Source organism: Vigna angularis, chromosome 2 (genome assembly GCF_016808095.1).
Source record: "Vigna angularis cultivar LongXiaoDou No.4 chromosome 2, ASM1680809v1, whole genome shotgun sequence".
In the NCBI taxonomy this organism is placed as follows: Eukaryota; Viridiplantae; Streptophyta; class Magnoliopsida; order Fabales; family Fabaceae; genus Vigna; species Vigna angularis.
In genome coordinates this window covers 19572343-19644431 of record NC_068971.1, presented here as the reverse complement: position 1 = coordinate 19644431, position 72089 = coordinate 19572343, and the positions used below count along the sequence as shown (strand labels likewise).

The 72089-nt window shown below is 35.5% G+C and overlaps 3 protein-coding genes across 4 annotated transcripts in view; all 3 read left to right on the top strand.

Annotated features, from left to right (window-relative positions):
• The first annotated feature begins 35202 nt into the window (after positions 1-35202).
• On the top strand, positions 35203-44855 carry LOC108329379 (monocopper oxidase-like protein SKU5). The gene is made up of 9 exons (XM_017563551.2): positions 35203-35435; positions 38105-38214; positions 38297-38567; positions 38660-38798; positions 42312-42672; positions 42975-43340; positions 43444-43522; positions 43882-44078; positions 44465-44855. The coding sequence occupies exons 1-9, from the start codon at positions 35208-35210 to the stop codon at positions 44589-44591; spliced, it is 1878 nt and encodes a 625-aa protein (XP_017419040.1). The 5' UTR covers positions 35203-35207; the 3' UTR covers positions 44592-44855.
• An 18058-nt stretch (positions 44856-62913) lies between these two features.
• Positions 62914-69794, top strand: LOC108329600 (poly(A)-specific ribonuclease PARN-like). Of its 2 annotated transcripts, XM_017563885.2 has the most exons (9): positions 62914-63319; positions 63407-63537; positions 65823-66017; positions 66098-66210; positions 66339-66455; positions 66533-66647; positions 66735-66781; positions 66851-66950; positions 69115-69794. In XM_017563885.2, exons 1-9 carry the CDS (start codon positions 63003-63005, stop codon positions 69765-69767), a joined length of 1788 nt encoding a protein of 595 aa, XP_017419374.1. In that variant the 5' UTR covers positions 62914-63002; the 3' UTR covers positions 69768-69794. The 2 variants fall into 2 exon arrangements, with proteins under 2 accessions (XP_017419374.1, XP_017419373.1); XM_017563884.2 differs by having other exon boundaries at positions 66735-66950.
• Positions 69795-70979: 1185 nt separating this feature from the next.
• The window catches only part of LOC108327949 (uncharacterized), a 6605-nt gene continuing 5495 nt past the window's right edge, over positions 70980-72089 (top strand). Inside the window, exons 1-2 of the mRNA XM_017561687.2 lie at positions 70980-71384; positions 71979-72089. The exon at positions 71979-72089 is cut by the window's right edge and continues 39 nt beyond it. Of these exons, the coding sequence (XP_017417176.1) occupies positions 71102-71384; positions 71979-72089 (394 nt within the window). The 5' untranslated portion in view covers positions 70980-71101. The remainder of the gene's footprint in view (positions 71385-71978) is intronic.

Sequence of the window (72089 nt, the reverse complement as noted above, 5' to 3'; positions counted from 1 at the left end):
CTGAGAAAACAACAACCTAAGCACTTCATGTGAAAGCTTTGAACTGAAGGGAGTTTCTTTTACTCTAAATGGCTTATGCTTTGATTGAACTGTTCTTGTCATGGTTTGTAATTAATTGTAATGTGTGAATTGTTGATGTTGGTCTGAATATCTATGCAGGTTTTCTCTATGCAACACATTGTACTGGACAGTCAATAGGAACCTTTCTCTGCATCAAGTGTACAAGCCCAAGAAAGGGAATACTCATTTAATTGTAAATTCCCTCTTCCATTATATTTAGTTAGCAGTTCGCTGATCCAGCTTTGTACATTTGTGATTGTAGAGTTGAACCCAAGAGCTAGGAGACCCCAAAGTTATCCAGAAGCAATAAGTCTATGTTCGTATAAAGGCTTTGAAGAAAAACATGCAACAATGGACTGTTTGGACTAGACCGTGCAGCTGTTTGAATCTTTTGTAGTTGTTTTCTTCATTTTTATGTGTAATAGGTTTTTGTGTTAGCTTTCTTTTAATTTCATTGTAAAAGGCCATTCAAAGTCCAAGTGTCTTGGAAGAGTCCTTGGTGCTCTTTCAACTCTTGGCAAAACTTTTCTTGTTTGTGTTTAATTTTTGTATCTTACGTTTAGGGGTGATTTAGGCTAAAAGGGATTAAACTCTAAGCCTTGTCACATTAGAGTTCGAAGAGTCTCGTCTTTTAGTGTTTAATTGTTGTGATTATTTGTGAGTTGTGTCCTTTGATTTTAAAAGTGATTTTAGTTTAAAGGTTAACTAGTAGTAACCTAAGACATTTCTGGCAAGGCAAGACTTGGTACTTAAGCAGTCTTTATGACTCACCTCTCTTACCTGGGACTTGTCTAAGTGTGAATCTTGTATATCTTTTACACTAGAAAAACTTTTAGAAACAAAGATGTCTTGTTATCCATATAGGTCTTCTAGGAATTTTAATTTTGATAAGCAACTTAGTTACAAAGACATCAAAAGAGAACATGATAAAGCTAGAAGGAAGTCTTGTCCATTTTATGAATTTGATAGGATTGAAGATGATTTGTATAAACAAGCTAGTGAAAGTACTCCATTCTTTGGTGATGATATTGGTGCATTAACATACCTAGCTTGGGAAAAGGAAATTGATGACATGCATTCATTCATGGTTAGAAAAAGTAAATCTGAATCCTTCTATTCTAGAGATAATGAATCTTATATTCTTAATCTCTACACTTCTAGTTTTGAAAAGCATGCAAGAAAGTGGTGGGATGATAGGCAATATCATGTTAAGATAGGTAGAAAATATTCCATTCATGATTGGAATGAATTGAAAGCTTGTATGAGAAGAAAGTTTGTGCCTCGAGAAATTGAAAGAAACTTAGAACTTATGAGAGAGCTTATTAAAGAAGGTGAGTCATTCATTCAAAATTTAAGTGGGTTCTCTCGTAGGGAAAGTGAGTTTCTAGAAAAACTCAAGAGGCTATGGGAAGAGACAAGCAAATTTAGAATTGAGAGATTAAAAAGAGAAAAACAAAAACAAGAAGTAAGAGAGAGAAGAGAAAAAGAAAGAAGAGAAGAGGAAGAAAGAGAGAGAAGAGAGAGAAGAGAAGAAGAGAAAAGAAGAGAGCAAGAGAGAAGAAAAGAGGAAGAAAGAGAGAGAAGAGACGAGGAAGAAAGAGAAAGAAGAGAAGAAGAGGAAAAAAGAGAGAAAGAGAGAAAAGAAGCACAAAGAAGAGAAAAGGAAGAAGTTGAAAGAAGAGAAATGGAAGAAAAGAAAAAGCAACTAAAGGCCACATCTCCTCCTACTCTAGAAGCTAGATTCTTAAGGGGAGGTTTTCTATCCTCTCACTTTTCTCCATTTATATTTGAATTTTCCAAATTTCACTTTTCTTTCAAAGAATTTGACACTCCATCTTTAAAATTGTTATCACTTTCAACACATGCAAAGTCACAACTTGGGTTATGGTTACCTTTATGGTTACCAATAACTCAAGATACAAATAAAATTTCAAATGAAGAAAGGTTTCTTTGTTATATTAAAATTAAAAATTTCAAAATTAGGAAACCTTCTTTTACACACAGTCTTTTATATCTCTTATTGGGTCAAAGAAAACTAATTAGAGATATGTTTAATGCTTATTGCAGATGGATATTTGACCCAGGAGGAAACCTTGTGAAGCCAACAAAAATAAGTCTTCAGAAGCACCATCAGATTTGAGGACAAATCCTTTCCAAGGAGGAGGGGATGATAGACGGGGGCCCAAGCCCAATTAGTTTAGTGTAGTATTTCTTTTACTTTTATTAAAACATGTGTAAAAGGTGTTAGGCATGTGCTAGATAGGAGGGACTTTTAGTCTTATATATAGCCATGTCACCACCTCTTGTAAGATACTTTTGAGCATAATGAATTGTTATTCTGTTGAGAACACTCCAGAGCAATTCTACCTTGAAAGTCAAGGCTAGAGAATCCCAAAGGATCTCTTGTAGCCACCTTCCCTTCACACTGCATCTTTCATTTTCCATTTACACTTCAGATCTCTCTTACCTCCACCACGTAACCATTTTTATTCCACTCTGCCTCAGTCGCGTGGATTGCTTACGCTATCGCTGCCATGCAAGCTTATTCCCTCGCGAGTTTCCTCAGCACAACACTGCATCTTCATTTCGCGAATCTTCATCTACTTCTCTCTCGAGAGAAAGCTCTTCCACCACGAACCACATCGTTTCCGCAGACCTCCCCGTAAATCATTTTCCACCTATTAATTCCCTTCTCGCCGACTAAAATCACTTCCTCACCGTTCAAATCCGCTTCCGCATCACACCCTAGGTTTTCCACCGAACAAACCTCCAATCCTAGGGTTCCTAATTCTTCCGCTGCCTCATCTGTTTCTCCTTGGCAGAATCTTAGGATTCACGGGTCAAATCGTTTCTTCAGCTGCTTCTCGGTATTTCCTCTCGATCAAATCCAGATTTCACGTCGTCTCCGGATTCAGCTCAAGCCGTCAGCTATCACCTGGGCGCCCCATTATGGGTGCCTGAGTGCCAGCTTTGTGTTGTTGAGTGCTTGGGCGCCCCAATAAGGGTGTTGAGCGCCCTTTTTTTTTCGCACACCGCTTGGGCGCCCTCTGAGGGGTGCTGAGCGTCAGTTTTCTCACAGTTTCGCCCGGTTGCCCTAAGTAGGGGCGTTGAGCGGTGTCAGCGCTGGCCTATGATCCAATTCAACCCTTTTTAAGGATTTGCTCGACCTAGAGAGAGTATCTTTTGACCGAATTAACACAAATTCAGATTTTCTCCAACTCTCTAGAGGCAGAAGTGGATGCGGAAGCTCTCCTCTTCAGTTTTTGGGTTTATCTTTCATTCTCATTCCATTGTTCATCTAGTTGATGGACAATTTTATGAGCACCAAAATATGATGTCATAAACTTGTTTTTCAATCGGCAAGTATGATCAAATCGTTCAAGTAATAAACTTGGTAGGACCAAGTATCGTTCTTCCCAAAGGACTCACGGCCTAGTTTAGTTATGTGATTTGTTGATTAGCTAAGACTTACAAACGAAATAATTGAGATCTTATATGCAAAAGACGAAAATTAAATATGTATGCATGAAGTTTTGATCAATGGCAAAAAGCAAAAGATAAACACTTTCAATGAAATATATGTATATGTTGTTGGGGGTCAATTTCATCTTATCCACTCTCATATATTTTAGGAATTCAACATTCAAATCATCATTGTTAATGCCACTCTCTAAAGTACCTTTCTAGAAGGCTTCTCCCTAATCACGAGTTCATACAATTCCTAGCATTCCTAATGATCAGTTCATAAGTGCAGGAGCTTAAGACAACCAATATCATATTGGGAGAAATTCCCCGGATCTAAACTTCCCCGTACGTTCCCGTATCGACAAAACCAATAATCATGCATCGAATGAGTTAAACAATGCAAGCATTAAGCAAAGAGGAAAAACCCTAACTAATGATGAAAGAAAGCATAAATCTTAATTAAAAGATGTAAAAACAGATTCCATATATGAGAGCTTCACAAGATTACATTGATTCCCCAACAAACATACAGAGTTTAGTTCACCATATTCATGGTGAACCTAGATGAATTACAATGAAAGAATGAAAGAATAAACCCTAAAAAGGTGAAGAGGAGAGCCGTCACCATCTCTCAATCTACCCCCAAGGGGTGAAAAGTGTGTTTCTACTTCCTCTCAGCCAAAGATACAAACCCTAGGACGTCCTAAAGCTTATATACTATTCCAAAAATACAGAAAAATTAGGCCCAAGCCCATAAAAGTGCCAAAAAAACAGTCCAAGCCCATTTAGAATGGCGCTCAACGGTATTTTACCGCTGAGCGGTACTAGCGGTTGATCCATTTTGCCCCCCAGCTGCTGTTTTGCCCCTCAGCGGTGATTTCGGCACCTAAAAACTGCCGCTCAGCGCCAAATTTCCGCTCAGCGCCACTCGGTCAGACTTTTTCTGCGTTCTGGTTGGTTTTTCAGCATTCTGGTTGACTGGTTGACTTTTCTGGTTGACTGGTTGACTTTTCTGGTTCACTGGTTGACTTTTCTGGTTTCTGGTTGACTTTTCAGCACTCCAATCATTCGGTATTTCAATTCTTCTTTCAAATCATTCAATTAGCCTACAAAATCAAGGGAATCTTGCATAAAACCATTAAATTCACTTTCAACTCTCTTATTCTCAAAACTAAAGCAAAAATATGATTTCAAGCTAGTTTCTAAGTCTTAAAGGTTGCTTTTGGTATCAAATTTAAGCATAAAAATAACGGTTTTTCAACCGTTATCACAACCCCAAACTTAAAACTTTACTTGTCCTCAAGCAAACAAGATGTAACTCAATCTTCCATCAATCCATATAATGGTTCACCACATTCAAAAATCCTTCTTTCAAGACAAGTAAATACTCAATTTAGCTCATCATCAAGACTTCAATCAAGATGTGCACATGCTTTGGGTGTTCACAAAATCACTTAATATCCAACAAATGCTATTTTTCATGAATGATAAATCAACTAAGCATGGATGTTCATGTGCTCATGGAATATCTCCTCACTAGGTAAAGTGTTTCACTCAAACACAGGTGTATAAGAGGTAATCACTCTTTCACTCTACTACCACAATGTCACAAGAATTGACTTTGCCTTTCATATAACCATAATCAAATAAATTCACAAGCATGCATTATCACACGGACTTTCAATGGCTTATAACGTGGTTGGGCTAACAAGAAAATTGGTTTTTCTAGATCACAAAACCCTTGAGTTAAGAGAAACAAAATCATTCTTATTTATTCCCAACTTTCTTTTGCATTGAGCTTTGCTTTTTCTTTTCTTTTCTTTCTCTTTTTCTTTTTCTTTTCACATACTTAATTCTTAGCTCTTAGCTCAATGCTTTCAATTTCCCTTTCTATTTTCCAACAACCCCAAACTTGAACATTTGTTAATACTACAAAATATTTTCTACTTAACTCAAGGTAAAGCTTTTCAACAAGGGTTTTCAAATCATGTTCAAGGCTAGAGGTTCAAAGGATATAACACATAGTGTTCTCTTTTAGTGGGCTCAATTTATGAATTTGGCTAATAGAAGGGTTATCAACAAATGGCCTTGATCATATGATGCAAACAAGCAAGTAATTCAATCATAGAAAACCTGGGCAAAGTCATTCATGCTTTCACAGTAATAGTATTCAACAATAACAACTCTGGAGCTCAAAACCTCACATATAAGCTCATTCACATTCCACATATAACATCCTGCTTAGAATCATAATCACAATCATAAACCCTTGCATTTGTTCACAATGCTTGTGAACCACCTGTATAAGCATATAATGTGCACATTCTCAACATCAATCAATATCAAAGCATCATCAGGCATTACTTATCAAACAACAATCATAAGCAAACCATCATAACAGACAAAATTTCCAATTGAGTACATCAAACCCTATTCTACAAACATAAGTGATTGATAAAACAAATCCTACTCTAGTGCTTTGAAAAACTCAGCCCCATCAATGATGCTCTCTCCCAACCCCAAACTTAGATGGAAAAACTAGTGAGCAAGTGAGTGAAAGGAAGATTTTCTCAAGAGGGGTGAGGAAAAAGTTGTAGAAAACCTTGGAAAAGTATGTAGGAGTGTGTGCATAGAAGAATCTAAAAAGAGAGGCCAAGGCGCAGCTTAGGGTATAAAAATACCCCAAATGGGCTCAGGTTCCGCTGAGGGGTAACCCAAGCCCCTTCTGCGATACTACCGCTCAGCGGTAGTTTGCCGCTCAGCGGTAGTTTGCCGCTCAGCGGCACTTGCGAGAAGTGCTCTCCTTCTTAGCTTGACCTAGATGCATCCTAAACATACCCCTTATTGGCTCCCTGCAATAAAATTCTCAAATCACTCATGCACAACCCTATTATGCAACTAAAGCAGGATCAAAACAAAAATTATACAGAAAAATTAATCAACTGGGTTGCCTCCCAAGTAGCGCTTGTTTAATGTCACGAGCCTGACCCAAAATCCTCCAGCACCCTTCAGTAGATGCAAATCTTTCTTACCAACACCCATCAGTAGGTGTATACAAACATAGTATCCTTCAGTAGATACTCTTCCGTCTAACATCCATCAGTAGATGTAAACCCTGCAACAAACTTATAACAAAAACAAAAATACCCAAAAGTTCAAAATTACATCACCAAACCAAAAATTAAAAGTTCTTAAATCACTGGGTTGCCTCCCAGCAAGCGCTCTTTTAACGTCACTAGCTTGACCCAATAAAGCTCATGTTCCATCTTCTTTTTCTTCTTTCTACTAAACTTCAGAAATTTGATCAAACCAGGAACCTGTTGCAGTGTCTCAATCATAGGAACTTTAATCTCCAATTTCTTGAAGATTTCCATGAAGCACTTAAATTTCTTTTCCTTCCTATGATACTTCTTTGGATGAGGAAGAGGTTTTTCATATGATTCTTTCTTTTTTTCTCTCGTCCTCTTTTTCTTTTCTCTCACTTTCTTTTTTTCTTTTCTTTTTCTACTCACCTTCTCAATCTTCACACAAATTTTCTCTTCTTCTTTCTCTTCTCTCTCTTTTCTCTCTTCTTTTTCCAACTCAACTTTTTCAACATTTACACTCACTAGCTCTTGACACTCTTCCCTGGGGTTAACCTCAGTATTAGCCCCAAAATCCGTGTCAGGCCTTTCTTCCAACTGCTTGGTGATATTGAAATAGATACATTTTGACTTGAGTGTTATCTTTCATATTTGATTTTCTTGGGAATTCAAAAATGTCAACTCATGTGTGAAGAATAGAGTGATTTCATTTGCATGTCCAAGACAAAGTTATCTCTAGATGATTGATCTATGACCGATGCTATTCATTGTTTTGATCCAAACGCAATTATGGAATAAAATGACCTAGAACAAAGTCTTGAAATAAATCAATTTTTCCCAAGAGTGCAAAAAGATAAGTGTGGGGGTGTGATGAGTGCATATTTATGGCCACATTTATGTTTTAAAATTCAAATTTTTTATGTGATTCTTATGCTTAAATGATTGATTTAAAGTGAATTTGTGACAATTGGATTTATTGGATTTGGGAATTAAAGATGCTTAAAAATATGATTCTTAGTTGCATAAATTATTTTGGATGTTCTAATGTTTATTTGTGCAGTTGAAGTTAGAATTTTATTCATTTAGGTTTGGTTGAGAATCTACTTTGATTAAATTTAGGAACTTTCATATGATTAAATGGGTTTTTGCTACTAATTGAGAATGTACTTTGATTGGTGGTAATAATTTTAACCTATAATTAATTGAGAATTTACTTTGATTAATTAGCTTTTAATTTGGTTACGAGATTCAAGAATAGACATGATTAAACACAACAGAATTTGATTGAGAATGTACTTTGGTTGAATTCATTGTGAATAATCTAGAAAGGTCTTGCATTTGATTGAGAATCTACTTTTGTTAACTGCATGATCGCCCTCAAATTAATTAAGAATGTACTATAATTAATTTGAAACTTGAACAATAATCAATTGAACAATGATCTGTGGATAACCGATGATGAATCTATCTTGGAAAAGCAGTGAAATTAGCCTATTTCATCATAATTGTTTCTAAGTTTCCTCTTTGTTCTTCAAACATTCTTCAAAAATTAATTCTATTAGCATAGTTTCTTACTTATATTCTTGAGCATTGCATAGCATTCATAAGATTCAAATATTGAAAAACAATTATGTATTCGTTGAGAGACGACTCAGGGTTACTTTAACCCTATATCTACTTTCTTGAATACTACTTGGCAATACGGAAGTTGCCTTGAAAAGTAGTATTAATTTTATAGCTTCAACGACAGTGTATCAGCGGACATATTTTAAAAGTTCCATCATTTCATTATGCTTATTGTATTTTTCCATATTATCTTCGGTAAAATTCCTTCTCCTTCCTAATCCCATAAAAGGGTTAGGAGAAATGGAATTAGACACAAGCAAAGCACATGCAGTGGAAAGAGTAACATGTGTGGAAGGTAACATATTTTTCCAAAAATTGAAAATACTTTTCAAATATGAGTGGAAGGATAGGAAACTCCTTATGCACAAGTAGTTCAAGAGCAAGGGATTCACACTTTAGGATTTGTTAAGATAATCAAGATCTTAATGACCTTTGTGAAAATGGAAAAAATGTATTATCCTAAGGGCTTTCTTTGTTTAACTTGGAGTTGGAAAGAAAATTATTATCATAAAAAAGAAAGAATCAATCTCCTTCCTCGGTTGTCTAGCCTGTTGATAAGGGGAGCACTGTGATAGCGAAACCCAATCCCTGTGATAGTGGTTTTTGATTATGACAACACATTGATAATAAAGAAACATGAATATGTATTGTGGTATATGTCATACATTGTGTGTTTATGATTATTGTGAAATATACACATATTCTGATTGTCGCATGTGTTGAACATATAATATGTTGATTGTATGCATACTTTATGTTTTGGTGATAAGGAAATCATGTGCACAAAAGCATATCTAAATGACTAAATCCATTACAGAGGTGTGATAGTCAATTCAGGTCATCAGACAACTTGTGTTTTTAAACTGAGGCAAAACAACTTGTTTTTAATCAATGACATTAATTGGTGAATCGATTAAAACACGTGTGTTTGCACATATCTTGTTCAAATGTGCTGTGTTGTGGATTAGAAAGAAAACGTTTTCAAAAATGTTCTAAATGTTGAAGCTTAATCGATTACATGGATTATGTATTCAATTAAGTCTATTATTGTTTTGAAAACTATTTCATGCTTGTCATAACTATTTCAACAGTGATAAACAAATTTTTAATCCCCGAAAACGGAGTCAAAAACTTGTTAAGACCTCGGCAAGTGTACCAAATCGTATCAAGTAATAATAAAATGGTAAGACCAAGTATTGTTTCCCAAAGGACTCACGGCCTAGACAGTTATGTGATTTCTTGATTAAATTAGACTTGTAAACAAACTCATTGTGATTGAATTGCGGAAAATAAACATGAATGCAAGTTTTGATCAATTGGATTGAAAGATGTAAAAGCGATTGAAGTAGAATATGAATGATTATGTTGTTGGGGTTTGTACTTATCCTATCCACTCTCATGTATTCATGAATTCATCTTTCTTCATTAATGTTATTGTCATTTTCTAATTTACCTTAAACCCGATGTCTCGGTGAAGAAAGCCTACTCCTAATCACTAGTTTACAATGTCTTGTCTCCCTAGCAATTATTCATGCATTACATTCGCACATAAATCGATATCAAACCACCACATCAGATATAAGTTTCAAATTGAGTACATCACAACCTATTCTAAAAACACAAGCAAATTAAAGAATAAAAAGATGAGTTTAGAACATTGGGATGCCTCCCAATAAGCGCTTGTTTAACGTCACGAGCTTGACCCATTAATCCTCCAGCATCCTTTAGTAGACGCATATCTTTTTCACCAACACCCATCAGTAGGTGTGTATAAGCATAGTATCCTTTAGTAGATACTCTATCACCTAGCATTCATCAGTAGATGCTGTCATTCCTGCAAAGCAAATTCAAATCAAAAAGAAAAAGTCAGAAATTAGGTTGCCTCCCAATAAGCGCTCTTTTAACGGCATTAGCTTGACCCAATAAAGCTCAAGTTCCATTTTCAATGTTGGTGTTCTCCTTTCTAGATATTCTTTTTTTTTCTTCTTTTTACTGAATTTCTTCAGGAATTTGATAAAACCAGGAATCTGTTTCAATGTCTCAATCATAGGAACTTTAATCTCCAATTTCTTGAAGATTTCCATAAAGCGCTCAAATTCCTTCTCCTTCCTATGATACTTCTTTGGATGAGGAAGGGGTTTTTCATATGATTCGTTCTTTTTTCCTCTCGTCCTCTTTTTCTTTCCTCTCACTTTCTTTTTTTCTTCTTTTTTCACTCACTTTCTTAATCTTCACACAACTCTTCTTTTTCTTTCCTCGCTATCTTTTTCTCATCTAAAGTCTTTTCTTCCCTCTCCTTTTCTTTTCTCTCACTCTCTTCTTTTCCTTTCTTTTCCTTTCTTTTCCTCTACATCTTTCTCTTTTTCACTCAAACTTTCTTCTTCTTTTCTCTCTATTTTTCTCACATCTAAAACCTTGCCACTTTCAGTAACAACAGTTGTGCACTCCTCTCTAGGGTTCATGTTGTCCTTAAGATAATCCAGCTTCTGAATTATGTGACTAACTTGGCTCCTTATCCTTGTGAATGCTGCTTGATTGCTTTTATGATGAGAATCAGACATCTGTATGAATTGTTGAAGCGTGTCATCCATCTTAGCCCATCTTTCTAAGAGATAGGGTTGTTGCTGCCTTTGTTGTTGTGGTTCTCTATAAAATTTTCTGGCAGCATGCCTAAATTGACTTTGATCCATGCTTGAGTGAGGTTCCCACAAGTGGTTGAGTGCCCATATAGTTAAATTCTTGTCCGAATTGCATCCTGCAAGCCTTAGGCACAAAACCGTAGAAAACATTTGATAGCACAAAAAGATAAAAAAGTAAAAAAGATAAAAAGATAAAATGATGAAAAGATAAAAAAAATGAAAATAATGAAAAGATGAAAAGATAAAAAGATGAAAAGATAGAAAGATAAAAGATGAAAAGATAAAAACAATAAAAAGATAAAAAAGATAAGATAAAAAGATAACAAAATAAAAATCAAGTCAAAGTTAATCAATAATCACACAAATAGAATAATTAAACCTCGAGTCCCCGATAACGACGCCAAAAACATGATAATCAAAATTTTAATCCCCAAAAACGGAGTCAAAAACTTGTTAAGACATCAGCAAGTGTACTGAATCGTATCAAGTAATAATAAAATGGTAAGACCAAGTATTGTTTCCCAAAGGACTCACGGCCTAGACAATTATGTGTTTGAATTGCGGAAAATAAACATGAATGCAAGTTTTGATCAATTGGATTGAAAGATGCAAAAGCGATTGATGTAGAATATGAATGATTATGTTGTTGGGGTTTCCGATTTATCCTATCCACTCTCATGTATTCATGAATTCATCTTTCTTCATTAATGTTAATGCCACTTTCTAATTTACCTTAAACCTGATGTCTCGGTGAAGAAAGCCTACTCCTAATTACTAGTTTACAATGTCTTGTCTCCCTAGCAATTATTCATGCATTACATTCGCACAGAAGCTTAAAGGCAATCGATCCTCCTATTCCTATGTCTAGGTAATATTGCTTCCGGGAGAATTTCCTCAGTTCTAGATTTACCTATATGTGTCCATATAAATAACATCAATGATCATGCAATTGAATGAGTTAAACAAAGCATGCATAGAGTGTAGAAGAACAACCCTAACAATTAATGAAGCAAAGCATATAAAATATAGAACCAATTCAATACATGAGAGTTTCAAAGGATTACATCGGTTCCCCAAGAACAATGGAGGTTTAGTGCACCATAGACATGGTGAAACTAGATGAAAATGATGAAAAGAATGAAAGATAGAACCCTAGAATTTGAAGAAAGGAGCTTCCGCATCCAAAATCCGCCTCCATGGGGTGAAGAAAGTGTGATTTTGTCTCTTTCTGTCCAAAGATACAATCCCTAGAACGTGAAAGTCCTTAAATAGAACTAAAAAATAACATAAAACAAGTCCAAGCCCACGAAACTAGCACTCAACGCCCAAAACGGCGCCTAGCGGTAGCTGCGGCACTCAAATGACGCTCAATGGTGGCGCTCAGCGCATAACCGTTCCGTTTCACTTTTGACCGATCAGTCTTACACTGTTGACCGTTCGGCATGTCTTCTACCACTTCATTTAGCTTTTCCTCTCACAAACCGTTCGGTTTGTCTATGTTTTGCTGCAGCCGTTCGGTCCTTAGTTACACCGTTCGACATTTGACTTTCTTGCTCACATCATTCGGCTTAGTTCCACCACCTTCACACCGTTCGGTCTCTGTTATGAACCGTTCGGTCTCTGTCTTCTCCTCTATTCTTTACCATTCGGTCAGTCTCAGTAACCGTTCGGTCTGGATTCTCCCGCATCCTACCGTTAGGTCTGGGTTCTTAACCGTTCGGTTTGGATTCTTTCGCATCCTACCGTTCGGTCTGCTGCTGTTTCTGTCTTCTCTTGATTCCAATTTCTTGGTCTTTTGCTCTCCTTCCAAATTATATGAATAACCTACAAAATTAAGGGAATTTAGTGATAAAATCATTAAGTATATCCTCTACTTACTTATTCACAAAACTAAAGTAAAAACATGAGTTCAAGCAAGCTTTTAAGTCAAAAAAGGTGTGTTTAGTATCAAAATTAAGTATAAAAATAACGATATTTCAACCGTTATCAAACGGTCATATTTTTAAATGTGTTGACTAAGCATTAAATGGAAATTGATTGCATTAATGGCGAATTCAGTTAAGGAGCTTAATTGGTTTTAAATTTGTTACAAGTATTTAATGCAACCGATTAGATTAAAAGAGTAATCGATTAAATTGCATCTGAATTGACTAAAACTATATATAGACACATTGATTGGATTTTTGTAAGACAATTTGAGATTAACATTTTCATATTTGATTTAGATTGTGCTAAAAGTTTTACAACGGTGATCAAACGCTACAAGAAACAAGAAATTGAAGTTGTGGACTATTCTTGAAGATTTCTTGAGAGACAAACTTGACTGATTTAAAGACTATGATATTTCTGAATAATTGTTGTGCCCTGTGTGTTGATAACAATTGGTATCAAAGCTGGTTTTAAAAAAATTATTTGAAAAACAAATCGATTAACCTGTTTGTCTAATCGATTGTTCGATCCTATAAATGGATTTTGTTTCTCAGACCTTTTTGTGAAGGTGCAGCCACAAATAGACCTCCTCTATTTGATGGTGAAAACTATGCTTTTTGGAAAATAAGAATTCTTGAATCAGTAGACATGGGTGTATGGGATGCTACACTCAATGGTCCATTTGAAACCACTCATGTGATTAATGGAAAAACTGTTTTTAAAAATGTTCTGAGTGGACTCAAGAGGAAAACCGGAGAGCCAGAAAGAATTCCCTGGTGCAGGAATATGAAATGTTTAGGATGAAAGCTGAAGAGACCATTTATGACGTGCAGAAAAGGTTCACACATATAGTCAACCATCTGATGGCTCTCGGCAAGGCTTTTGAAAAGGAAGAAATCAACATCAAATTTCTGAAAAGCCTAAACAGAAGCTGGCAACCAAAGGTAATTACCATATCCGAGTCAAAAAATTTAACTAACATGAATATGGAAACTTTTTTTGGCAAGCTCAAGGAACATGAACTGGAGCTTGGTAGATTGAGGGAAGAAGAGGAGATTGAACATAAACAATCGATTGTACTCAAGACTACGAAAAAAAGATCCTCCAAGAAGGCTGAATCTGATGCTGAGTCTGATGGAGAGATGATTGGGAAAGAGGTCATGAATATGATGGTAAAAAGGTTTACTAAATTCAAGAAAAATAGAACTGTTGCAACTAACTATGCAGGTAACTCTAAAGGCAAAAGAAAGAACTCCAAGACCTGTGCCATGTTATGAATGCGGCAAAGATGGTCATATCAAACTGGAGTGTCCAAAGTTGAAAAACAAACAAAAGGCTGACTCTAAGTATTCACAAGACAAGAGAAGAAGTAAGCAAAGGAAGGCTTACATTGCCTAGGAAAACAGTGATGGTGATTCATCAAGTGATGATGATCAAAGTGTAGAGAAGGAGTCAAATCTGTGTTTCATAGCTGGTTCAGTGCATTCAGAAGGTAGTGATAGTGATAGTGATTTTGAAAATGAGCCTATCGAAGTAAAGTATCACATGCTACTGGACACATATCAAGAACTGCATCCAAAAGCTATGAAATTACAATACAAGGTAAATCGATTGAACTCTAAAAGAAGAGACTTTGAATATCAAATTAACAACCTTGTTGATGAAAATGAAAAGCTTAAAAATGAACTTGAAAGTGCTTTAAAATGTGCTAGCAATGCTAAAATTGAGATCAAGATTGTAGAAAAAGAATGTGTAAATTGCCCTACTCATATTGAAAAGATAGAATACTTGACCAACACGCTATCTAAGTTTACTCTTGATAGAGATAATTTGGAAGTTGTGTTAAAGTCACAAGGTACAGCAATTAACAGGCAATGTATTGGTTATAAGGCTAAGAGCAATAGAATTAATTCTAAGAAATTCATTTATCTAAGCAAACCTGTTACAAATGCATGTTTTTATTGTAATACCATTGGGCATTTTGTAAGGAACTATTACTACAAAAAGGTTGGTGTTCCAAGAGGAAAGTACAAGTGGATTCCAAAGGAACAACCTCTTGTGACTAACCATAAAGGCCCCAAGTTTATTTGGGTACCTGCATCGAAACCTTTTGAATGTTTTGCAGGAAAGTAAGCTTCTACAGAGGCAGAGAAGTGCTCAAGGATGGAATTCAGTTGAATAAATCATAGATTCTTGAGTAACTCAATGTGGTAACGAAAACTGTTAAATTCATGCACTCATGCATTATAAATTCTTGTATGTGAATGAAGGTTGTGTGTATGATTGATGATTGCATGTTTGATTGATGTTTTTGCATGTAAAACTGTTTTCACGATTTTTAATCGGTTGTGTTATAAACGAAATCGATTAGAATTTTTATGTGTTTCCCTGTTTTGGTTGTATCTTAAAATTGAAATCAATTATGAAATTAATAAAATCGATTAAATATCCTAATATGAACTTTTCTGTGTTTTTAAAAAATTGAAACCTGATGAAATCAATTGTGTTTGCAAATGGCGCGAAAGTGAAAATTGTTTAATTCCCTCCAAATTATATTTCTGACCTATAATCTCTAAACCAAGAAGCATGTCAATAACTTTCTCTGCAAACTCTGTGATCTTTCCTTCTTGGGATTTCTGAAATTAGTCTATTACATTCTATATCTATGGCTTCTTCTTCGACACAAAAGAAGAGGATCAAAACTCTTGGGAGGAAAAACATGTATAGAGGACCTACAAACAGTTGATGTGCATAAAACAATAAAAAGAGTAGGGAGTAGAAAAATTGATACACTGGATTTTTATCCTGGTTCGATTCAAAAGAATCTACGTTCAGTTGTTAATCACTATAAAAAGTGATTAACGTTTTCACTAAAATCAGTTTCACCAATTACAATAAGAGTGAATAAAAAACAGAGAGATAAAACCTTCCTTCGACGAACGAACCGGAAGATGACTACCTTGCCAACTCGAAGAGAACCGCTCCGACTATCGACACACGAAACCCGAGCTTCTCCTATTCACGAGACCAGGCAAAGCACTTGAACTAGCTTTTTAGAACTTCCTCAGACAAACTGTATTCTTAAAAAGCTCAGAGTTGTCTTCTTAGAGTTTTGGAAGAACCTTATATAGCCAACTATTCTAATTTCGTAGATATGAATTATAACTGCCACAGATAATCGATTATTGTTAATGATAATCGATTATTCGAGTCCGTTACAGGGTTTTCAAAGAGTGATAATCGATTATCCTGAGGAATAATCGATTATTCCAGAGACTTTGGCAGTTCTCATCAGAACTAGTGATAATCGATTATTTGGAGTAATAATCGATTATTCAAGAGCAACGAGGTTTTTCAGAAGGGCTCAGGATAATCGATTATAGCTTCTAATAATCGATTAAATGCGTAGCAGTTCTAAAAATACAAATTTTTCTAAGTATTACACGTTTAAGGCTTTTCCTAATACATTTATAATCTACAAATTGCTTTTAAAACAACTATAACAATGTATCATCTTTCAGCATCATCAAAATCATTTATCTTCAAATTTACCAATGCTCTTCATTGGTAACAGGGTGGATTAGCGATGAAAGTGGTCAGTCAAATTTCTTGGACAACTAGAAAATGAGAAAGATGATTGCGCACAAGTACGTTAAGTTGGGCTTCTTTAGAAGAGAGGGATTCAACTTTCTAGAGTGGTTTACTAGACAAGGGCTGAAAAAATTCATCGAGATGGAAAATCCCTGGGATCCCGAACTGGTAAGAGTTTTTTCTTCAAATTTGAAGATAAGGGATGAGACTCTATGTTCTAGAGTGAAAGGAATAGACATTAACCTTACTGGTGAAGTTTGGACTGAGATAGTTAGTCTCAGAGTGGGTGGTGAAAAATGTCATTTGGGTGTGGAAGGATTCCACAAGTTCACCGTTTATCAGGATTGTTTAAGGAATCCAGATGAAGTAAGTGGTTACTCCCACTATAAGACGAGCAGCATGAAGAAAGATTATCGCCTATGTGAATTCATCATCTCATGGATTCTAATGCCTAGAGGGAGCAACCACGCTCAAGCAACTATTGAGGACTTATTCCTCTTGCATGCTCTAAAAGAGAACATCCAGACTGATTGGCCTACAGCTATATCAGAAAACATGCTCGAGGTGACTAGACTTGAGTCTGCAATGCTACCATATTGTGTCTTTATCTCTAGAATACTGATCCACTTTGGCATGAAATGTGTTAATGAGTCTTGTGAATCATATGGAAAGAGTAATGTGATAGATAAGTCCAGATTACATCATATGAGACTACAACATGGTCCAAATGGATGGATGGCTCTTCAAGGATGAATACACAGATGAAGAGGACGAGGAAATTGGTTCATCATCGGTCCCTTATCAAACCCGTTCTGAATTTGAAATATACATGGTGAAGAAGATGCGCCCTCTTAAAATTCTCTACCAAAACACTAGTCAAGATGTTATGGCAATCAAAAAGCATTTGAACATGGATGGTTCTGATGAGGAAAATGAGGCTTCAGAAGAGAGTAGTGAAGAAGAGAGTACTGTCGAAGAGTATGAAGACGAAGAAGAAAGTGAAAGGAACAGTGTTGCGGAAGAAAGTGTTAGTGACATGTTAATCTGTAACTTGAAGAAAAATAAAAAATGTAAAAATAATTACTAAAGTTTTGTTTTACTCTGATTTGTCTTGTTTTGTAATGAATGTCCTTACATGCCATATATTTTGCTTTGTCTGGTTGTAATCGTTTGGACTATGAATGAAAATTATATTTCTGGATTGTGATTGACCGCATTGAAATGGTTAATAATAAATTCAATCACTGGTATGTATGTATGCATTCTTCATATCTCATTGTTACATCTTGTTGTTGCAGAATCATACATAAACTGTGATAATGATTATTGTACTGTATAAATACTAAGATGCTTGATCTAGATAAATTTGAAAGATTATGCAGGAATACTGATTGCTGACTGAGTTCAGAAGTGAATTTGACATTACTTTGCAGAATAAAATCGATTAATAAAAAGTCAAAATCGATTATGATTCGTCAATTGGTTTGAAGTCTCTAAACTTTTGATACTTATACTTTAAACCTTGACTAATGATTTGTGATATGTTTGTTCATCATGCATCTCAATTTTTTTAATCCGCTGTGAGTCTGAAATGAGATTATGAGTAATTAAACTAGCTTTAATTGTTTCAAGTTGTATCTACATTGCTCTATTACTGTAAATGTAATTTTGTATAGTACATTCCTTGAACATATCTGGATGATACATACTCTATTATATCTATGTTGTGCATTTGTAATAATGAAATTTGATCTGCATAATGATATGGGGAGTGTTGTATGCTGTTATATGCTGGTTCAAATGTTGAAAATGCTAAATTCATATGAATATTAAGGGGGAGCATCATTATATTTCTGACAATTTGTTTGATGCATCTCTACATGGTTTATTAACTATGTTTCAATTACAAAATATTACATATCCTTTTTTGCTAATGCCCAAAGGGGGAGAGATAACTGAAACTTGATTGAGATAATTGAGCATGGTTGAAACTGTGTAAACTGTTGTTGATTATCTACTATACAAACATGGTTTTATTAATCATGGTTGTGCATCATAAAAAAATGGGGAGATTGTTGATAGGGGGAGCACTGTGATAGCTGAACCCAATCCCTATGATAGTGGTTTTTGATGATGACAACACATTTATAATAAAAACGCATGAATATGTATTGTGGTATGTTGTGAAATATGCACATATTGTGATTGTCACATGTGTTGAACATATAATATGTTGATTGTATGCATACTATATGTTTTGGTGATAAGGAAATCATGTCCACAAAAGCATATCTGAATGACTAAATCGATTACAGAGGTGTGATAATCAATTCAGGTCATCAGACAGCTTGTGTTTCTAAACTGAGCTAAAACAACTTGTTTTGAATCGATTACAGTAAAGTGTGAATCGATTAAAACACATGTGTTTGCACATATCTTGTTCAAATATGTTGTGTTGTGGATTAGAAATAAAAAGTTTTAAAAAATGTGCTAAGTGTTGAAGCTTAATCGATTACATGGATTATGTATTCAATTAAGTTTGTTATTATTTTGAAAACTGTTTCATGCTTGTCATAATTGTTTCAATGGTAATATTTTTAAATGTGTTGACTAAGCATTAAATGGAAATTGATTGCATTAATTGCGAATTCAGTTAAGGAGCTTAATTGGTTATAAATTTGTTACAAGTATTTAATGTAACCGATTAGATTAAAAGAGTAACAAATTGAGTCTGAATTGACTAAAACTATATATAGATGCATTGATTGGATTTCTGTAAGACAATTTGAGATTAACATTTTCATATCTAATTTAGATTGTGCTAAAAGTTTTACAGAGGTGATCAAACGCTCCAAGAAACAAGAAATTGAAGTGGTGGACTATTCTTGAAGATTTCTTGAGAGACAAGCTTGACTGATTTGAAGGTTTTGATCTTTCGGCACAACTGAGGTGCTTGCTGTGTGATCAGGAGAATTTTCACAATTTGCGTGTTGTTGTGCCCTGTGCGTGTTGCCAGGAAGAAGAACGAGGAGTTCTTGTACTTTAAGAGGGTTCTCAAAGGGGTGACTGCAGGAGAGGATTGTTCTTGCTACAGGTTTTTGTATTTGGCTATATTAGATTAGTGAGTTAGAGAGATGATTTACATTTTGACACTGTGGTCGCTATAAAGCCCTTGTTGTAAAAACTCAGATCTCTATAGTGCAAATTGGCTTTCAATCTCAGGTTTATTGAAAGGACACCGGATGTAGGCATTGAGTCTGAACCAATATAAAACTCAAAGTTTGATTTTTCTTCTTCCTATCTCTCTACATTAATCGATTACACACTGTCATCATTCGAATACGCATACTGTTATATTGCATACACATTGTTTGTTGTTCAAGAAAGGTTTAAAGATTCATCCTATTTGTGAAAAAGATTTGAAAAGGGAGTATTTTTTTAAAACAGCAATTCACCACCTCTCTTGCTGTTGAGAATCAAAGCTCATCATTTCTAACATAGCCCATACTAATGGGCTCATCGTCTACACACGCCTCTACCACTATATCCTTTTCCACCATCTTACTTGAGACTTGGTAGTTGATAAAGTGTCATAGTTTGTTACTAACCGATGTTTCTCTTAGAAATTATATTTTTACCTAAGTGTATAACTTATCATTCATCATAATTTTACTAGAACATAAAACTCTAAACCTTGAAGTTTGAGGACAATTAAAATCAAATGTCAACACAACTTGAAGGAAATGATGCTAAAAGAAGGTTAAATCATTCCATTTATCCTTATTTTTATAGGGAAATCTCAAATAGATCTCTTTATTTTATGTCTCAATTTGGTTTCTAATTTGGAAACAAAGATACAATCAAGCTTTTTTATGTTAAATTAGTTAAAACGACACTTGTAGATAATAAGGTGGACATCTAATATGGATACATGTCCTTTGATTTTCAAATGTAGTATAATAGACGTGTCAATAGGTGTTAATTAATTCCCTCTCTTTTATTGAAGCCTTAAATCAATGATTTTTCATCCTAGTTCTTCTTCCACGTTCTGGTTGGAGTACGTGAGTGATGGACAAATTTATGATCACCAAAATATGATGTCACAAACTTGTTGAACAATCGGCAAGTATGACCGAATCGTTTCAAGTAATAAACTCAGTAAGACCAAGTATCGTTCTCCCAAAGGACTCACGGCCTAGTTTAGTTATGTGATTTGTTGATTAGCTAAGACTTAAGAACAAAATAATTGGATTTTACTATGCAAAAGACAAAAATAAACATGTATGCATGAGGTTGATCAATGGCTAAAACAAAAGACAAGCACTTTCAATGAAATATATGGATGAATATGTTGTTGGGGGTCAATTTCATCTTATCCACTCTCATATATTTTAGGAATTCGACATTCAAGTCATCATTGTTAATGCCACTCTCTAAATTACCTTGTCAAGAAGGCCTATCCCCAATTACGAGTTCATACAATTCCTAGCATTCCTAGTAATTAGTTCTTTTAGCACAGGAGCTTAATGACAACCAATATAATATTGGGAGTAATTCCTCGGATCTAGACTTCCCCGTACGTTCCCGTATCGACAAAATCAATAATCATGCATTGAATGAGTTAAACAAAGCAAGGCTTGAGCAAAGAGGAAAAACCCTAACTAATGATGAAAGAAAGCATAAGTCTTAGATTAAGATGCAAGCACAAATTCCATATATGAGAGCTTCAAAAGATTACATTGATTCCCCAACAAACATACAAGGTTTAGTTCACCATATTCATGGTGAACCTAGATGAACAATAATGAAAGAATGAAAGATAAAACCCTAGAAAGGTGAAGAGGTAGCCTGAGCATCCAAGATCCTCCTTCAAAGGGGTGGAAGAGAGAGTGTTTGCTTTGTTTCTGCCAAAGATACCAACCCTAAGACATCTAGGTCTTTAAATAGGACATAAAAATAATAGAAAACGGGTCCAGGCCCAAACAGATCATAAAATCGCATAAAACTGGCCCAAAACTCGTCTGGTTGACATTTTTCGTATTCTGGTTGACTGGTTGACTTTTCTGGTTGACTGGTTGACTTTTCTGGTTTCTGGTTGACTTTTCAGCATTCCAATCATTCGGTACTTCAATTCTTCTTTCAAATCATTCAATTAGCCTACAAAATCAAGGAAATCTTGCACAAAACCATTAAATTCACTTTCAACTCTCTCCTTCTTCACTTCTTTCACTAAATTCACCTTAAAACCTGCACAAAAACACTGAAATCAAGCATAAACCTGTCCAGCTCTCTTATTTCTGAAAATATGGATAAAAGCATGATTTCAAGCTAGTTTCTAAGTGTAAAGGTTGCTTTTTGTGTCAATTTTAAGCATGAAAATAACAGTTTGGGTGTATCATCCATTTGTCATTATGGAAAGAAATCATTTTTAAAACTTGCCACATATATGAAAAACTTACACCTCATTCATTAATGATTGACGTAGACACTATGTCATTAATGATTTAGGCACCATCATAGAAAAAGACCAAATTAAACAATAGTTACAAAAATTGGGACTACTTTGAAAACTAAAAAAAGTTGAGGATCACTTTGAATAAAACTGATGAAATAAGCACCAAAATAGATATTAAACGTAATAAAAAATAATAACATAAAAAACCAGTAATAAATTAATACATTAATACTTAGGAATCCAATATTTGGTTAAGTTTGACTCTTTTTGAAGTTTGGTTAGAATTTTGGGACCGATGAATCCTAAATATGATTGTATATTTAATCTATTTGTTGCACATCTCTTCATCGTGGAAACAAGAATGTCCTCCAATATGCTTATGATGGGGTTAATCCTTGTATGAAGCAGTACATTATTGAAGGCCTTGGACATGTTGTTAACCCACGTATTAGACTAAGCTATTGTGGTGAACCTTAATCTTAACAATATATATTTCAAGCTATAAGTGACATTTTCGAGAAGAGGTTATGGAATATTAACATTCGTGACAACATAAATGCAATGTTAAGTTATAAATACAAACCTTGGGGGAATAACTATCAAGTGTTTAAATGGCTCATCATTTACCTCTTTTATGTTTCTCATATCCATCTCCCATGGTTGCGAGTGTGTCATTGTTGTTGCCCTCCACATTACACGCTTCAGAATTTTATCAGGGAATCACTTCCTAAAATTGGCATACAAGTGCCTTACACAAAATCTTTGATCAACTCCTGGTAGAAGTTCTTATATAATTGGTAGTAGACCTTTTGGATTCAATTGAATACAATGTAATTAGACCATGTGTTATGATATGGAACTTAATGTACACAAGATACAAGCTAGCACAATGTTTGTCATTGTATCCAAACCATAAAGAGGTTAAGTGCCACTACCAATGATGGAGAATCTATTTTTAAAAACACCAAATGTTCTTTCAATGACAGTTCTTAATGAAGAATGACAATGGTTGAACAATTCTCGTGAATTTTGTGGTCCTCTTTGTGTGAATTATTTAAGGTGATATCTTACACTTCTATATGGAGTCAAAACTGTTCTTTCCAACATCCCTAAGGTAGTACTTTCCTACAACATTATACATACACCATTAATGAGTCACTAACAACTTACAAACAACAACCCAATGAACACATTGACCTTCAGGTATACCAAACAGATCATCTCGTGTAAAATCATCTTTTAATATTCTTGAATCTGATCTTCCCAACCAACTAAAACATATATAAATTTCATATCAATATCACACGCTGCAAACACATTTTGAGTTGGTCAATCCTTTGTTCCTCAAAACCTGAGAACATATGATTTTGGAACCCTTACTCATACGTGGGTTCCATCTACGACTCTTAAACAATCCTAATTCATACAAAATGCAACTCATCACAAAGGTGGAAATACTTTTGGGGTTATCACGAGGTCAAATATTTAGTATTTAAACATTTACCACCACAAATCACCACCACCTTCAACACCTTTAAAAAAAACCTAAATTCAAACAAAACACAATGAAAAACAATGTTTCAAGAACCAAGAACTAACTTCAATCACCTTTACAAATTCCTCCACACACAGGATGCACCTTCACCACCTTTATAACTCTATCACAGATCTACCAGCACACAACCAGTTTCACACGTAAAACACCTTCAAAACCACCTCCTCAGCCTCTATAGCAACAAATCCATCAGAGCTCCACCACATTCAAAACCACGTGTACATATACTTGGCCTATCTTCCCCTTCCTATCAGCTACAAAACACAAAACTAGTTAGAGCTTACTAAATACACAATTCATGGAATCAATTACTAAGGCGTTGGAATTGGTTACAGTGGAGAGTATGTCCAAGTGGAATTAGTTACGATGATGGTTGGAATCGATTACGATGAACCTTGGAATCGATTCCAAACTAAGTGGAATTGGTTACTCCTCATGTTCATGCATCTTCTTCATCTGTAAGTCTTCAAGTGTATCCTTATTGTGGCTTCTTCAACCTCCTTCATAGTGTTTCTTCAACCTCGTTCACCATGGCTTCTTCAACATTGTTCATGGTTGCCATGCATAAAGCCACGAAGCTCTCATAGTGGGGGACTACTTTCCTCTATAATAGGTGCTTCATCTTCATCTCCAACCTTATGTGTAAACCTTACTTGGAACAAGCATAACATCATGAAGCTAATGAGCAATGAAACACTTAAACTAACCTCAAACAACTCTTGTTATCCACTAGAAAAATAAGTTTCCTCAACTTAGCTTCTCCTTCAATCACTCAACACTGAAAAATCAAACACCACTCTTCCCATAAGCGTAGATGATATGAGCTTCTACTTCTCCACCAAATTTAATATATCACCAACCAAATTACAACAATTCATAACCATATTTAATAGGTCCTGATCTTCAATGGGTCAAACTTTTTCAAATTAAAACATTATTGGTCAAGAATATTTTTGTGTTTGTTGTGAATGTTCATCATGAATCTATACAGCATATGGCCAAAGGAAAGCACACGAAGAGCAACTCCTTACTTGTGAGCCAATAAAAAAATAATATTTTGACTCAAAAATCTATGCATTTCCATTAGTATTATTATATTTTAATATTAATAATATTAATATCATTATGCTTTTATCTAATAATTTAATCCATGTTGTTACGTGAAATTAATTAAATTGAATTTGGAATCGATTATAGAGTAACACGGAATCGATTAACTTCATATGGGAATCCATTACAATAACTTGAGAATTATGAAATTATACGAGGGCAAACATGACATTTGTTCTTAATTCCCTTCAAATTTTTATACATCAGGGGTTGATAAAAGAAACATGTATATAGCAAATCACCTCATTCCATTACCTCCAAATCACTGCAAGCGAAGATCATTTCACTCTATAATTCATCTTTGTTATTCTTCTTGAACAGTAAAATTAATGTAAGCGAACACAATCTAAAAGAACTTCAAGAATATTCAAACATCCCAAGTGAAGTCCAATTTTGCAAGTAAAAACAAAAGAATGTGGAACAAAATACCAAAAAAAAAATTAATTTTTTTTAATAATTATCCATATAAAGACAATCCATACTAGGTATGTGGTTAGATAAGCACGATAGGGTGATAGAATATTCCTTACCCAGAAACATCACGCAGGAAGGGATAATCGATGATCATCTCAAATAATCGATTATTCCCGAAACTACTCTCAAAATCAAAGCGCAAATAATCGATTATAACTATTGATAATCGATTATTGTCAAATCGAAACACATCCCGAACATGATTCAAGCATTTAAAAATACGTACATCAATCCTAGATCACGTGGAAACATAGTTAACACATCATGCACGCATTCAAGAATCTCATACCCATGTAAACATACTCAAACAAATATAATACATCACTTAAATCATCCAGATCCAATCATTGACATGTTATACCCCAATAATAGGATGCAAAATATTATTAGATAAAACACCAAATAAGGTTTTCAATCAGTCAAACTAATTAAGCATAATGCTTACAAATGAGAACCAAGAAGATGAAAATTCTCCAAAACAAGGCTGCTGATGCGACGCTGTTTTCTCCCAAACTAGACCTTCGATTGACAATCCGAAAGGTCAGAAGGAAGAACCATATGTTTGGAACCCACTATCTAAAAATTAGCCTGATCCAACAATGAACGACTTCACAATGACGAAAGCAACAATGCAGATTTTATGTTATGTGGGAATGACGTATTCTTTTCCTTTCTCTCTCACTTGGCTTTTCCCCCTCTTCAAATGACTCTAATGTGCCCTACTAATCTTACCCATCTCCACTAAAAAAAAGTAAGACCTAATGGTCCACATTATTTGACCTATTCTCCACATAGGAAGGGAACCCAATAATCCAACACTTACATCATATATTTGCATGAAAACCCCCAAGCATCACAACTTTGTTTTCTCTTAGCATCAAACCCTATGTTGGGATAACCCAACAAAACATACATAATACATTCATAGAGAAAACCCATCACAAATATTACATAAACCCTATGCCCATGCTTACACAAACTCTTACCCAATAATAACCACACATACTCATAATCATAATTATGCACACATGCATCAAAACTAGAATTAACCAATCAAGATAATCAATAATTCATGGCATACAACAATAAATAAACAAATGTAAGCTTCCCCATACATTGGCCAATTATAAGGCTTTGTCTACAACCCTAAAACACCACCAATCTTCCTTTACACTAAGTTTTCCGTCACTCTCTCTCTCTTCTTCTACCAAAACGCCAATCTTCTTTCTTCCTCTGTTTTCTCTCTTTGATTTAGAGTTTCTAGGGTTTCTAAATACAAAATCACCCCTTTCTCTATATCTTAATATTTATGAATCCACCCAACTCTATCTTTAATATTTTCTCACTTATAATAATACTTTTTATTCTAGTTTATTATAATGAGTCTATCAATAATATATATTATTATTATCTAGCCATAATATTTAATTATATATAATAATATCTCAATATATCATTTAAAATATCTACAATATATAATAATAATAATAATATCTCTTTTAAATATCTAAATCCACCAAAATTATATCTTCTATTTTCCCGGATCTTACATTGGACGCTTGTAGTCTTAAGAAACTTTAAGTACAACCTCTAATCAAGTTTATTAGTAAGTCTTATTTATTAGACGATGGGCTGTGATTACGATCTTGCTAATCATAAGCTCATCTCAACACTTATAAATACAGGTCAATGGTACGAAGGTAAGTGATTGCATTTATTATGAACTTAAGATTTTACTGTGACCCTATCAGTTAAATTAATGACTTGAGCATCAGAGTGCCTTTAAAAAGTACCTGTCAATATGGTTTAGAGTTTGGACATTAACAAAGCAGAAGGAAGTTAACCAAGACTGTTCAAGATAACCTAAATTTAACCAAAAAAATTGTGAAGGAGTGTTTTGTGACGATCCTCGACCCTACACCCAAAACATTATGTATATCTAATTGGTGTGATTAGTTAGAAAATAAAGTACCCCGTAGCATGATTTATTATTGAAAATTTTCAATCTTTAGGCTCTGTTCACTTTGAGGAGATAATTTGGGGGATAGTGGGTGGATGGATTTGAGAGAATTTAAGGGTAAATTTTTTTTTGTTTATTTGAGTAGATTTAGAGGTAAGTGAGAGTGGATTTGGAACTAAATTTTGTGAGAATTAGTGTAGGATTTAATTGATGTAATAGATAAAAAAATTATTTAATTGGTAGAAATTAAAGATTATCAAAATGCCCCTAGTTATTAAAGTAATATGAAATGATAATTGTTAATATTATATTTAATTGTAAATATGTTTATAAAAAGTAAAAATTAAAATTAATTATTAAAAATAATTTAAAAAATGTAAAAAAATTATAATTTAGTAAAATGAATTTATTTTTAAATTTAATATACCTCTGAAAATTTAAGCATCTATTTATCCAAACTTGGTTCTGTTAGACAATCAGTGATTGAAGAATTTATCCATAGAAGCCATGGTGTTCATATTTCCAACGCCAAAGACCATGAAGTTGTTGTCATTATGGCTGCTTCTACTTGTGATGCTCACTTCTCTCCATGCATCATTGTCTTCCTCACTCTCACTGCCACACATAGAAGCCAATGCTTTGTTCAAGTGAGTCGGTGAGAATCATAGTAATAAGGTGCGAAAAGAAAAGCAGTGAGGCTTATAGTAGAAAAAATGAAGTGCCCTACTGCTCGGCAGTGTAGGGTGTAAGATCCTTGAAAATATTTGTAAGTCATATACTAGATTAAAAAAAAAAAGTAAAAAGTGAATAGTAAATTGTGAATAGTAAAAAAAAAATATTTTTGGAAGGGATAAGTATTCCACGTAGCTTTGAGTCATAAGAGATCAGAATTCATCAAATTGTAAATAAAAAATTATTTTTGTAATAGTAAAATGAATAAAAAAATGAATAGTTAAAATGAATAGTAAAAATGAATAGTAAATTTTTTTGCTATAAATAGCCAAGGGGGTGTCAGGAGCGGCTGCAGCGGAATGGTTAGCGTGGAATAACAAACCAAGAGGGTTTTTAATACTAACTTGTGCCTTTTAATTTCTACTCAATTAAACTTACTTAGCAATTAATGTTGACAAATAAAGAGAGTAAGGTTGAGAGAAATTTGCACAGATGATTTTATCCTGGTTCGGATCTTACCAATCCTACGTCCAATCGCTTATCTCAAAACAAGATAAACAGTTTCACTAACACAAAACAATTACAAACTACAATCACAAAGATACAATTTGTAAGAGTTTAGAAACCACCTCTCTTGATACCACAAGAGATGAAACAACACCTCCTTTGAATCTTCACAAAGGATGAAACACTTCCTCCGAATACTTCACGAAGGATGAACACCTCCTCCGAATACTTCACGAAGGATGAACTTCCTCTTCCAAACACCTCCTTAGACACACCAAGGATGAACCAGCTATTCCTCTATCACCGTAGCAGTATTTCACCAACTCTACAGACAGAGTTTCCTTAGCTGAGCAAGAGCACACAATTCTCAAGAGTTTCTGAGTATTTGAGCACAAGGGAAGAGTTTCTCTTGTTTTGTTGAGAGGAAATGAGAGTCTATTTATAGACTCATCCAAAGACTCTTCCATTTTTCGTTTTCAGCCTTTCACACTGTGTTAATCGATTGGCTACAGTGGTTAATCGATTAACAACCCAACGGATAGTTCAACGGCTCTAAAAATGGCTAGTTTTTCAAACGGTCCCTGTGTTAATCGATTAACACCCTCTGTTAATCGATTAACGTTAATCGATTAACACCCTCTGTTAATCGATTAACACTGCATTGCTGGGCTTCTCCATGGCGCACTGGAACAATCGATTAACACCCTCTGTTAATCGATTAGCACTGCACAGTTTTGGCTTTTTGGTTTATTTTTACATCACTTTTGAATGCATACATAAAACTACTAATTTTCCTATGTTCAAACAATTATTACAAAAGGTTACAAGTCTTCAAAGATCATTCTTCATGAGTCTTGTTTGTTCTTGACTTGATTTGGACATCATCAAAACTTCATCTTCATCATTTTGCTAACAGGGGGAGGCTGAAAATTTACACCAAAAAACTTAGAAAAATTTTGAGAGAAGAGAGTTGGAAGAATTTCTAGTTGCAAAGGGGATATTCTGGAAGTTTTCAGAGAACGAGGAGATTAAGTCTGTAATAGAGGTAAGGGAGCTAACCTTGAGTATTTCGTTTTGTATTATCTTGAGTCTTGAATATGCAATATTTTGCTCTTGTTTGATCTTCAATCTTGAATATGAAGTATCTTGTTTCTGTATGATCTTGAATTTTGAATGAGAACATGCTTCTGCGTTTAGATCCAAGTGTGATAGTTGTAAAATATGATGTTGATTATGTTATGCCATTTGTATGTTATTAGTTGTTTATTTTTGTATTTTTGGATGGATTAGAAGTTGTCTAACCGGCTCTGCCAGATTCAACTTCTTGTTTCCCCATACTTTTTATTGTTTTCCTTATTCGTTTTATTTTTGGAAGGATTAGAAGTTGTCTAACCGGCTCTGCCAGATTGAACTTCTTATTTCCCCATACCTGTTATTGTTCTTATTATTTAATTACATTGTATTTTTGGAAGGATTAGAAGTTGTCTAACCGGCTCTGCCAGATTCAACTTCTTATTTCCCCATACTTTTTATTTCTTATTTATATTGTATTTTTGGAAGGATGAGAAGTTGTCTAACCGGCTCTGCCAGATTCAACTTCTTGTTTCCCCAGAAATTTTATTGTTTTATCCATTTTTTTTATTGCTCCTTTCTGGAAGGATGAGAAGTTGTCTAACCGGCTCTACCAGATTCAACTTCTTGTTTCCCCTGAATTTTATATTAAGATTAATTTGATGGTAAAGGGGAGCTAAGTATTTTTGTATGAATTTATTTTATAAAAATATATGCATGTGAAGGTTGAACTGGTGTGCTCTTGTGAAACTGTTTTATGACTTTTATTATATTGGATGTTATAACTAAAACTGTAAAATAGTACATGTTGTGATGTGATGAATTTAATCTATTTTGAATGAGTTTGTTGGCTGAAATTGATCTTGTTGGAAGGTCTGGAGTAAGGGTTCTGTAATAGCTTGTATATGGGTATTAAATAGATGTATAGATACTGTTTGAGGTTGCTGGGAGAGGAAGTGAAAATATTAAAATTTGGCATTTCAGATTTAGAGCATAAGAGAATAGGGTAGATAATTTAAATAAATCAATTGTTAATTATTGAGGGCCTTTCTTTGTTGGTAGGATAGAGGAACCTTAAAAACCTGAGTTGGCACATCCCTAATCATAGAGCAGCCCTGGCCTGGTCCAGTCAGTTGTGACTAGTCATATGTGCTGGCGTCGAAGGTGAGTTTGATGCGTTCAGACATCTGGGTCCTCTCCGGTGACCAATTGGGGTAAAGAAAGATCTCTACTAGGATGAAAATAAAATAAAACAAGTTGATTGTAGATGCATAAAGTTATCATGGTAAAAACTTCATATATATTACCGCTACATTGAGCCCAAATTTTAATATGTAGTTCCTAAGACATGTTGATGTATTTTGGCTGATCTATGACCTTTGATTGGTGAAAATATGTTGAGTTATACTTGTTAAAAAAAATGAGTTTATAATATGAAGTATGATATCTAGCAATAGGTTTACTTTATTTTGGGTATTGACATCAAAATGGGTTATTGTCAATTTATAATTAAAGAATGAACATGATTGAGTTAGGTGGATAAGAGGGTATGATTTGTTGATTTTATGAAATGTTGGATTGGATATGAGAAATCATTACTTATGAAATGATGTTTACTACTGGAGTAGTATGTTCGGTTTATACCATGAGAGCTGGATATGAATAAAGTAACACCCGAGGTTTATGAAAGCAGGCAGAAAGTGGTCTGACCATAAGGCTTTGACATAAATATATGGTTCATAAGTTTTATAGAAGCAGGCAGAGAGAAGTCTGACCATAAGGCTTTAGAAAGTAAGACATAGTATACAGGTGAGGCTTAAGGAAGCAGGCAGAGAGCGGTCTGACCATAAGGCTTCGTGAGTAAGCATGGTACACTTGTAAGGTTTATGAAAATGAGAAAGATGATTTTGATAATGATGTATTAATGACATCGGGATAATGATATTTTATCAATTGCAGAAATACATGATTGAAATATTTTTATTACAAGTTTAATGATTTTATGATATGGTTAGCTTACCCTTATTTGTTTGTGCTATGATCATATAACTCATGTTATATGTGAATAGATAATGTTGCAGATGCGGTTGAAAAAGCTTAGAGATGAGAGAGATGCGGGGAAAAACTTTCAGGGATTTTTGTAAAAAAAAAAAAAGAATAAATTTGTATTGGGAAAATTATGTTGTGTAAGACTTATAAGTTGAAATTTCAAATTTATGTTAAGTGGTGAAGACTATATTGTTTAAAGTTTGTAAGTTTGGTATTGTACTTTGGAGGAATTGAAATAAAGTTTGATTGTTTATATGAGATATCAAATTAATTTAGTCTCTACTATCAGTAATACCCTTTAAAATATTTGGGTGTTACATAGGGCCGCTACGTGACGACGAGCAGCGGGCGTTCGATCACGGAGTTCACGTCTTGCGGGCGCGTGATGGAGGAGCGGCAATCGCATCCTCACCACATGTTCCACATGTGCGCCCAAGACAACCCTCTGTGTCTGGTTACATCGGATTTACCTCTTCCTCTCAATGAGAACGACAACGGAGACACTTTCGAGCTCACGACCTTCATCACTGCCTTCTCCACGTGGTCCCTGGAGCCTAGCCGACTTTACCTTCAATCCTCCTTCTCCTTCTCCAGCCACCTCGCCGAGCTTGGGAACCAAATGCACCACTCCTCTTGCCAAATGTACAAGCTGGGAATTAAATAACCATGCTTGGAACCGAATACACAAGTGATGCAAGCTGAAGGGAACCAAATACGTATTCTTGGAATCGAATACACCAGCCTTCAATATTCCTTGTTGAAGCGGAATCGAATACTCGTCTTGCGTAACCAAATACAGCTTGCTTTGGTGGGCTTCTTTCATTCATCCTACGAAACCGAATACTCATCCTTTTATTTTAAACATGGTATTTCACAAATGAACAAGGACAAACATGCCAATTACGCTGAAATTACTACAAATCTCCTCACTTCAGTGAGGATTTGGAAACCCAATTATCTCGTAAATCTGTCTAATTACATTGCCTTGTATCACCTCAAACGAACACAAATTTATTTACAAATCAATCGTCACACTTTTTTTGAACAGTGTTATACCCTTATTGAAGAGTGTTATACCCTCAAGTGAACATAGCGTTAGTGCAATCATTATTCTCATGATGAACGTCGAACTGCTTTTCGAATATTGCAAAATCTCTACAAAAATATTCAAATTCTATTCCAAATAGTTATAATTACTTAAATTCTGAAATAATAGCAAATTAAATACTTAAAAAAATATTTCAGCAATTAAAAATAGCAAGATCATATAAATAACTTTTAAACATGATGTAGAAGACATATAATTATATGTTTTAATTTTAATTCACAAGAGATTCTTACTAGAACACATGCATAAAAAAGAGAAATAAACTAATTAGAGAATAAACATTTTAATTTAGTTTTTTTTTAAAGTACTAGAATGACTGAAAATATAATGTGGAGATATCTATGATTATGTTAAAAAAAGAAGGCATGTTTATCTGGTGAAAAATATAATATAATTAGATTTAATAGCCTTTTTTGTCTCCAGATTTGTTTATTTTTCTTAATTCGGTCATTCCTTTTAAAAGTGTGTTAATTTGGTCTTCACTTACTAAATTTTGCATCAACGTTATCTCTTCCGTTAAATACCCACAAACATCATTAACTTTTTTTTTTCTCTCTCTTATGCTCTTCTACTCAGTACTATCTTTTTCTCTTCCTTTTGTGATACCAAAAAAAAGTGTGAGAGAGAAAATAATCTATGAAAGGGTCACCCTCCTTCTTGAAATTCCCACTACTTAATAAATAAGATTTCTGATAATTGCATTTAGAATGGTTTTGGATCTGACAATGCAATCGAAACCATCATATCACAACGATTAAATAAATCCTTAGTTTCTACTTTCAAGCACAAAATCTATGAAGCTTCAAATTCCAGAAAATCCATTCACTCTCTACAGAAATGAAAAATATAAATCCTTTTGAATTTTACAAGGGAACTAGCTCAGTTTGCTCTACGCACCACCCCACGTTCCTTCGAAGGAATCATGTAGTTAGCTATGCTTACAGTGTCTGAAACAAGAAGATGGAGAAAAGGGTTCTGAGAAAGCACAGTGATAAAGCTGAAAAAGATCCATCTTTTCAACTACCCACATCATAATTAAACTCCATAAAAATGCCTGCCACGAAAAGTTCATTTTTTATATAAAAAAATAACCATCCCAGAAAACTCCATGATTTCAAGCAAACCCAGAATCAAGTATTTCAAAAAATCAAGTCCTACATTGGCCAAAGACTGTGCCTAATAAGAGCTTATATAGCTTATGCATCTTTTCGCTTACAAATCAAGTTTGTGGGGGATAAGTCAGGCCCAAATTCTAAATACGGTGCTGCAAAACACAAACTTTTATTTCCGAATTAGAAGGAAGAAGAAACTTTAAGCTTCAGAAGAGAAGAAAGTAAACAAAAGCAGAGAAGAGACTCATGGGGTGTGGTCAAATTTGAAACTTCATTCAGTGGTGTGAGAGAGAGGAGTGACACTAAACAATATAGTGGTTGAGATTCACAATGAAGATGAAGAATTCTCTAAGGTGGAAAAAAAATTGTTTGTTATGTTGTGTTGTGTATGTACCTGCATTGGATTTTCTTCTTAAATATAGTGGTTGAGATTCAGAGGTAATGGATTTTCTTCTTAAATTCAAGCATTGGATTATAATTCAGTGTTAGTTATCTATTCCAGTGGCACAAAGAGAGAATATATTTTTCGACACAAGTCATTCCATGTGGAAAAAGGTTATCGAACATATGGATCTAAAGGGTCATTGAGAGGTGGAAGACTGAATGGCTTGAATGGATTAATCTTGGATAAAAAACTTAAGTCTGTATCAGAATCTACTACGATAAACTTAAAGAGTGCATCCTTAAACATAAGTAAGGCTTCAAGAACACATCAATCTCAGGATTGTCTACAACTGAATAATCTTGCAGAGCCATGTGATCGTTCAATTCCTGGTGCATTGAATGCAATTGCAGCACGATCCTATCCGCAGGCACACCTTGCATATCTTTGCCCGCCGCAATCTTTTCCTTCAGCTTTCCAACGGTGTCCTCTCTATCCGATTCTATACGGACACGATCTCTGGACTTTGGCATTTTCACGCTCGCCATCAATGTCGTCATCATCCGCTGCTACGATAACGACGAGATATCCGGCATCAGAAGTGGATCGTATTCGATTCTTGGAAGTGTTGAAGGTTGCAGCAGTTGTGCTAGAAAAAAAGGGCTACGCATGGGCGGCAGCGGCGGAAGATTTTCGGCATCGTCGGTAACAATAAAGAGATGAATGCGTAAGTGGTGAAGGATCGGAATTGTATAGTCGTAGTTATGATCTTGGAGAAGTTGGCCTTTGAAAATGAAATACTATTGGGATATGGGAGTTTGGTAGATGGTTTGGATCTTGTCTTTGACATCACATATTGTTTCAAAACGATTAACTTTAATGGAGAAGAAGATCCCCTAGCACACCTAAAAAATAACATTTATTTCAAAGTCCATTAGTAGTCCGTCGTAAAATAACAATATTTTCTCTCACACTTTTTTTTGTACTGTAAAAAGAAAGAAGAAAAGATAACACTCACAAAAAAAAAAGAGGTATGCTGCATTGCAGAAAAGTAAAAGAGAAAGAGAAAAGATTATCACAGTTACGCGTATTTAACGAAAGAGACAAAATTAACGTAAAATTCACTAAATAAAGATCAATATAACACACTTTTAAAAGAATGACCTAATTGAAAAAAATAAACAAATTAAAAAAAAAAAAGCTATTAAGCCTTAGTAAATAAGATAGTAAAAAGACACAGGGTGAAAATAAATTGACAAAAAGATGGCAAAAAAAAAGGCCGTTAAGTCTAGAAAAAGATAAACATAGAGGGACCCACGACTGGACGCAAAAGTCAGAAAGTGACCTCTCTCGCATGTGATGCACAGAATTGGTAAGTTCACTCACTTCAGAATTTCTCTCTCCCTGCGGACAGAAATTGAGAAGAGAGAGAGAGATTCACTGAGAACTACGATGCCATCATTATCTTCTTGGTTCTTCACAACGCTTCTATGCTTCTTAGATGTTACTTTTGCAGGTGACCCTTATGTTTTCTATGATTGGACGGTTACTTACACCTCAGCTTCCCCTCTTGGAGTTAAACAGAAGGTGGGTTATTCCTTCTCTTTGGCAATTGTATAGTGTGTGGCTTTGTTTTTCTTTTTCATAGCATACCAATGTTGGAAGCAGTTGAGGTCAAGAGTTTTTGAAAAAGTTGAAATATTCTTTGTTTGCAAGTTGCCAAACTCCATGTGCTTCTGGATTAAGGCTTGTGTTGTAATCTGAAGTTCTGGTTGTGACTCGATTGATGATGGGATGGTCAAGTGTTTCCTAATATGTGGTGGTAATTCTGTTTTCAGCAAGAAATGTTTTTTACTTATGCCTGAATTTTTGTGGTAAATTAAATGTCGGTTGATATACCCTTCTGATAGTATTTACTTAATAGTTAATTCTGAATTAAGTGCTAATTATTATAACTCTCAAACGGACAAGAGGAGAGAGTACACTACCAATGTCAATTTTGGTATGCTAAATATTTGGCATTTTGTGATTAACAACAGATGAATTTAACTTCTTTCTTGCATGTTGGAATTTCTGGTGAATAGTTTAGATGGGATCTGATTTTTACCATTTTTTGCCCTCAAAACGTTCAGTAAGGGTGTCTTTTGGTGGAGTGGAGGGGAAGGATGGAGAAGGAGGGGGAAGAATTTTGAGCGTTTGATAGAGGGAAAGGAGAAAAGAAATAAATTCGGGGACCACTATATTATTTCTTGCATACATCTATTCACCCCCTCTATCTCTTCCTATTTTCTATCAAATTATAGAACTTTCAAAAGGTTATGTCTCTATTTCTCTCCCATTTCTACTCTATCAAATCACTGAACATTCAATTTTATCTTTTACTTATTTCTCTCTTTTTCAACTTGTTTCTGTCCTATTTCCATTCGCTCTATTTCTCTTTTCAGAAACCAAACACAATATAAACAATTAAAGTTAGTCGAGTATCACCTTCTATAGTGTTCTTAAGAAGTTATAATCTCTGAAATCTCTATGAATCCAACATATTTTAGTACTTTTGGGTTTCCTTTTTGGGGCTGTGGTTGATTTTCATTCGGGGCCTCCTTGTAAATAATGTTTTATGGTATTTTCGGAGAAGAGGAGGGTGGGGATGAGGAACCTTCCAGTTCAAATGATAAATAAAACGAAAAAGAACATTAAATTTCGAGTGCCATCAAATTACTTTATGTTCATAATGAATAGTCTCCCGTTATAATGCTGAGCTGAAAACCAAAGTAGAGCCTAACTGACAATGCCCTTCTGCAATAATTTTACGTCATTGTTGATCTGTTATGAATTGATTATGATGTCGCTGAGGATCCTAGCATCAACCTAAACAGTGAAGTAATCATCATATGTTGTCATAGTACCTGTTTGGATACAAACCAGCGTTGTATGCAATAGACTCTTACTCTCCTGTTCAGTCCTAGAGTTAAGAACCAAACACTAGCAGGTTTGAGTGCTGCAGTAGAGCAATGAAGGACACTTTGACACTCTAGTTAGGCTTCTTTATGAGCAAAGAGATGTGAGTTAAAGTGAATACCTGACTGGCCAAATCCCTTATACTTTGACATTCTAGGGGGCAATGATTTTTGGATATCCTATTATTTTAAACAGTCGATCAAAACCTCTAATTTCTCACTTTTCTCTCTTTTTCTATCACCTATTATACCTATTATTTTATCTCTGTCTCACTTGGTGTTGAATAACATATGGGGTGTCCAAATATATTTTTCCTTTTTATACTGAGAAAGCCTAGGATATGACTTGATCTAGAGGTATAATAGGCGATAAGACTTACATCTTTGGTTTTCGGTCTCTCCCTGATCTAATTCAGCTTCGATGAGGATATTCTAGCTTTTTTTCTTGTGTAGTACAAATGAGATCTGGACCAAGACGCCGTGCTAACTGCCCAAACTCCACCACTAGGCCAACTCTAGTAGTTTGAAAATTTGAAGTTTCTATAACACATACCATGATGTTTTCAATCTACTTTCTTAATGACAATGATCCATACAAGCTTTAACATGTACAAACCTTCACTTTGCTTACACCATATCCCCCCACGCCCATATTTTATTTCTTTAATGTTCTTCCAATAGTTATGCACTTCCCAAGTTTTCATGGTTTCAAATGCCTTCATAATGTCACTACTAATTATAACCATACCATGATACCACCGTTCAATTCAGTTGAGTAAAAAACAAAAGGAAGACTCCCCTTCCTCTTCTTAAATACTTTGGCACACTGGAAAGAATTTACAAGGACATGATGTGAATTAGTACAACAATGTTAGGTTATCAATCACCCCTGAAATTCATTAGACTACTAAGATTCTATCCTAGAACCTTTTAATAATTTAGATATGTTACAAACTAACAAAGAAGCCATTTTGACTTATCCCTAGTTTCGTGCTCTCTTTTTTTCACCTAGATCCCAAATGAATAGTAAAGACAACTCTCCAAAGTCTCTGGAGAAACCTGTTCACTTTCAGATATGTTTGACCATTAACACTGTACTCGAGCTATCTTAGGTGTTGTATGAGTGCATAAAATTTAATTCATTCGTTTTTATTAGACTAGTGCATGTAAGAACATGCGGTTTGTTTCTGTATTTTTAATATACTCTATAGCTTTTTGCATTTACTTGTTTGCTTCATACTCACCTATGAATAATGCTGCTTCTCATGAACCCTCTTTTGTAACAAATTTCTATTTCAGGTTATTGGGATCAATGGACAATTTCCAGGACCAACTCTAAATATCACTACAAACTGGAATGTAGTTATCAATGTCAAGAACAATCTTGATGAACCATTACTTCTAACATGGTAACATAATTGGGTTTTGTCATGAATGATGATGTAACTAGTAATAATGATGATAATGATTATGTTGCGTAGTTAAATGCAGGAATGGCATACAACATCGGAAAAATTCTTGGCAGGATGGAGTTTCAGGAACTAACTGTCCAATTCCAGCAGGGTGGAATTGGACATATGAGTTTCAAGTTAAAGATCAGATAGGGAGCTTTTTCTACTTCCCTTCCCTAAACTTCCAGAAAGCTGCAGGAGGATATGGAAGTATCATCATAAATAATCGACCAGTTATTCCTGTTCCCTTTGGATTGCCAGATGGAGATATTACCCTATTTTTGAGTGACTGGTACACCAGGAGTCATAAGGTCCTTTTGCTTTCCCTGACTGACTTTGGTAATTTTTTTCTTTTTCCTTTATGAGCTTTGACCATTTCATATGGTGAAATATGGTGAAACAGGATCTCAGGAAAGATGTTGAAAATGGGGTTGACCTTGGAGTTCCTGATGGAGTGCTTATTAATGGACTAGGTCCTTATCGCTATGATGACAATCTTGTCCCAAATGGCATTTCTTACCAAATAATAAATGTTGAACCAGGTAAGAACATAGGCAATGAATTTTTTTTCACTTAGTTTATAAGCATGGGAGAGGTATGTGACAGTGACATACATGGCAAGTTGGCAACAATCCTCCTTCTTGTTAGAACTTTTCTTTTCCAGAGGAGTTCACATGAAGGTTATATGTCTAAACTTATAATATAATATAATAAAGCCATGCCTGTCACAGATAGTTATAGAAGGGTTTGGATTTGAAATATACGAGGCAATAAAGTCATGCTGGGATATCATGTTAAGGTTTGGTTTTTATACTAATCTAGATTAATTTGCTTTTGAAATTACGTATCTAAGTTGCTTTCTAAAAAATTACATACAGGGCTAAGTTGCTTTCTAAAAAATTACATACAGGGCTAAGTCGTTCTTACAAGGAACAACTTCATTGTGAAGAAGTCGTCACCACCCTGGACAACTTTTGACCAGTTTAGGTGAAGTCATGGAAGCACATGATAACTATTCTGTGAATGTCAAAGTCAGGGGTCAAAGGCGACTTCCATTAGGATAAGCGTAATTAAGCATACACTTAATCAAAGTTGTGGAAGGGTTGTTAAAGTCGTGCAAGGGTTGGATGACTTCTTCCAAAAGCAAAGTCGTGGAGGGGTTGGATGACTTTTACTTTTCTAAAGTGGAGCAAATGTTGGGTGAGATCTTCCAAATTGAATTCGTGCAAGGGTTAGGTGATTTTTTCCAAAAGTGAGATACATTGAAGTCGTGCAAGAAGGTGACGACTTCAGTGTAATTGATTTTTAATTGAATTCGTGGTTACATGTGACGATTTTAGTGTAATTTTTTTGTTTGTGGAATGGTAACACGGCTTTAGTGTGGCATAGTTGCTTGATTATTTTTAACTTGCATGGTGTGTTTTGGAAAAATTTGACAATTATAATTGTTAATTGTGAATCTTAGAAGATAACAAAGTACAAAGATGAGAAGGAAAATTCTAACAAGACAAGTTAAGCATGGAAATTGTAATACAAATATAGTTTGATCACCAAATACATAAATACATAGTGGGAGATAAGTTATATATATAGAGAGACAAAGTCCCACAACATTGTCTTGTTTATCTTCCAGGCCTTTGTTAGGGATGATGTTCAGATGAAGGTGGTAGTTGATCATCACTGTTGTCTTCATTTTTGTCATTGTCACCATCATCGAGACCTTGGAACGACAATATGGCATGAATGATGTGGGATTGTATGCATTGGGGGTGAATGTAGAAGTTCCAAATATATTTGGTGGACCAGAAAGATCTGGTTGGGTAGAGAAAATGTTACGTGTATTGAACACTTTGGTATGGTGACTAAAAAGATAGGGTTTGATTTTGATGATGATCCACGCGTGTGGACATTGGAGTTTGCTGCAGAATAGATCGACTAGACTGACTATGTGCTCATGAAACTATTTACCATAGGGAGAAGCATATGAAAAACATGTTGATATCGAGGTTGGGGAAATGTCACACTGTGTGAAGAATATGAAAATTGGTCATAAATAAAAAAGAAACACATGAGTAAATGTTTTAGGAATGAAACTTACCTTGTCATTAGATGTTGGTTGGGGAGGTGATATATAGTGGATAGTACGGTTAATGTACCACTGCATATATGTTGTGGTGTCACACAAATGGCCATTACTAATAAACCGAGTACCTTGAATGAGACGAGTGTGTCAGTCATTCCAATAAGCTATCCACCTTAGATGATACTCGAGCCAAAATAAGTCTGCTCTCCCTCTCATATTTTCTTTATGAACTTGATATAAATTTAAAGGTTGGATGGGAATGGAATAATTTTTCGGAAGCCGAATTGGTGCATGACCCGATCAGCTTGGTGGAATTCAATTGTGGCAAAACAGATTAGAGGAAGCATAGGCTCGACTAACTGCAGAAAACTCAACAGTAATCAGTGGACCGACTTTGTCTTTGGTATAAGGCGTCCAGAGGAACTACAATAAATTTCATAAGTATGAAAATAATATTTTTGAAAATAATTATAACAACTTTGAATGATAACCTATCTGGGCTGTAAGTCATCTAACAACTTTTTTATCAAAGGCATTGTGCTAGTAGGGGGATTTTGTTGGGGTACCCTATCTTTCATGTACACAATAATAAACAATATTAGTTAACTAATAAGTTGCAAATCATAGTATTTTTGTGGTAGTTGTGAAGAAAAAATAAAAATTTTAACCTTTTCACAAGTGGACAACCAACTCTTGCAGCAATATCTTCGGCCATTAAGAGGTTAATAGATGGAGTTGTCCAGGGTGGTGATGACTTCTTCACAACGAAGTCGTGCCTTTTAAGCACGACTTAACCCTTTTGTAAATTTTTAAAAAGCAACCAAGACACGTAATTTCAAAAGCAAATTAACCAAGATTGGTAAAAAGACCGAGATGTTAAGTGGAGTATTTAATTGTGTGGTTGGATCTTTATCTAAAGATGAATGCTAGCAACACTCCATTTCTAAATTTATTGGAAATCACAAATTTTGGTGAACCTGGTTCAGAATTTCAAACCCAAGAATCTCCATCTTCTGATCCAGATTCTATCTGGGTAGTATTAAAAATCTGTAATGCCTCTCCCTCGTGCATGCTGGAAATATAATATTTTTTAACTTGAAGTTTCATTTTCAGATGTTTGTTATTTTTATCACAGTTAATCACTATATATGCGGTGCTTAGCTCTCAAGTATTGGTCAATGTTGTATATTTATGAGGAATGTAAGAGATTAGTTAAACTTATAAATTTCAGAAGCTAAGAAAGAGGTTTTAGCTCTGCTTACTAACTAGATTAATGAAGTATAGAATAAATAATAGTTTTTTACCGAGTTATTGAAATTTGAGGTATTTTATTACCAGTCATTCTATGTTAGTCCTGAAATACCCAGACCAAACTCTTGTCTGCTTGACTTGATCTAATTGTTATATGTGACAAGGCAAAGTCTTTTATATCATAAGTGTATGCATTTATGTTTCATGATCATCTGATCATGTGATCTAGAGACTAAGTATGTTTTTTGTATATTCTTTTATTCCACCAGTATGTCTTGCTACCGATATAATTTTTTGTCATCCTCCCAATTCTTTCTTGGATCATGTCGTTCTTCTATATTGGGGCATAAAATTTATTCAGCTCGTAGAATAACATGCACAAACATAGCTTCTGCACAGGGCTCCAATTATCAAGGGTCTCTAGATTTTAAAATTTGCCTCCCAAATACGCGGCTTGACTCTTTAGGATGGAACTAATTTTCATGATTAGAAGAGGACCTCTAAGAACTTTAAGATGTCCTCCATATTACGCAACACCTAAGATTTTCACCAAAAAATAGATGGTTTTTAATTCTATCACTCGTGTTTAAATGCTCAAACAAGAATTTGCAAATACTTTAATGATTTTAATCTAGATATCTAATTAGTTTGTAAAACGAGAGAACTTAAATTTTTCTGTACTCATGTATCATCAACTGTTTTATCATTCTTTCTGACACAGGGAAAACATATCGCCTACGTGTTCACAATGTTGGTATCTCATCAAGTTTGAATTTTAGGATACAAAATCACAACTTGCTTCTTGTGGAGACTGAAGGATCATACACGGTTCAGCAAAACTACACCAACATGGATATTCATGTGGGTCAGTCATATTCATTCTTGGTTACAATGGATCAAAATGCCAGCACTGATTACTATATTGTTGCCAGTCCTCGGTTTGTTAATTCATCATGGGCTAGAGCTACTGGAGTTTCCATTTTGCACTACTCCAATTCTCTGGGACCTGCTTCAGGCCCTCTTCCTAGTCTTTTGGGTGAAGATGATCCTTCCTTCTCAATAAATCAAGCAAGATCAATAAGGTTATTAGTTGGTACTTTGTCTCCTTGTAGAAACTTTTGCTTTGATAAATAAACAAGGTGAACAGTATTATAGACTAGCCTAATTAAAGATGCCTGGCTTTAGTCTTGGATTATATAGTCCCTGAGTTGTTACACTATGTATTTTTGACATTGGCGTTTAAGGGGCCAATACAAAAAGGACAACATTAATTTAATATACTTTCTGCCCTTTGATCACACCTTAGATTTTATGGTTAGATCTAGAGTATTTTAATATCAAAATTTTGAATGTTCAAAATCTCACTCGATCATGGTACTTATAGGTGGAATGTCTCTGCTGGTGCTGCACGTCCAAACCCACAGGGTTCCTTCAAATATGGTGATATTACTGTGACGGATGTATATGTTATTCTTAATAGACCTCCAGAGCTTATAAACGGAAAGTGGCGAACTACCCTTAATGGTATATCATACTTTCCACCTTCAACACCCCTGAAGCTTGCACAACAATTTAAAATTTTGGGTGTGTACAAGATTGATTTTCCAAATAGATTGATGAACAGACCCCCAAAAGTTGACACTTCCCTGATTAATGGTACTTACAGAGGTTTTATGGAAATAATATTTCAAAACAATGACACTACAGTCCAGAGCTATCATTTGGATGGCTATGCATTCTTTGTTGTTGGGTGAGATTTTAGCTTTAAAGTTTCAATTTATCATTTTGGTTTTTAATCCATGTCGCACTTAAATTGAGGATAAGAGTGAGTGAATTTCTCATTTGAACTGTAGCATGGATTTTGGAGTATGGACGGAAAATAGCAGGAGTACTTACAATAAATGGGATGGTGTGGCTCGCAGCACTACACAGGTATTACTGCATTACTTCCTTAGCCACACCATAATATCTTAAATCCATACATTTGCTCAAAAACTTACGTGAAAGTTATGTTGGAATGGACCATTTTCACATATAACAAGGGGAACCAAGAATTACTTCATTTCTGCTTTTCTTGTCCTCTCTTTTGTAGAGGCTTTGCCGCCAATTGACCAAAGCAATTTTTCTTTGCTAAAATTATGACAGTTTCTTGTTAGTTGTTCCAACATGGAAGAACATGTGATTGCAAGTAAAGTGACACATGAATTTGATTTACTCTGCCAGAGTAGTAGCTTTTGGTGACCAAAAATAAACTGTATATGCTATAACAACTCGATTTAACCTGTCTGCAGGTCTTTCCTGGTGCTTGGACAGCCATTTTGGTATCTCTTGACAATGCCGGTATTTGGAACCTTCGTGCGGAGAACCTCAACTCTTGGTATCTGGGCCAAGAAGTTTATGTGCACGTCGTAAACCCAGAGAAAGACACCGATGAAAATACTTTGCCTAACAATGCAATTTTCTGTGGCTTACTTTCCTCCCTTCAAAAGTAAGAGCTCCTTTAAAGAAAACGACTTTAGCTGTCTACCATGTTTGCAAATTGCAATAGCAAAATACTTGAACAAGACAATCAAATTCTCAAAATTTCACCAAGATTCATGCTTTAAATGAAAAAAGGATGTTATTGATTGAATTCTCTACTGGGTTTTTTTGTACTGCCACTATGATTTGCTTTCAAAATACATTAATATACATTGATTTTGATGTTTTAAAATAAAATATACTAAAAACTATTTTAATATATCAAAATCAGTGTATTTTGAATACAGAATTTTAAAAAAAAAAACGGGAGAGAAATTCCAGTTCTCTGGGGGATCACCTTTTTGCACTGGACTCGTATTAATAGTAACACCATTGCTTGTTTCTCTTCTGCAGGGATCAATCTCACAAATTCCAGTTCTCTGGGGGATCACCTTTTTGCAGTAATTCTCTAATTTTGTTGTTCATGCTATTTCTAGCATTACTTGAAAGCTTATTTGGTATGTCGGGTGTTGAACTTTAAGTCAATTAAGACAAAGAAAGTTATTGTTTGTGATATGACAGTAGCCATTTAAAGATTTATAGTTTTTTTCGTCAGAAAGGAAATTTTGTGTATGTACAACATGTTGGAGAAATTGATGCACGTATTCATAATTGTAAACTAGAATCCTATATTAAAGTTCTTTTTTCCTTGTATTTATAATTTTGGAGGATCGTAACCTTCCCCCAAGGATGTTCCTACCCAACTAATTTGGTAAGGGAAAGTCGTTAAAGAAATGCTTGATCCTTAAATTCCTTATTATTGTTGTTGTGTTCTTCTCTTTTTTTATTCAATTCTCAACAATCTATTATCTATAAAAAGGATATGGTTTTATGACCATTCCTTTTATTAAATTGAGTTTGAATTCCACTAACAATGTGAGGATTTTATTGGTGAGTAATTTGTAAATATCTATACATGAATATGGAGCATTGTGGTGGATTTTGATAAGAGCACCAAGTTGCTCAAGTACCATAAAGTATTCATAATGAATTCTGTAGATTCCAATGGAATGAAATCGTTAAGGTTTAACTTCTTTATCTTATCCAACCATGCAATAAAAGCTATTATTCAAATAAATTTGTGTTATGATGAACTTATAATCCTATTCTTAATTTCTTCAAAATAAATGTATGGTTAAATGATTTGTGTACCATATAGACGATATCTAGGGATGGCAATTTTATCAACGGATACGAGTATTCGCGGGTAAAATTCGCGGCAGATAATTATTATCCGCAGATATTTACTACCTGCGGGTAACGGGTAGCAAGTATTTTAATACCCGCTTTTAAATGGATCGGGTACAGGTAGTATACTATCCATTCCGCGGGTACCCATTATCCCTAAAAAATTAAAAAAAAATTATATATCTTTTAAATAAATTTAATTAAAAATAAAATAAAATTATATTTTATTAGGTTAAATTTAATTAAAATTAAAATTTAATTTATATTTAATTTAATTTATATTATATTATATATATTTTTTGTAATTTTATTTAAATTTTATTTTAAAAATGTATTAAATATATTTTTTTTTATTTTTTGCGGGTATCTGGGGTTTTAAAATATCCGCGGATATTTTTGAAACGAGTACCCGTGCGGGTAGCGGGTCAGGTAACAAGTACAATTTTATCTAGCGGGTCGGGTTGCGGGTAGGCACTACCTGTACCCGCCCCGTCCCGTTGCCATCCATAATGATATCTCTACCGATCGATCAAAGATATAAAAGGATAGCTTAAGAAAGTTACAACTTAGTATATACTAAACGGATCAAACAAGGAGACTTTTTACATTAAGAAAGATAAAACATGCTTAAGCAATATTGAGAGTCTCAATTGGGTCAGCCCTATTCAAAGGCCTAATGTAAAAACTATAAATACATAAGCAAGGTAAGAATGTAGGTGATTGTATTTATTGAGCATCTAAGACTTAACAATTATAACTGATCTGGTAACCTAATACTAACTTGAGTGTCAAAGTGCCTTTAATAGGTACTCACTGCTCGGACTTGGACTGTGTAAAAGAGAGAAGTACAGGTGATTGGAACTCAAGAAAACTAAGAAAAGGCGTAAAGGTAACTCGAAATTTTAAAGGTGTACGTCTCGGCCCTACATACCGAAACATGGCACCCACAATGGGGCCTGAGAACAATGAAAGAAACCTGATGGTGACCACAAAAAACATGGGAGAACAGTAAAACGCGGTGAAAATGAAAAGGGAAATGCAAGCGCAAATGCAAGCTCAATTGATGGAGATGGAGATGAAACATGAAGCTGAAATCATGTACTCCTAGCGGTTGCACAAGGAGAACAGTCTGCCCAACATTCGGTCTTGTTGAGATTGTTGATGTAAGACCCATGAAAAAAATATTTACGATTTTATTACTAGTAAAAATATATTTCTTTAGGAATGGAAAATATAATAAGTTTATAATATAAAATATGGAAAGTTAAATAAGAAAGTTTGGTAGCTTAATTGGTAGAAAATTTTGGTGATGGGTTCAAACTCTTTTCTACCTCTTTGTAAAAAAAAAAGTAAAATAAAATTTAATGGAGAAAGCATTCATATTTGAAGTCATTATTAAGGAATCCATTATGTAAGTGGTGAATCCATTATGTAAGTGGTGAAATTAAAATAATAAATAATATTAAAAAAATGATGAATGGTAAAATTTTTGGACCATAAATAGCCATGAGGGGGAGGATATTTTTGCACAAAAAGAGAGTAAGAATCAAGTGAGAAACCTTGAGAAATAGAGAAGAAAGAATTAGGAAGAAATTTTTAGTTGCAAGAAGAGTATAGGCTCTCGAGAATTTTTGAGGAAAACGAATTCAAAGCAAGAGAAGTCTAGAATAGAGGTAGGGGAGCTAATCCTTCTTATATATGATTTTTTTACATGTTATGATCATGAATATGAGTTATGAACATGTTAAAATTTTGGTAATGGTAGTTATCTATTCACTTGAATAAATTTAGTTTTCATGATTATAATTTTCTTATTTTTGAATTACTTTGGTAAAACATTCCTTTTCAATTGTTTTTACCTTTGGATTTAGCTAAAAGTTTAATAAATGAATCCTAAGACCTATTTCTTCACTTTGACCGTTCGGATCATCAACTAGAAGTCTCTACTTGGAGAAATAAATTCTGCATGTTTGAGTAAATTGATTACCCCTATAATTTGGTTATTAAGTCCTCTTGGTAAAATATAGATTATGACCTATTTGACCGTTAGATCAACCTGAAAATTTGATATATGATCCCTAAGATATATTACTACACTTTGACCGATCGGATTTGTAATTTGAGGTCTATGTTTTGAGAAATTAATTTTGAAGGTTTGAAAAATCTGATGAACACTATATTTATGTTCTTAAGTTATCATGGTAAAAACTTCAGATATATTTCATTTACCGTTAGATTGAGCCCAAACTTTAGTATGTAGTTCATAAGACATATGAAGTCATCTTGACCGTTCAGATTTGTAATTAGATGTCTATGCTTAGAGGAATTCGTTTCGCATTTGGAGTATAACCGAAAACCACTTAAAATTTTGTCCCTGAGTTACCTCGGTAAAACCTCAATATCTATCTAGTTAACTGTTAGATCAACCAGAAATGTTAATATATAGTTTCTAACACATAGTGAATTACTTTGACCGTTCAGATTTGAAATTGGAGTTATAGATTTAAAGATATTAATTTCGTATCTTCTCAAGGATCTCAATATTGCTTAATTTCTGTCTTTGGACCATTTATACAAAATTATGAGTTCTGCCTTATTAACCGTTGGATTGGACTAAAAATTTTACCACATGATCTAAACATGTTGTTAATTAGTTTGATGGGTTCACATATTTAATTAATGATATGAGTGAAGAGAATTTTTTTTACGAAATAGTAAATTTATTTGAATTAAGAAAAATCTTGAATAATTATATTCTTAAATTTTATGTGTAGTTGTATTTTGAAGATTAGGAGATGAGTGATACAATATATTATATATTAGAAAATTAAATTATATTGAATTTCGGTGTTAATATTATATGTTGTTGTTTTAAATCTGTAAATAAGAAATTTGTTAAAAACTAGTTGAGGAACACTTTGGCTAAGGAAAGACTTGGTACTTAAGTTGTCCATTGTGACGCACCTCTCTTTCTTGGAAGTCTACTCGACAGGTTTTTAACTTAAATCTTGTTGTACAGATTAAGTACTGTTAAATTATTGTGCAATATATCTTATTGGAATGAATTCATGTTATTGTGGTAGATATGGAATTATGAAATATAATTGTGATGGTAGGATAGAGGAATCTTAAAAACCGGAGTTGGTACATCCTTGATCATAGAGCAGCCCTAGTCTAATCCAGTAAGTTGTGACTAGTCATATATACTGGCGTTTATGGTGAGTTTGATTCGTCAAACATTTGATTCTTCTCTGGTGACCATTTATGGCGATATTTTAGAATTGTTAATTTATTTTGTGATTTATGTGGGAAGTATGTGAATGTATGAGATATGTGGGATTCACTATGATAGTATGATGGTATCCGATTATTCATGTCTTGGGTTAAGTTTCAAAGTAACAGTATGGTTCATGGACATAATTCCATTATCCTCAAGGAGAGGATACATGGTGGTGTGTAGAATGATTGCATGGTAGCTCAATTTTGGGGGTCATCCTGAAACTCTAATGGTCTTTCTTTTCACGTAGAGAGGATTGAACCATGTGGTGAGGAGTAGCAGGAGGTCCTAGTCTTGGGTGCTTCCAGTATGGCCCAGGGTGAGTGATAACGGATTAACCTCGTGAGTGTGGTAGGGTGGGGGAGCCCAAGTTTCATAAGCCACCACGAGTGCAAGACCCACCATAGCTCGGTAATCATTCTAGTTCGGACGAGTCGGTTTATAAAGTAACAAGACGAGTCGGTTTATAAAGTAACAAGTCGAGTTGGTTTATAAAGTAACAAGTCCTATGATGTCATTTTACCATGTTTGAGTGATTTTTTTGCATGTCGTGTGAGGTTGAATAACGTGCTTTTTATGTCTAGCTCACCCTTACTTGTTTGTGTTTGTGTTAGGGTATGTGCGATGATCACCCACTTGGGTAGGAGCAGATGGCAAGGAGGATACGTTGGAAACAGTACTTGATGGGGACGGCAATGCTGCAGCTTAGATTCACTAGCTTTTATTAGCTAGCTTTGAAGAACTTTTGTGCATTTAAAGTTTTAAATTCTATGTAATTTCTAGGGAGAAACCCTAATACTATAGTTTTCAATTCCACACTATTCTTAGGATGATTGTAATCCTTAAACTACTCTTGACTGCTTTCCTATATTAATAAATGATGACGTCTTTATTATATATGTTTTCTATATATATTTTGGGACGTCACAGTTGATAGGGGAACACATGTTTAGCTGAACCCACAATCTTAGTGATATCTGTGTTTTTTATTATGACAACACATAATTAATATTAACACATGTGTATGTAATGTGTTATACATGTGATATGCTTATGCTTACTATGTTGTATTTGTTCATGCATATTTGTGAACATAATGTGTTGATTATAGCATACCACTGTGTTTGATATGTGATTTTATCTGTGTATGCATAATATGAGGTTTCAGAAATGAAAAACCACAAGCACCTAGCTTCGGCTATTTGAACTTTAAAGTGTGGCAAAATAACAAGTTTTAAGTCGATTACATTATTTGTTAAATCGATTAAAACTCGTATGGTTGCACAAATATTTTTCAAGTGTGTTGTGACGTATTTTGAGAAGAAAAATTTTCAAATATATGTTAAGTGTTTCTACTTAATCGATTGCATGCTCCTTGTATTCGACTGAGTTTGTTAATATTTGAAAATTGGTTAAATGCTTGACATAATTGTCACAACGGTCATATTTTTAAATATGTTGACCAAGCATTTATTGCAAATCGATTATATTAATTGTGCATTCAATTAACTGTTTTGATTGATGTTATTATGTTATAACTGAATTGCGTATTTGATTAGGTTAATGAGATAATCGATTAAAAAGTGTCTGAATTGCTTTACACTATATATAGACACATGATTTGAATTCTGTAAGAAGAATAACGATTTACACTTTCATATCTGTTTTCAGTAAATGATCTGAGATCTTACAGAAGAGAGAAAAGCTCCAAGAAACAAGAATTACCGTGGTGATAAAGTCTTGAAGATTTCTTGAGAAGCAAGGTTGATATACAAAGTCTGATCGTTCTGCATAGGAAGGTGCATTCTGCTTGATCAGGAAAAGCTTTGGCAAACGCTAAGTGTTACTGGTTTCCCTGTGGAGTTATAGGAAGAAGAACGTGGTTCTTGACTTTGAGGGTGTCTCAAAGGGGTTGACAACAAAAGAGGAGTGTTCTTGTTGCTTGTTTGTTTTTGTATTGCCTATAGTTAGATTAGTGAGTTAGAGAGATGATTTACATTTTAACACGAGGTTGTTGTAAAGCCCTTGGTGTAAAAGCTCATAACTATATAGTGCATTGGCTTCCATCTCGGGTTGACTGGAAGGACATTGGATGTAGCCTTGGCCAAACTAGTATAAAAACTCAGTGTTTGAATTTTTTTATCCCTTCTCTTTGCATTAAATCGATTATACTGTCATTACATTCGATTAAGTAAACTGCTGCATTGCACATATTCTTACTTACGATTCAAGAAAAGTTTAAAGACTTTCTGTTTTGCGAAAAATGTTTATCATTGTCGCTTAGAGGGGAAGCATTGGTGTGGTGCAACACTTTCCCTCCCAACACGGTGGATTGCTTCTCCACTGTGGAAACCCTCTTCGGTAGGCAGTGTGCATCCAGTCGTGCCCAAGAGCTAACACACATCGCGTTAATCAACACAAAGTAGGAGAAAAAGGAAACACTGAAAGCCTTTATGAGGCGGTACAATGAGATGACTCGGCAGGTGAGAGATGTCAACCACACATTCATCATAAATAACCTATCGTCAGCATTAAGGGCAGGACCGTTCGTGGACAACCTAAGTGTTAGAGCACAAAAAGCATGGATGAACTCCAAGAGAGAGCTGTTGAGTTTATTTGTGTCGAAGACATATGGATTTTCCGCAAGAAGAGGCAGGAGGAGGCATCTACTGTAACAGATAAGAAGGAAGGCAAAAAATCATTCGGCAACAGTGAGAAGGGAGTAGGACCTCATCCCAAGGACCTACCTCTAGTGGCTAAATTTCACCAATACACCTGTCTCAACGCCCCTAGGGCCAAAATCCTGAAGAAGACCCTAAGCACTGACCTTCTTCCCCTTGTTAAAAAGAAGTCTACCTTGAGAAATGTTGATGGGAAGAAGCACTACCAATACCATCAAAACTTAGGGCATACCACCGAGGAGTGTGTCACCCTCAAAGATAAGATCAAGGAGCTCATCCGAGCGGGGCACCTTAGGAGGTACGTAAAGGAAGAAAGGGTGAGGAGGAGTCCACCGAGAAGAAGGTAACCTCGGCGAAGCCCCGAGCGATCTCATTGTGATAATAAACATCATATCAAGGGAGAAGGAGAAGCAGATGTCGTAGCAGGAGTTAGGACCGACCACTCTGAGGTCATATCAACACCATATCTAGAGGTTTTGCTGGAGGCAAAGCCTCATCCTCTACTAGAAAAAGGCACCTGAGGGTGTTAAAAAGTGTCCACTCGGTGGATAGGAAGGTCAGGAAATTACCTCCTATCACGTTTACAGATAATGACTTTCACACACCCGATCCGGACCAGGACGATCTAATGATAATATAGCTGAAATCGCTTGGTATAGTGTTAGTAAAGTTCTCGTTCATCAAGGCAGCTCCATCAACATCTTATATTCGAAGACCTTCTTGAAGATGGATCTGTCCGAAGACCTTATCACCCCTTTTAATAAGCAAATTGTAGGTTTCGCTAGTGAGAGGGTCGATACTAGGGGGTATGTCGATTTGAGAACCCGTTTGGGTACCGGCCGCGATGACAAGGAGTTAAGGGTAAGGTTCCTCTTAGTGGAAGAAAATATGTCATACAACGTATTGATAGGCCAACCATGCCTCAACGCAATCGGAGCCATAGCCTCACAACCCCATTTTGCAATGAAGTTTCCATCCGATAAGGGAACTATCTATATTGTACGAGCCGACCAGAAAGTGGCACGAGAATGTTACATAGCTAGATTGAAAGTCGAGCCTTTCATCCTCGTCGAAGAGTTAAACACTCAGAGGTAGCAATGAACGACCTCGATCCAAAAATAAATACCAACGATCGCCTGGAACGTCTCCGTGAAATGAAACCTTGCTTATTGGGGATAAAGGCAGAGTAGACTACTTCAATGAGGGGTGGTTGGGCAGCTATGGAGGAGCAGGCGTTGACGAAGGTGCTCTAGGCTAACACTTACTTGTTTGCCTGGACGACCGCAGACATGCCAGGAATACATTCGGTTGTCGTAAGCCACAAACTGGCCCTATTTAGAGAGGCATGATCGATAGCACAGAAGAAGAGGAGGTTGGGGGAGGAGAAGACGAAAGCAGTGGAAACTGAGGTAAATAAACTTTTGGAAGCCGGCTTTATCCACGAAGTGACATAAATTACGTGGTTGGCGAACGTGATGATGGTGGGGAAGGCGAGCGGCCAGTGGAGGATATGTACAAACTTCACTAACCTAAACAAAGCATGCCCTAAGGATTTATACCCCTTCCCCAGCATTGACGACTTAGTAGACGGTGCGTCTGGACACCGAATACTCAGTTTCTTGGACGTTTATTCAGGGTACAACCAAATACCCATGTTTGCTCCTGACAGGAACAAAACCAGCCTTCATCATCGAACAGTTTAACTTCTTCTACGAGGTGACACCTTTCGGCCTCAAGAACGCGGGGGCAACATACCAAAGACTTCTGGACAGAGTCTTTCACCACCAAATCGGGGAGGTGTACGTTGATGATATGGTGGTCTGCAGCGATTTAGTAGCCAACCACATTCAAGACATGGAAGAAGTCTTTGCCCAGGTGAGTAGATACAAGATGACGTTGAATCTCGCCATGTGTATGTTCAGCGTCCTGGCAGGAAAATTCCTCGGGTTCATGCTGACAATTCACGGTATTGAGGCTAATCCTGACAAGTGTAAGGTCATCCTAGAAATGAGAAGTCCCCAAAATTTGAAAAAAGTACAACGGTAGATAGGGAGGCTGACATCTTTATCTCAGTTCGTTCCTAAATTTGTCGAACGGGTGAAACCTATTCTGAAAGGCATGAAGAAAAATACAACAGACAGGTGGGACAAGCATTGTGAAAGGGCGTTCACAAAAGTCAAAACCATTTTGGCGAACCCGCCTGTTATGGCTAAGCCAGTTAAGGGGCATGACCTCCAACTCTTCTTAGCGGTCTTAGAGGCGACAGTCAACGCGACTCTCGCACAAGATAATCCTGAATTCAGACTGATATATTTCATCAACCGAGTGCTGCAAGGCCCGAAGAAGCGTTATTCCCAGATAGAAAAGGTAGCACTGGCCTTGTTGACTGTCGCACGATGCTTGCACCCATACTTTCAAAGTCACAGAGTAGTTGTCCGCACCGATCATCCCGTGGCGAGAATTCTCAGAAAGCCTGACATTGCGTGCATGATAGTGTCTTAGTCAATGGAGTCGTCCGAATTCGGTTTGTGTTTCGAACCGCGTGGCTCTATGCGTGGGCATCATCTAGTAGATTTCACGGTAGATTTTCCAGGCTCAGAATAGCTTCATTCACAACCTTGGCGACTACATGTTGATGGTTCTTCCAACAAAAGGGCGAGGGAGCCGACACCGTTCTAGAAGGACCGAACGACCTGGTAGTGGAACCATCGCTAGTGTTCAAGTTTAATGTCAACAACAACCAGGCCAAGTACAAAGCGTTTATAGCTGGTTTAACACTGGCCAAAGACCTAGGAGCCACTAATTTGGAATGTCAAATGGATTCCCAACTATTTGTTAGGCAAATGAAAAGGGATTTCCAAGTCAAAGACAACCACTTGCTTCAATACTTCCACAAGGCTACAGAGCTACTAAAGAGTTTCGAGGTTTGGAGCATTCTACATATCCCAAGAGAGGCCAACCCCAGGGCAAATGACATGTCCAAATTAGTTAAGGGGAAGGAAAATTGCCAGTTATCATTGGTCATCAGGCTTATCCTAACGAAACCAACGATAGAAGTACTCGTTATGGGAGCTGTCCAAGCGGAGAGAGACTGGAGAAGCAAAATATGACAACTCTTGGAAAAGCGGGATGAAGGAGAGAACCTAAGCACCATTGACTCGAAGATGATCGCCCGGTTCACCCTACTCGACAATGACCTCTACAAAAGGGGCTTCTCTGCCCTTCTTTTAAAATGTCTATCGGTAGAAGAGGCGCAATATGTGATGAATGAACTCAACAACAGGATTTGTAGACAACATTCTGGTTGGAGAACTCTGAAAGTCCAAACGCTTAGGTTCGGATACTTCTGGCTAACAATGGAGAAAGACTGTAGATCGTTCGTTAAAAAATGTCAAACTTGTAAGGAGTATGGCAACGACACAAAACTACCTCCCTTTAAGTTGCACAACATAGTGTCTTCCTGGTCATTCGCTCAATGGGGAATGGACATCGTGGGACCATTTCTCGTTGGCTGAGCGCAAAAGAAATTCCTCCTCGTAGTAGTAGATTACTTTACAAAGTGAGTAGAGGCCGAGCCGCTAGCCACGATAACTGCCCCACAAGTACAAAAGTTTGTCTAGAAACTAATCTACCGATTCGGCCTACCTCGAACGGTCATAAATGACAAGGGGCAATATTTCAAATATAAGAGGTTGGAAGAATTCTACAAGGGCTTGGGAATCAAACATGTCACGAGCTCATTAAAGCATCCTCAAATGAACGGCAAGCTAAAGCTGCTAACAAAATCATTGTAGTGGAGTTAAAATGATGCATGCGGGATGCAAAGGGTGCATGGGTGGACGAACTTCCTAAGGGCTTTTGGGGGTATCGATGCACTCCGAACGACACAATGGGAGAGACTCTTTTCAATTTAACCTACGGAACGGATGTCATGTTCCCGGTGAAGGTGGGCGAGCCCTCCCTTACGAGGAGTATTGTGGACCCGAGCCTCAACGACAAACATCTAAGATGTTAATTAGACACTCTGCACGAAAGAAGAGAAGTAGTCGCGATTCGAGCAGAGGCTCAAAACAGGCTGGTAGCCCGTTTGTACTATACTAAAGTTAAGTCTCGCTGCTTCTTAAAGGGTGACTTAGTGTGGAGAAAACCTGAAGAAGCCAGAAAGATTTGTACGCACGGGAAGTTGGCTTTAAACTGGACCTTTTCGAATCACAAAGGACTTACAGAATGAAGCTTACTACCTTGAAAGGCAGGACGGGAAGACGCTTCTTAACACTTGGAACACATCCCACTTGAAGCCAAATTTCGTAATCTCTACCTTAAAGAATTTGTCCTTGAAACCCTTAAACGAAAGAGAGAAAAGCTCAAACAAGGTTTTTCCTTGTTCGGAAATCAAAGACACCCAACCATGCTTGGCAACTGGCCTCGTACGAAAATAATGCAAAAAAGGCCGTGGGTGTAGGCGTTAGGTTAAACACCTGGCAAATCACCGCGAACGTTGCATGTAAGCCTAACTCTATTCGGGTGAAGCTGAGAAGGTGCAATGTTTAAAACCCTCAGGACGTCCATTTGAAAGGAACTGAAGGAAAGCCACACGAACATCTCATGAAAGAGATAAACGTACGCGAAGAAGAAGTCATTAGGGTTGTCCCCTTTTCCGTGAAAGACACATTTGTTCCCCTTGCAGGCTGTCAACTTGAACAATGGACCGAACTTTATTGACCTCAATACGCAATTACGTTCGGCCCAATTCCCCAATTGACCCTTCGTCTGAAAACACGTTGAAAACTCACTGACATTATGAGAAGCCCAATCATAACCACTAATGATAGGAAGTACTTCACCTTCTCCATCTTTTTCCTCAGTGCCCTCTATGATCACTTCACCATACACAAAGTTCCGTGAACCACTCAACATTATTTCTTTTTCTCCATTTACAATTGCTGACTCGGGGTCCAGACCTTCACGTTGCTCGGTTGACCGGATAAAGGTCAACGAAGACTCCGTCGCTACCGTAGATGAGACGCCGCCTTTAGTGCCTCACCTTCCCCTTCCCGAAGACTCCTCAAACGAAGATATGGTCACAATAACCATTATTACCTTTATTAAAATTAAAACAAGTGCTCGCGCTAGAAATGGGGTAGAAAAAAAGGTGAAAATGATAGGAAGTACCCATCCTATTTATAGGCAGTAAATCTCGGGACTAGGAACAATCCTAACTGTTAGATGTAACCAGATCCTATGGTCCAGTTTGAAATACTAGGTGTTTTTTACCTAGCACGACAAACGAAAAACTGCATTCGATGGTATAAATCAAACAACTCTATAACTTCCCCTGGCGCGAACTAATCGCCAACGATAACTTCATGTCGAACGACAAAGTCGGTCTTCTAAAGTCCCTTCACCAAACTGGTTTGTCTCGGACTTGGTGGTCTGTGTACCATACAGACCGACCGATGTATCCCTACCAATCGATCAAAGATATAAAAGGATAACTTAGGAAAGCGACAACCCGATATATCGAACGGATCAAACAATGCCATGGTTTGTACGACTAGCTTAACTGTTCAGTTGAGACCTTTTATGTACCGTACGGTCCTTCCACATGACGTCCTCCTGTATATTCCTCCCATGGTCGTCCTCCCAAGTCTTCCACCGTCCTCCCAGGACGTCCGTCCATGGTCATCCACATTGGTCGTGCCAACTGGTAATGACTCATTAAGTCCCTAAAGAAGATTAAGGCATGATTGGATCGTCATTAGGCCGACAAAAGATAAAAACTCATTACAACCAGTCTGGACCACGCTGCTCGTCATGCACACCACATGCATTATTTACAGAGCCAACCGTTCGGTCATTTTACTGACTTATGAGTCAGAGTGCCTTTGACGGGTGCCCGTCCGCCCAGTCTTCAACGCCCATCCAGTCTTCAGTACTACCAAGAGTGTTTTAGCGGGGGACCTCCAAACCCTACCGAAACATTTTACATTAAGAAAGTTAAAACATGCTTAAGCAATATTGGGTCTAACTGGACCAACCCTGTTCAAAAATCCAATAAAAAACTATAAATACAAAAACAAGATAAAATAGTAGATTATTTATTAAATATTTAAAATTTAACAATTATAATCAATGAATAACTTAATATTAACTTAAATATCGGAATGTCTTTAATGAATATCTACCGTTCGAACTTGTACTGTGTGTAGATGAGAGAATTACAAATGATTGGCACTCAGAAGAACTAAGAAAATGTGCGAAAAAGTAACTTGAAATTGTGAAGGTAGACCCTAAGTACCGAAACAACTTGTATCAGGAAAAAAAGTCTTTTATCTATGAACAATATTCTTTTTTTATTTATTTTAAGCATAGGTGTAACATCCCAAAATATAGTAATTACCATAGATTAGAATTCATTACAATTAACAGTTAAAACATGCAGTTTTAATACTAAGCGCAAAGATTCCAAAAGTTAACGTTCACACGTACAGAAGTAAAATACCAATACAGCAGTATTTCAAAGTTAAAAGACGAACGGTTTTACACACTTTAACCGATCGTCCAAAAGCTAATCAGAAAACGAAAGCTATAACTAACGAGCGCTCTAGGGCTCGGCTTTAACCTCTACGTCAACCAGATTGGCGTCCCCCAAATTTTCTTCTTCCAGCGCTTCTTCAAGCAACGCCTCCCCGTCTGCTCACATCCACACGGATGATCATTGCATAGACAAGACGAACGTTCAAGGACGAACGACAACACAAGGAAAGAGACACAGGGTAAGCTTAAGTAGTTTAATTCATACAACTCAATTAACAATTTCACATAAGCAATTAACATACGAAACATACAACAATACATCAAAACATAATATAATTCATCCAAACTCTCATAAGACCGACCGTCCGGACTGTATGAATCCATGTAACTACAGGCGTTCTTGCACTTGGGTGGTGTGGTAACTGGAAACACTCTTCAGCTGCCACCCAAGGTTAGCCCTATCAGTCCAAAGTACTCAAGAGGATTAGGGCCTCCTGCCATTCCCACACATGACCTACTCCCCTCTACTTGAGGACGAGCACTCACGGAATATCAGGATGAACAACCATCAGTAATTTTACCATGGTCATACTATACAACTCATCATATTCAAATCAGAGAGACGTTCCTCCTTGGAACGCTCGTTCAAATTTCCAAACTCATAGTTTCATCTCATATATGGTTCGCACATTATATACTTCCCTCAACATCACATTTTCATTCTTAGTTCCACTTCCCTAAAAAGACGAGCGTTCAGACCCCTTCATAATGAGGACGAACGTCATCATGATACCGAGAGACACTCGTTTCTGACAGAAGAAAAACGAACGTCTTTCCGAGAACGAACGTTGTGACCACTTGAATCAACTACATGGACTGACTCTAGAACGATTTAACTGATACTTAGAATAATTTACTTTCAAGGTCATTAGATCGAATCCAAGTGAATAAAACATCATAAAACTTTTAGATATTAAAACGGACACGAATTTATAAAAGGTACTACCCGCCAGTTAATAACCGAACGCGGTAGCGGATATAAAGTTACTGTTTGGACGAACGCTATTTAGCTTTATGGACGAACGCTATTTTCATTCAGAGCGAACGCTATTTAAATTCAGGACGAACGCTACTATCGCTCGTTGTAGTTTACGGAAAGGACGAGCGTTCGGTCTGAGACCGAACGCCACTTAGGACGAACGCTCGATACAAGACCGAGAGCCCATTTGGACGAACGCTCAGTAGATGACCGAACACTAATTAGAACGAACGTTCGATATAAGACCGAGCGTTACGAATCTGAGTTCAATTATTTAAAAATCGCTGGACACCACTAGGATGAGCCGAACGCTCAAACCTAGACTTTCACCAGAGGACGCTCGTTCTTAAGCCGAATCCTTTCCAAATGAAAGAACACTTATTCTAAATCAATTTCCAGGAAAAGCCGAACGGTAGAAGACCGTTCGATGACGAGCGTGCATTATCAAAGTAAGGACTCTTATATTTTACAGATTTTTCATCTACCATAAATTTACATTTTACATGCGATTCATATCTTATAATTTATTCCCACCATAAATCTCATACGTTACAGAATTCATATTATCATACATAACTTACAGAAATCATCCATTTTCCAATTCATATGGTTCAGCCTCAACATACAGTTCATACAATATCACTCATATACAACCAGTACAACAGGGTTCGTTCAATCACAGTAAACATCATGCATTTCATATATTCAGTACAATTCATGCTTTCACACACATTATACAGTATGAATTAAATTACTAAAGCTTCCCTTACCTGGATCAGTAGTGAACGAACGTCCTAACGTGAAAATCCGCGTTCGCCCAACTATCACTTCTATCCTCAGACTACTCGACTCTTGGAACTAAAATCAAACCAGAAATCAACATTTGATTCAGAGACAGAGAATGCATGTAACCATACTTGGTTTTTGCATGAACCCTAATAATGAACAGCTAAAGGACGAACGTACCAGAATTCAAAACTGGAACTTGTTCGGTTTGATGGAAAGCTTACGGCGTCTGGATTGCTCCTATGGTCTCTGAAATTGGATCGGAGAAGAAGAAGGTAAGATATGGTAGAGAGAAGATGGAGGTTCTAGAGAGAAGGCAGAGAATTTGGAAGCAAAAGTTCGGGGAAGAAGATGAAGCATGCAGAGAAATGGGAGAGGGTTTTCCAGAAAAGTAATTTCTCTCCCCACGTAGGACGAACGTCCATTCGCCTGGTGCCACTTGGATTCCACTAACGTTTTCGAACGTTCTAAAGTGACACTTGGCAGCTGCATGCAGAATGAGTGTGAGTGCGTTTTAATTGCACTGCACGTGTGACGAGGGTGCATTAAATGGCGTCAAGAACGAGGGGTGGGGTTCGTTTCTTAATTAAAATTTTTGGACAGGATTTGAGAGTAATAATTACGTGATTTGACAGGTGGCAGTGGTTAAATTTTCAAGACCTCACAATAGGTAATATTGATAGTCAGTCTTGTACAAATGTAGTCCAAATTGAGTTTTCCAAAACACAGAGATCAAGTGCTTCGGGGAGCATTAATTACAAACAATAAACGTACCAAAAGAAAAATAACATTTTTTATTAAATAAGAAAAACTAGCTACTACAAGGAAGTATTTGTTGAAATACATTTAACTCTAATAAGGATAATTACCTACTCATAGTCATTAAAGAAAGAGAAATTTGTGAAGAATACACAAAAGAGATTGTTTAACTATTTTATTCGCTTTTGAATGATAATAAAAAATAATAAAATTAGTTTTATTTTATTATTATATTTATAAAATTAAGTATAAATAATTTTTATAATTTTATTGTAAATAGTTTTTATTTATTTTGTAAATAGTTTTTTAATTAAGAAATTGTTAAATTTAAAAAAAAATACTCTGAAATCGAAAAAAGTGATTAAATTTAAATAAATAGTTATTTAAAAGGTAATGTTAATAAAATAACTATTTTAATTTAAAAAATATTTATAAAATTAAAAAACAAAAGTTAATACCAAATAAAAGTTATTTAAATGGCTACTGTCATATATATATATATATATATATATATATATATATATATATATATTCACAACTTTCTAATTTTTGTATTTTTTCCTTATCTTCCTAACCTCTTCAATTCTTAAGTTTCCAATGCTTTAATATAATATAGGAAAATTATCATTAGCACTCATTTTTCTCTTATTAAACTATTACAATCATATAATATATTTTACAATTTTCACAAGGGTTGTAAGTTTTGGAAAAGGAGAATATTATTATTTTATTTTTTCATTTAAAATTCTAGTATTATTATGTATATTATTAATAAAAGGGGATTTGTGTACACAATTTCTTTTATTTTATGTTTTGAGGAATTCTTTTAAACTTTTACCATATGAGTAACAATTTTTTAATACCAAAATCATCATCTTATTATTTTTACTTTTTAAATAATTGTTTATTTAAATTTTATTATTTTTTAAACTAAAATATTTATATTACTGTTTTATCCTTTTAAATATTTGTTTATTTAAATGAATTGTTTTTAAAATTAGATTAACTACTTACAACAGAAAATAAAAACCATACATGTAAAAAAAAAAAAACATATACTAGTATTATTAAAATAAGGGTTAAATATGTTTTTCGTCCCTTAAGTATCACACGATTTTGGTTTTAGTCCCTATACTCGAAACTTTGATGGTTTTTAGTCATTATAGTTTTGAAACTCTTACTATTAGTCCTTAAAATTGGACGGCGTTATCTTTTGTTAAAAGTAGCAAACGGCGAGGTCACGTTTTATGTCAGCTTTCCTCTTCACTCTTTGCCACGTTAGTTGTGCTTGAGAACTTCGTTCATCTTATTCAGCAAAGCAACCACGGTTTCCCTTTCAGCGCTTTTATCGTTTCCTTGAGCTGAAATCAAAGGATCTAGACACACTCAAGAAGAAAATTACAGAGCCTGACGCGGACCTGCTTTTGCAAAATAAATCTGTAATAGACTCATTTTGCAGGTCTTTTGAGCTTAAAGGACAACCGTTGGTGAGAATGAGTCCTATGATCTTATTTTTTAAACATCGACTATGATATTTGGAACAACCACATCAACTATGATTTACGTTCAAAATGTCTTGTTGTAGAAAAAATCTAGGCGATTATGGGGAGGAAAGAGATCTTCTACAAATGATGTTATTGAAAATGCATCTGTGAAAGTTGAGAAAATCGGGGATCTGACTCCTGCCCAAGATTTTGAAGCCTTTATTTCCTGCAGAGATAGTCCTGATTAGGTGGTAACAACAATCAATGAAATAAAAAATAAAATATTTGACCTGGTGGAGGACTCTCACGAATGTGATAACTATCCTAAAGCATTTAAATGTTTAGTTGTGCTTCGCAAGGATTGCATCCTTTGAGTAGGTAATCATCTCCCTTGAGATGGTTAGGAATTTCGCTATTCAACGTTTAATCATCTCCCTTAATGTTAGGATTTTCTTTTCTTTTTTTATTTTTTTAAATTTATTTTTATACTTCTTTTATTGTTCAATTTTCATTGTCGGGTTTGCAAAGGTTGTATAGTTAGGGTTGGGGTGTGTTTGAAGGAAAGAACAGATTTTGAATCTAGATTTTTGTTGAAAGGTGGAGAATATGAATATGAAAAAGAGTCTCTGATTGCGCTTTTGGTGACGACCACTGTTAGGTTTGGTCTTGGTGAAATTACTCCTTCTGCAGTTGCCAATGTAGCTGCTGGCTTGGATGAAAATAGAGACTCGGAGAGGGAACAGTGGTAGATGTGAAAGAGATGAGAAACCCCAAACACCTGACTCACTATTAGTCACTTTATATAAAAATTTAACACTTTTTAATTTTAAGGACTAATTATAATAATTTCAAAATTAAAAAAATTAAAAATCATCATAATTTCGAATAGAGACTAAAATCAAAATCATGTTATACTAAAACACGAAAAACATGTTTAACCTTTAAAATAAGCAATATTGTTAAAGTAACTTGAGAAGGGGAAGTTTTTGTTATTCGAAACTATTGTTTTCTTTTTCACTATACATAGCTTTATTTTTTTTTATCCTCTCTCAAATTTGTCTTCAGATGGTTAAAAAACGGCAGCTGTGGTAACGCGCCGCACCTTGAGGGAAAAATCCGAGGCAGAAACGCCGCCGTTTAGATGGCTTCTGTGTTTCAGTTGCGGCGTCGTTCTCTCTGCACGTCGTCCTCGAAATGGAGGGTGAAGCAGGTGACAATTTCCAACTTCGAAGAGTCCCTGCAAGAGCTAAAGACTCACATCTCTTCCTCCGACTATGTCGCCGTATCTATGGCCAAGACCGGCTCTCCGTCGCCACCGTCCTGGCTCCGCCCTCTACCTTTCGACACTGCTCAGACCGCCTACTCCAAGGCCCGCCGCGCCGCCCACCGCTTCCAGCTCCTCCACTTTGCAGTATGCCCCTTCTCCGTTTCCAGCTCCGACAAACTCCTCGCTCACCCGTCAGTTCCCGACACTTTCACTTCTTTTTCGTTTTTTGAAAATGCTGGGTCTCCATTTGTTTTGAAGATAACGTTGAAAATTTGCAGTTATAATTTCGTGCTGTTTCCGAGAGACGAATTGAAAATGGGGATGCCTGCTTACAGCTTTTCGTGTCAGACATCGCTTCTCGCCTCCATGGCTCGCCGGGGCTTTGATTTCAATGCTTGCGTTTATAATGGTGAGCTTTTTGTTGCTTTTGTGTGTTCTTCTTGTCCCTGTTCTCTTTTTGGGGTCGCAAAATGGGTAAATCCAATTCCTTTTGCTTGATGGTTTAAAATTAGGAAAAAACCTAGAACATCTTCCCTGAGTGCTTCTGGTGCTGTTCTGTGATCAAAATATAATTTTAGGCCAGGAAAATTTTCAGCACTTTTAGGAAAGAAAAGTGGAAAGAAAAAAACGTGTACTCGTATTCTAAAATGCTTAAGCTAATTTGTCGAAATTTTCTTTGGGAGAAGTTTGTTTAAACATATCCCATGTTTGGAACCTTCAAACTTAGTTTGTCTTGTAAAACCCCTGTTTCGTGGTATGCTTGTTTTCTCTTTTAACTCTGGCAAATTGGAGGAGTGCTAGTGAAATCCTTTTAATACACGTTACCATTGATTAAAATGTACTGGAAACTACAAAATTAGGAGATAGAGTGATTACATGTAGGACCCATTAGAATTTGTAGTTTCCAATATATTTCAGCTGATAACAGAGGGTATGTTTAATGCTCATTTTGGTATAGAGGTAAGAAATTGAGGAAGTGAAAAATGGATAGATGAGAAATGAATGGAAAGAAATGTTGTTTGGATAGAAAGAAAGAATATTTTAGTAATCATAGTTGATTTTATTTATTACTATTTTTTAATTCTTTATTTTATTATAATAATATAAAGAACAAAAGAGTTTAAAAAACTGACCCATAATTGATTATAGTCGATTATGATTTTCAAAAGAACTATATACTCATGGCCAATTCCTTATATTTCTTCTTTGGAATTTTGCATGAAAAGAAAACGGTTAGGATTCTTCCAACAAAACTACAACTTCCTCCCTTTCACCTGCTTTCCTTCCTCCCCTCCCTCGTTAGCTCTAAGAAGCGAAGGTAAAAGATTGTTAGAGAGTACGAAGGTAAAAGATTGTTAGAGAGTGTTAGTCTTTCTATCGCACATTCATATTTGACCTAAAACTATTTTTCAGTTGAAAGCACAAAACGGATTTAAGTTTGCAAACATTACTCTAAATATTTACTTATCTGTTGACTTTTAATGCTAATATTTATTTATGAACTACCGAGGGGAAACTCAACTTTGATTGGAAAGCTGCATAAGCATGAGGAAATACTCCTGAATGGGAAAAAGAAAGAGCTTTTTCTGCCCTAAATATGAAGTAGGGTTTTGGTCATGGTGATTGTTGATTGTCGGAAAGAAAGGAAGGGTATGCTATGAAGTAGGGACTCTTCTAATGTGGTAAATGTGTAAAGAAAGGTTATGCTATGACATGTAAATTGAGGATCTATGGTTCTGTTACTTATTTAGGGATTCAGATTCCAAGCATTTTGATTTTCACATAAGCATGAATTGCCATTGTTGCATGGACATCAGATAGACACTTCTGTTAAGAAGTGGATTTCAAGCCTAACTCAACCTTACAAAACCGGCTTGTAAGGTGAGGTTTGTATCCATTTATATATTCTAAATTGGTTTTATCTCTAGTCGATGCAACACACCCCTCTCACATCGAGGTATATACATCTCGAATGTGAGACTAGACATTAATGGATGGTTCAATAGCGGGTAGAACAATATACCCAACAAACAACAAATATCGCTAGGATGAGCTTTAACTATGGTTCTGATACCATGTTAAGAAGTGGACTTTAAGCCTAATTCAATCCCACAAAACCGACTTGTAAGGTAAGGTTTGCACCCACTTATATGTTCTAAATTGGTCTAACCTAAATTGGTCTTATCTTTAGTCGATGTGGGACTTTCAACAAATTATTGTATGTGCACAAGGTTTTTATTATTAGATAAAATGAGCTATCTTATCTTCATTGTACATTTCCAATTGACTGGCTGTTGAAGTTTGTCGAAATCTCTTTCTGTGGGGAATCTGAATCCCTTATTTTGATATTTTGGTGACCTATGATTGAGGATGAGTCTTAGCATAGATAAACTTGCTTATGTGTTGCTTAGCTTAGAGGTCATGGATTCAAATCCTCTTGTGGGGCTGAGATGGAGTAATTTATATTCCTGCACCTCATTTAGTGTTGGTTGGTGCCACCTGCACTAGGTTGAGCCTTAGCATGGATAAACATGCTTCTGTGTTGCTTAGCTTAGAGAGGTAATGGATTCAAATCCTCTTGCGGGACTAAGACTGAGTAATTTACATTCCCTGCCTCATTTAGTGTTGCTCGGTGCCACTTGCACTAGGTTGCTCTTTTTTTAATTACCTGTTAGTTTTTTATTTGTATGACAGGCATATCATATCTATCTAGAGCTCAAGAGTCAGCAGCTAAAGTTCGTCTTGGAGCTGCTCTCTCTTCTTGTCAAGTGGTGAAATCTTCTTCATCACCAACTGTTGCGGACACAATTTTTGTTGAGAGGATTAGATCACGGATTGAATGTTGGAGAAAGACACGTGAAAGCTCTGGCACAAGCACAGGCAGAGATGGTTAGAAAATCTATAGCAGATTTTTTTACAATAAAGAATTTCTTGTATCTTCTTTTTTTTCTTAAACACATTTTATGCAGAAGAACTTATCAACTCCCTTAGGAATATTGTCCTGGGCAGTGAACTGTTCAGATCAAGACCTTGCATGACTATAGATGTATGCAGTGAACGTCAAGTGCAGCTAATTCTTGAGGTATAGTGAACTAAAGAAGTTTTAATTGTTCTAATCTAAATAAGACAACTATGATCACCTCACCATCAGTTTTTTATTTATTTATTTATTTATTTATTTTTATATGTTTCTTGGCTGTTTATTTGTAGATGTTGTTAGACCACTCAGATGATCTTCTTCCTTTGCTGATCCCTGCAAACAGCGGGACCATACATGCAATACGAATTGTTCTGGCAACTTCAAAAGAAGATAAGGAATCATTGGAGGTAATGAGAAATATCTAACCTTTGTGCTTGCCTCCTAACTGTTTTCCATTTTGAAAATACTTATGGTTTAATTTCAGAGAGAGCTTCAGAATTTTGAAGAGGAGAAAAGCAAGAAAATTCGTGGATTTCGAGAGGTGATCGATTCAATCTCTGCTTCCCAGAAACCTGTTATCTGCTACAATTGCCTTAATGGTGTATCTCTTAAATGAAAATTCTCAACTTAGTTGTAGTTGTCTGGTCTACTTTTTCGTGTTATTAACTTCTCATTTACTTATGCAGACTGTACTCTAATCCATTCAAAATTCATTGCACCACTTCCACTGGAGGTAGATGAATTTTTTAGCTCTTTGCACTCAGTTTTTCCCAATGTACTTGACATAAATTACTTGATGAAGAAACATGGAACCATGAGAAAAATGACCAACATTCCGAGTGCTATATCCTACTTGAATAGTAATTTCTTTGCACCAGTTGATATGGAAATTCCTGACCAAGGTCAGTTACCGCGTCTTGTTGTTCACAACTTTCTATTCTCGTGCGAAACTCAAAATCATGCTTATTACATGCTTTCATACATTAATTCATTTTGTCTTGTTTATTTTGTGCAAAGTCTCATGAACAAGGTAATGGCTTCATACTTTACAAAACTGAATGCTTAGGCTTGTTTATGTTTTCATTTTTTAATTACAAAATTGCTAGTTTTCAATCTGTTTCTTGTTTTCAAAGATTAGTAATAGAAGTATTATTTTTTTTTTCTGTTTCATGTTTATATTTTTAGAAACAGAAACAGATTGAAAGTATAAGGTGGCAATTTATATAATTAACAGAAAATAGGAAATGAAACCAAAAGTTAACCGGCACTAGGGGCTTTTACTTGTATTTTGTTTCTTGTTTTCACTTTTTAGTTATGCAATTATCACCATGTTTTCAATCTTATTTCGTCCTTCAATCCATCTAGAAAACTGCCTGTCAAATAATCTTGCCTTATACCTTTGAAGAACCCCGCATATTGCTCAAATTGTTCAATATACTCTCCCACCTGTCCAATTTGTCTAAGCCCAATCAAAACTTCAAAAGGATTTTGAAGCATTGTTGGTTGGAACCGTTGAATAACCGCCTCTTGAAAGCTTCCCATGTAGGATTCGGATAGCAAGTCTCCCACCACGGGAACCAATTCAGGGCTTTTCCCTCCAAAGCCACCATAACAGCCCTCATCCTCTCCTCTTCATTGACTTCTTTCAACCGGAAATATCTCTCCAACCGGTTAGTCCAGCCATAAGCATCTTCTCCTGCAAAAACAAGAATATCAAGCTTCCTCCATTTTTCCCTAGTTAGTCCTAAACATCCACTTTCATTCCTTTTGTCATTCTTTAGACTGCCTACACTGCCTTCTATGGCAGTAGAAGCACTATCCGCTGTTTATTTATCAGAGGATGTGAAACGTTCCACTAACCCAGTCATCCTTGTAAGCATTTCCTCTGACCTTTGGAACCTACTCTGATTTTCATGTTCCTATTCTTGCACTATGCGCTCCAATCCATCTAATCTTGCCTCCATTCTCGTATTGACCATGCCACATAGACGCCATAGCACCAGGAAAATGGCTTTGAATACCAATGATAGGTAACTAGATTTATTTAAAACTGTAAAGACTTCCAAGACAGGTTCTTGGATGTTCACCAGAAAAACTAGATAGCTTTATTAACAATGAAACAAGCACAGTAATCCAAACTGTTACACGTCCTGGTCTTTCAAGAGGACTAGACTCTCCTTAGCCTTCCCTTTACAAAACTTCCTAAAAAACTACTAAAAACAACTACCTACACAGACTTTATAAAAGTCTGAGACAACAAAACCTACCCACAAACAGTTATAACTGTCTGTCCCTTTTATTTATCCTAATATAAACATTTCCCTTGAACCTATCATTATTACTCTAGGATTTGAGTTCTGTATATGTAAAAGTTGATGTATTGTTTCAAATCAATTAACAAAACTATCTAATATAATCTTGTTTCTGATCAAAAGCTTACTATGACCTAAATTGCTCTATAACCTTCATTCCCACTCATTGTGTTTTTTAGGATTTTGCCACGGGGAAGACAATTGGAGTATTTAAGAAACAGGGAGGGTTGTATTGCTTTAACAACTTGGAAACTAAGAATAGTATTGATAGGCAAACAACTACCTCTTGTCTCTAGCCTTGCACTACTTTTGAGTCATCTCAAATTTGACTTTTCCTCCATCGTCTAGGACATTCGTCCTTTTCTGTTTTAAAGTCTATGTTCCCTTGTTTACCAAAGAGTCTATTGAGTCATTTAAATGTGATGTATGTCAATTTGCAAAGCACCATTGTGCTACATATCCTTCTAGTAATACAAAGATTGTTCATCCTTTTGATTTGGTTCATTCTTATGTTTGGGGGCAGTATCAAGCTCTATTATATCTGGTGCTAAATGATTTGTCACTTTTCATGGATTTTTCTCATGAAAGAAAAATTGAAGTTTTTAATTTATTTGTTAGATTCTTCCGTATGATAAAAGCACAATTTGGAAAGTCAACTAAACGTTTGCATTCTGATAATGGAAGGGAGAATAGAATATGTTTTATTTTCATGACTTGTAAGTCTTATTTTTTTTTCATTTGTTGGTTTACACAGCTACTGTAAAAGAAGGCAAGATTCATGGACTTAATGCATTAAGACTAGGCTATTTATTCATGAAGCTATGCTCTATATTGAAAATTTCCCCAAATGTAACTGATTCTGGCAATAAGCATTTGGATCCAGAGCTTGAAGACTTCACCAATGTATTTCATCCACGGTCACATCCAATCCAAGATTCATCTAATGCCGGGATTGTTGGCGTGTGGACCAATAATGCAAGAAAAATCAGTTGTGAACATTTGGTTTTCTTATGGGGATTCAATCTTGGTATGACAGCCGGCATGCTAAAGAATTTACTTCGTTCATCGCACAATATATTTTCAGGAGAGTTTGATGTTAAATTGGTGGACAAGAGTTGTGCCATTATTGTTTTCTGGCAACCTGGAGTATCAAAACAATTTGTAGACATGATGAATAGTGAAGAAATGAGCGGAGACTTAAAGGAGTTGGTGGCAGATGGTCTGAGGGTAACCAGTTATGAGACCTATGACAGAATATGCAGGCTAGGTTTGTGGGAGATGGATCTTAGCGAGTCACTTGAAAGAGCCTTGGAAAGTTCTTCCTGTCATAAGGAGAGTAATTGTGAGAGAAAATCCTCTGAAATTCATTGGTATAATGACAATGTAATTAACTTGGATGATCTTTAATGTTGTGATGTACTCTTATTATTGAAATCTTGGTTATCTTTCATTGATTTTTTTTGTGTGATGTTGAACTTGTCATTTAGCAAGATGCTCAATCACAGGTATCAAGCTTGCAATTACAATCTTGTTGATCGATGTACAAGGAATTGTATGTATGATGTGGCGTCATGAGAAGATATGAGAAAAATATTGGGGGAAATAGTATTTATATTCCAAAGTGTATAAATAGTCACAATTTAGTTCTTATTAGCAAAAAATAACATTTTTCACAATATCATAAAGACAACAAATGTAAATTTAACACTTCCAAAATTTTGAATCAATCACAATATTCATCAAATAACATAAATAAATTTACAGTCTCAATTTGAAACATTTTGGTGGTTGGATACTCTCATACTCAATCAGAAGTATAATTTAATATTCATAAAATAAATTGCGTGCTCTAGTTAAAATTGTTGAAGTTCACACTTTATCGATCTTATTTATTTACTCATCATAATTAAATTGTACATCAAATTCAAAACATCACTCTTCTAAAGACTTGATGAAATATCACAAAACCACAGATAAAAAGATAAACCAGTTGAATGAATAACATTCCTCAAATAACAAGACTGACGAAACTTTAAAATACTTTTAGATATGACTAACAAAGATTTTAGAGAACAAAAAAGAAGTTATTCTAAATTGAATTGTAATCAGATGGAAATACTCTTTACTCAGCTACTTTCTAACGTACAGGATCAATTTATAGAAAAGATGAGTAACCACTTAAAAAATTAAGAAAGAGGGAAGTTATGGAGAGTGCAAGAGAAGTAAAAATGTGCATGAGGAAAAACAGAAAAAGAAACAAGACAAGAATGAAAAGAATAAAAACAAAAAGAAGAAAATGGTCCACAATCCAAGTCATCGTATCATCGTAAAAGAAAAAATTTGCCTTCTATCTTTTAACATTTAAAAAGTTGTTTATTAATTTAGTTCTTATATTTAGATTTTTAATTTATTTTAGTTTTTATATATATTTTATTTAATAATTTTTTATTTTTCTAGAAAAAACTCAATTATTACTTTGTTTTTGTAAATAAAATATAAATATTAAAAGTATAAATATAAAGAAAAAAATATTAATTAAAAATAAAAAGAAACACAAAACTAACAAAATAACATCTTGCCATGTACATACACGAGAAGTCACTCTTCTCATGGCAATAAAAGAAGTAAACGAAATCCATCTTGGTGGCTCAAGCGAAATAAAAGGGTCAATGCAATCAACCAAATTTGCTCTTTCTGAAAGTTGAAAAACCTTTGGTTCAAGTAACATACTCAGCACAACGATGACTTCACTCTCTGCATTTCTTCCCAACCCAAACCCAAATCTGAACCTTCTTCACAGTCACAACTTCAGCCTCTCTTCCGTTCCTTCTTGGAAACACAAATCCACGCCCAGTAAGAGTCCATTTTCTGTTTCTTGTTCTTCTTCCTCTCACACATACGACGTCGTCATAGTGGGGGCTGGCGTCATTGGCTTAACCATTGCTCGCCACTTTCTCCTTTCTTCCGACCTTTCTGTCGCCATTGTCGATAAGGCTATCCCTTGTTCCGGTGCCACTGGCGCAGGTATAAACCTCACCATGTAAATTGCAAGTAAACAATGATTATCTTTTGTTCTCCACCATTTCTTCATGATATATCACGGATTTACTTATTTATCTACCCTGTTTGGGTCGGAGCGGCAAGATTTTTAATTAAAGTGATTTATACTTTGATGTTTTTATTCTAAAAGTAATTAATAGCTACAAAATATTTTATCCAGAAAAAGTTATTTAAGGCTGTTTAAATTCGAAATCAGTTTTGGATCTGGAATCAATTTCTCATTGTCAGACTAAACATCTGAATATTACCTGTCACGTTATTTGGTATTTCAATGTGATTTTGGACGGTCCATAAGTTTATATTCCTACTTGAATCCAAACATGCATTAAGTCATTTGCATTGATCTCTTTTCTCCTTTATTTTTTTTGTGGGGTACTAGGTGAGGCTATCTGGGATTTCAATGTGATTTTTGATAGTCCTATGTGAATCCAAATATGCATCAAGTGCGATATTTTTTTTGTTTTCTTTTGTATTGCAGAAGTAGAAAACACTGCTGAGTTTTAATTAACTGTTGGGTTTGCTGCCCTTTGATTTGAAATTTGAGCTGGTTGTTTCTAGGACAGGGACATCTATGGATGATAAACAAAACCCCTGGTACTGCTACATGGGATCTTGCATGGAGGAGCCATCAACTCTGGACAACACTGGCTCAGAGTCTGGAAGAGCAAG

Coding starts and splice junctions, on each gene's coding strand:
- LOC108329600 (XM_017563884.2), top strand. CDS start 63,003: ATGGCTTCTGTGTTTCAGTTGCGGCGTCGTTCTCTCTGCACGTCGTCC. Junction 63,538..65,822: donor CAATGCTTGCGTTTATAATG/GTGAGCTTTTTG, acceptor TTTGTATGACAG/GCATATCATATCTATCTAGA. Junction 66,211..66,338: donor AAGTGCAGCTAATTCTTGAG/GTATAGTGAACT, acceptor GTTTATTTGTAG/ATGTTGTTAGACCACTCAGA.
- LOC108329379 (XM_017563551.2), top strand. CDS start 35,208: ATGCACAGAATTGGTAAGTTCACTCACTTCAGAATTTCTCTCTCCCTG. Junction 38,799..42,311: donor AATAATAAATGTTGAACCAG/GTAAGAACATAG, acceptor TTTCTGACACAG/GGAAAACATATCGCCTACGT. Junction 44,079..44,464: donor TTACTTTCCTCCCTTCAAAA/GTAAGAGCTCCT, acceptor TCTCTTCTGCAG/GGATCAATCTCACAAATTCC.